General features: G+C 46.6%; 3 protein-coding genes across 7 annotated transcripts in view; all 3 read right to left on the reverse strand.

Annotated features, from left to right (window-relative positions):
• Positions 1-643, reverse strand: part of MUC13 (mucin 13, cell surface associated) — a 17,752-nt gene extending 17,109 nt beyond the window's left edge. The window contains exon 1 of the mRNA XM_015635577.2: positions 467-643. Coding sequence (XP_015491063.1) covers positions 467-524 — 58 coding nt within the window. The 5' untranslated portion in view covers positions 525-643. The remainder of the gene's footprint in view (positions 1-466) is intronic.
• A 10,255-nt stretch (positions 644-10,898) lies between these two features.
• On the reverse strand, positions 10,899-56,836 carry HEG1 (heart development protein with EGF like domains 1). Of its 3 annotated transcripts, none has more exons than XM_015635080.3 (21): positions 56,395-56,832; positions 38,294-38,536; positions 37,076-37,306; positions 36,414-36,686; positions 34,938-35,246; positions 34,210-34,527; positions 33,369-33,686; positions 32,178-32,474; positions 31,003-31,557; positions 30,314-30,655; positions 27,973-29,337; positions 25,601-25,720; positions 23,914-24,008; positions 23,049-23,107; positions 22,427-22,587; positions 20,553-20,687; positions 15,982-16,024; positions 15,849-15,886; positions 15,254-15,341; positions 13,674-13,848; positions 10,899-12,147 (listed from the first exon to the last, which is right to left on the reverse strand). In XM_015635080.3, exons 1-21 carry the CDS (start codon positions 56,576-56,578, stop codon positions 11,998-12,000), a joined length of 5,499 nt encoding a protein of 1,832 aa, XP_015490566.1. In that variant the 5' UTR covers positions 56,579-56,832; the 3' UTR covers positions 10,899-11,997. The 3 variants fall into 3 exon arrangements, with proteins under 3 accessions (XP_015490566.1, XP_033371833.1, XP_033371834.1); XM_033515942.1 differs by having other exon boundaries at positions 31,003-31,554; positions 56,395-56,831; XM_033515943.1 differs by lacking the exon at positions 13,674-13,848 and having other exon boundaries at positions 56,395-56,836.
• Positions 56,837-64,622: 7,786 nt separating this feature from the next.
• The window catches only part of SLC12A8 (solute carrier family 12 member 8), a 50,842-nt gene continuing 45,512 nt past the window's right edge, over positions 64,623-69,952 (reverse strand). For all 3 annotated transcript variants that reach the window (XM_015635455.2, XM_015635452.2, XM_015635453.2), the window contains 2 exons: positions 68,339-68,399; positions 64,623-65,730 (listed from right to left, as the gene is read on the reverse strand). In XM_015635455.2, coding sequence (XP_015490941.1) covers positions 65,565-65,730; positions 68,339-68,399 — 227 coding nt within the window. In that variant the 3' untranslated portion in view covers positions 64,623-65,564. The remainder of the gene's footprint in view (positions 65,731-68,338; positions 68,400-69,952) is intronic.

Genomic DNA, 69,952 nt, shown 5'->3' on the forward strand with positions numbered 1-69,952 from the left:
TTTGAACAGACTATGATGCAACCCTCTTGAAAGCTGGTGGTGATGTTTCCATTAATTTATTTCAACAGGAAGGAACAAAAACTCTGTGAGACAGCTCAGGGGGAGCTGCTTTCCAGTCTGGCTGGTTAAGGAGCCTCTGGCCAAAAGGGTACTGGGGTGGAACAGTTGCACCTTTTGTTATGACTGTAACAGAGCTTAAATTACCTGGGTTTAATATGAAAGTCCTGAAAACTGTTCTTGGAATAGGCTGAATTAGGTTAATCATAAGCACCAGTGATTTTCCATTATTCTGCAAACAAGGAAAGCCGTTGGCTTGCAGTGACATCTTTCATCGTTAATTAATCAAAATGCTGAATTGTGTATCACAACTGGCTTCTCAACAGCTGCTGAAAGTACTAGAAAATCCATTCACTGCCACACAATAGCTGCCTTGATAAATCACAAAACAGAAGATAGTGGTTCTTACCTTTCAAAAGGCTCAACACCAGGCCGAGCCACAGAGCGAGGAGCACAGAGCGTCTCATTGCCACTTCTGTTGCTGCTGCCACTTGCTGCTAAGCCTGAGAGAAAGTGCCTTTCTCTTCTGGCAGCAGCTCATTTAAGGTCCCAGCCACAGGTAGGGAGCTCAGCCCTGAGCTGACGTCACGGTGGCAAGTGGCAAATGATAAATTCAAGCAGTGTTTTTCTTCCTCCTCAGGCTGGGAGGAGATTTCTGGACCTGCAGCGTTCTTCCTTTAAGTCATAAATACTTGAGATCTATTGACACAAGGAAGTTACTGCTAAATAAGCTGACATGGGAACTGACAGTGCACCAGCTATCCCCTGCCAGCTTTCCATACCAACACCTTCTGTGCAAATTAAATGAAGGGTGCCATATAATCTATTCTTAAAGTGGAAGAGGTGACCCCATCGCAAGGCATGCTAATTATGCACTTGGAAAAGAGTACCTGGGATCCACACACTCATTTCCCTTGCAATAAATTACCAGTACAGACAAGCTTAATTCCTCAAACTCCATTTTTTTTTTTTTTTTCTTATAAGCAAAATCATGCTAAAGCACTTCTTGCTGCTTAACAGGTTAAAAAGAAACAGAGAACACCTGCACCTTTGACATCAAAGAATGTTGGCCCTTCTGGCAGTGATGATGGCTGTTTGTTTGCTGCCCTCCTATGTGTGTTGCAGGCTCACTAATGTGGTGGGCCAAGAGAAGGAGCAGGTAGGACAGCCAGCAGGTGCTCCTGTTTTTGTCTGAGTGACAGCCTCCCTCTCCTGAGAGGAAGTGTATTCCTGCCAGGGAGACATTTGTAACCAGGGATGGCCAGGCTGGAGCACAAAGCCTGCAGCAGATCTAGAAATGACAAGAAGCCCAGAAAGCCGTGAAGCAGGTAACATTGCTGTGATTCCAAGAAAATAGGTTGAAGGCTGAGACTTTCTAACACTGCATTCCAGGAAGCTTCTGAAATGGCCAGTGAGAGACAAAGATGGGGAAAAAATGGTCTCTGTGGGCAGGATTTGGTTATCCCAAAGTCTCCTACTTTTAGCTGCCTCCCCTGTCCAAGTTCTCCAGCATTTGTTCTGCTTTGTGCTCCAGTAAAACGCACTGCTTGAGATCAGCTGGGCCAGATCAGTGATCCAGTTCCTCCTTTTCGGGCAAAGATGTAATTTCTCGCATTTTGAAGGTCTGAGTGACTCTGTATCCTGCTAGTAAAGTCCTTCTCTGAAGTAAACACAGGTTATACCATCATTATCAAACACAAGAAGGATGAAAACCCATCAAAGTACCCCCTGCAATGCCACTTCTAATGGCTATGGTGATGATCTCCTCTGGCAGACCCCACTGCCAGCAACACAGGCAGGTTATGAACACTACTGAATGTCAGGTAACAGCTCAGTGTGGTGAATGCCTCTCCCTTCATCTGCTTTTGTTTGATCTTCTGTTTTAAGAACAAGAAATGCAGTCTTGGGTAACCTCTCTATTGAAAGGGTGTACCTTCTTGAATGAAGGAGGGTGAGAGAGACCAGAAGCTTTACTCAAGTCATTCCTGAGCTTAGGGCTGTCTTAAACTGTTAAATTGCACTGAACCAGGAAACACTGCTGGATTACAAACAGAAAAAATGGTTGTGTTCCTGTCTGCTGGCACAAGGAATGAGTGGCCTTGTCCCTCTGTGAACCTGCTCAGGATGCTGAGCCTGAAATGTGGGGGTTTTGCCTGTGCCTTCCTTCGTATCTCTGTCCCTTTAAGTCCCTCCAGTGCAGCCTGCTCCCCACACCTACCCCTAGTCCCCGCAGTGATCCCCAGGCAGCCCCCCTTTCCCTCTGTCTGCTCCCTCAGGCTATGGAGGATTCAGATCTTGCCCTGCTGCTGCTCCCTCCCCTGCCCATTGCCCATCACAGATCACTCAGTTCTTCCAGGCCCCTCCTTAAAACTGCTTTGCCAGGAAGCTGACAGAATGAGAGAAGGAAATGCCTGGGAAAGGTTGGTCCCCAGTGCCCTGTGCCTACCTGCTTGGCCAGTGTCCAGCCTCCTCCTCAGGCTACCAGGACCCTCCCAGCTTCAGGGGACGTCCAAAAACTAATCCTGAAGCCTTGTTAGAATAACATATTTCAGTGCTGTGAGCCCCAGACCCCAGCAGGTGCTTCAGGTGGGAATGGGTGTGCAGAGAACAAACCTGGCTGTTGGAGAGTGGCAGAGCTGGATGTCACCCATCCTCTGGCAATGTCCATCTCCCAGACCTACACTCTTCAGTCTTCATGATACACTCCAAATTTCCAACACTGCCTCAAGGCACAGCTGGATTAATCCAGGTCTTAAAATCTCCCTGCTGGCTGTGAAGTTCCAAAAGAACTTCCCAGGGCACTATTGAAAACGAGGGCCAGGTCTTTAGCAGATGTAACTGGTGCAGCTTTTCTGCCTGCAATAGAGACTACTGGTTGAGTGTGCAGTCCTGCACATTACAACTGTTCTCTACAGTGAATGCACAGCAGGAGCTGCTGTACTACCTGTACTTTTTAACTTTACTTCCATTCCTACCTACTGGTTGTGTTTATTACGATCACAGTTTTGGCAGTGTGAGTCATTTGCAATGCAAAAGGCCCCAGGTCCTCCAGGAAATAATACATATTCACGTACTAGAAGTTTTCATCTCTGCTTACCCTTCCCTGCCCATTTTGTGACACACCAATGGTCACAACAGGCTCTCTTCAGGAGGAGAGTGACAGGCTTTATGTGCCCCATTGCTTGGTGATTGTGGGGGAATTAGTAATAGAGATATGGTGGTTTAGGAGAGCAGACAAAGAGAATTAATGAAATAGGAGAACTGACACCAATGAAATAGCAGCTCTGCTGCATTTCCTAATTAAGTCATTAAGCACACATTTAGATAATAAAAAATTGACTGTTAGTCCAGACAGACTCACACAGCCACATCAGTTGTGATGTCCTGCAAGGAACTACAGAGAAAAGTTCCTTTGCAAAAATAACTCAATAACTTTCCAGAGGTTGTAAAATCAAACTGTTGTGTGTCAAAACTCAGATATGACTATCAAGAACACTGAACAATTATTATGGCATAAAGAATATGCTATGTTTAGTAACAGTAGCTTCTCTGTTGTCAATACTTGTTTATGGTAGGAAAAAGAAATATCAAAGATAAAGGGCCTCATCTATCTATTAGAAAGTGCATGTAATCAAGAGGCAATCATGCTGTCAGAGGACATAAAGTAGGAAAAATTCTTTTATAGCTCAATACCTTTTTCCTGCACATTTTTAAATCCTTTTCTTTACTAGATTCCTATACATTTTGCTATTTCATGTAAATTTGCTTCCTCCACTACACATGACATACATAAGTAGAAATATATATTTTAATTGCTAAAAGTTAAAAAAGCTTCAGAAATCTAAACTAAAGATTTGGCTATGATTACAGATTCACAAATAATCAGGGGAAGCAAATGCTCTTTAACTTCTTTTCAGGTGGTTCCCAAGGGTTTGAGGGCACGCACTATGGATGCATGCAGTGATCTCAGAGGCACTGGCATGCAAATCTCGAGTGGGCAGGGCTGTTAAATCATGGGCTTGTCCATAACCCCAAAGATCCTTAACTTAGTCCCACAGAAGTGTTGTGACCCATGTTTTCACACTTAGTTTCCTAAAATATACCAACCTCACACAGAAATAGAATGGCATGAAAGAGTTGTGAGTGATCTCTTACCATGGGGTGAGCTGCTCTTTGTGGATGTGTCTCTTTTTTCATGGCCACTGGGTGAGCCACATGGTGTGTTCAAACTGGCCACCTAACTTTTCATAGAACAGATCAATCTCACCTTAGTCCCATCTGATTGCTGTCACAGCTGTACTGCCCTGGAGCAACACAGGAAAAAATTGCCCCCAATGAACCTACCAGCATTGCTCCAGATGCTCTTCCACATCATGCCTCTTCTCAGCAGCCTGAGCTGGACTTGGTGCTCATCTGGATTCAAGGTGCCCTCCTCCTTCCTCTGAGGGACATTCTTCACTGTCCCTGGTGCTTGTTGCTGGGACAGGACTGATCTCATGGTGCTCAGGTCCAGCCCATCGCCCTTGAAAAGAGCCCTGCTGCCCCCTGAAGTTTTCCTCCCCTCCAACATGCACTCACACACATAAACACACAACTTCACCAGGTCCAGCAAAAAATAAACTGAGGGAAAATTGAAATTAGACCGAGTTGCTTGGTGCCACCAAGATAAATGTATCAGAACACAACTTGTATTCCAGCTGAGCAGAATTCTGTTTGGCACAACTAACAGAACATACCCATTTCCTCTTTGCTTTTCAATTTGGTTATTCAGTCTGGAAGCACCATCAGAAGAATAAAAGCAGTTTCTTTTCTATGCAGTTTCTTATTTTCTGGATTAGATGTAGAATAATAATTAAAACCACCTAAAAATTGCATATGTTTCCCTTTACAGGCAAAGCTAAAGACAATAAAAAAGCAGGAACTTAGTAATATTCATTGTTTTATTGTATCCTTTTATGATACTGACTAGAACGCCAGATTTAATAATATTGGATGCAGGTATAAAAATAATCCAATCCTTAAAAATTATATTTTGCTACTACAGTACTGTATAATTAGTGGAGGCTGAAAATATGATACAACTTTAAATAATACTGGTTTGGAAAACATCCTCAGAACCCCAGAGACTTGGAAGCAAACATTCAGAGAGGGAAGGAAGTGGAGCAATGTTAAGAACATAAAGCAGGTTTACATTCAGGTTGTAAAGAAGCACAAACAAACACTGAAAATTTATCTTTTGAAAGAGAGGTCACAAAATGTGAGCTTTACTACTGCAATTCTAAAAGCTGCTCAAATAAATCATTACGCTTTTATACACCAAGTTTCACCTTCCACTAGGAGAAAGTCCTGTAGAATTTAATGGGTTTAAAAGCAAATGACTGAGTTTAATAGAATTTCCTTTGAAAAAAGGAAGGTAGTAATTATTTATCCTGTTGGGTTTTTTTCTTTAAAGTAAACCCATCCTAGCAGATTTTATTGATGATTTTTACGTCCAGTGAATTCTATAGCCATATTCAAGAGAAGTGATCAGTGTTTATTGTATTCCACAGGACTTTTCCATCCAAGATTATGCAGACCTGGGGGCTGCCTGCTGCAGTCATTAACCCAAGTAAGACTCCCATCCCTTCTAGTATTTCATTTAAACAGAGACTGAGTGATTTAGCATTTAAATACCACTTTGGAGGAACATTGGGTGCCCTCTCTAGGTGTTCCCTCACAAGGAATTTATGCAACATAGGCTATACACAGATTGGAAGAGTTGTCAACCCACACATGACCTCACAGTACTGACACCAATTCTGCAAAATAAGTAAGCTTTTTTTATTTCTTTTTAAATTTTGGTACTGCTTACTCCTTTGTGAATTTCTCTCCTGATTTTCAATTTCAGCAGTTCAACAGAATGAAGAATTAAATGTACATTGAAAAGGTCTCAAACTCTTACAAGCATAGAGGACATACCCCTTCTGATACTAGGAGATCTTGCTTAATTTCTAAAGGGACAGGTAAGAGTGATCTGCAGAGCAGTTGATATGAGTCACAGCAGGAAGCATCTCTACATCCCAAGATACTACATGATGGGAATTAGGCTGTCTGAGCAGTAAAACAACTACACAAAATTCACATTCATTCTCTTCCCAGAAAGCTGTTTCATATCTTGAAACTGTTTTGTTCATTCTCACATAACAGAGGTCCTGCTGCAGTCATAAGTATGCTTTAAAAAATATAGACACAACAAGGAAATGCAGGAACAGTGTCACAGAAACAGGCACACAGAGCCATGGGAAAGCATGTACTACACACAGATGACCCTGGTGGTGGAATAATTCAGGCCTAAAAAAAACTTCTTTACAGTCTATGGGAGAGTTACCCCAGTCACTGAAATAGATGCTGGATTACATCCTTTGTGTGTAAAAAGGAAAAAACATTAGTCAGCATAGGAAGAGCATTTAACTAAAATGCATCTGTTCTTGTTAATTTAAGGAAAAAAGCTAAAGCTTACTATTAGGGAATGAAAATTCCAGCTGGATTTGGAATGGAAATGGCCATTGACCAGCATCAGAGACAAGCCCCAGGAAAGCAACTTGGCTTATCTGCAGCAGTGTCCAAACCCACTCTGTGCTCACTCAGGTCCCAGCAAACAACCTGTACAAACAATTGGCACAAACAATTCCACAATGATAAATTATGAAACCTTCCCTCTAACTGCAATTTATTGCTATTTTTAAAGCCTTTTACTGCCCTGTAGCCCTTCATAAGGCTGCTCACGAGTAGTAACTGAGTATGTGACTGTGCCAGTGGGTCTTACGGGAAATGTCGCAGGAGCAGTGAGATTTATCACTGCTATAAAACCTAACACTTCCAATGGGGAGGAAAAGGGCATCAACCTGGCCTACTTTTTCCACTTACAGTCCAGTTCAGTGCTGTGAGTGCATGAAGCTGCTTGTGAGGTTTCAATAGTATGAAAAATGGCCCTGATTTTCCCAGTGCAGCTGGAAGGACTGGCCAGGGCAAACAGCAGGGCACAGGAAGAGTCTACGTTCAAGATGTCTTTTGAAAGATTGCTCAAATCGGTGTTTGCTGATTAGTTCATGGAACTGCTTCTCCTATGCTGACTGCCAGGGTTTTCTTTGTGGGTTTGTCAGTATAATTGGCAGAGCACCATAGCATCAAACACGTGCCTCTCACAACTTTTCCTGTCAATCAAAAGAAGTAGCTTTTCTTTTTTCCAAATGTAATTAAAAATACATCCACACAATTTCCCATGGGTCTTTCTTGACTGCTCCCCTCACTTTCCACAGCAGCTAGAAGCAATAGCAGATTACTGAGCAGTGCTGGTGCAGATTTTCTTCCTTTCCCCACATCTGGCTGAACTACTTGCATTCTCCATATCAAAAACATGCCATTTCCCTCTTATCCTCTTGGATAGTGGAGAGTGATTCCCCTTGGTGAAAACATCCAGTGTGCTCAAAATTTTCAGTTTGGGGTAGTTAAAAGTAATCTAAAAGAGAGATGAGAAATAATCTGCATGCATTTAGACATCCTATGGGGAGTTAGGTTGTGAACAGAGAATCATCAGATTTTGAAAGTGGGCTTGAGGGCACATAGAGACCTTTCTTATACCCCAGAGGAGTAACAAGCCCCACTCCACTGCCAAAGGGTGCTTTGTTTATGGCAGACACAGAGAGGATCCTGCTGGCAGCTTTACACAGAGACAACCTGCACTGGAACAGGCCACATCCCTGCTGTGGCCGGGTCTGTACTGCTGGGGTGAGGCAGGGAACACTGGCAGTAAAATAACCCTCAGAAATTGTGACACAACACGGGGCACTGCACCCACCCCTTCTGTCCCTGGGAGCTGGGAGCGGGTGGTGCCTGGCTGCAGACAGAAGCACTGCAGCACAGGTTGCAGCACAGGTTGCAGCACAGGTTGCAGCACAGGTTGCAGCACAGGTTGCAGCACAGGTTGCAGCAGGGCTGGTGGAGACCCGGGGCCTGAATCACCCCAGGCTGCCTCTGTCACCTCCAGAAAGGCTTCCTGGAACACTGCAGGGGAAAGCACCTGCAGTCATCTGGGTGCTGACTCCTCCTGCTTAAACTCCTCTCTTGCCTGCTGGGCAGGGCCTCCTAGGACACCCAGAGAAGTTTTGGCAGGTCAGGAGAGACCTCCTCTTCCTCCTGTGGACTATTCATTGGAGTCTCTGGCTTTTTTTACCCAAGCTAAATAGAAGGTCAGGCTGGGATGGATAAATCCTCAAAAGAAATGCCCCAATGTTTACCTCCATTGGCAGAGAGAAAATTTCAGTACAAAAACACCCTGTTTCAGAAAATTACAAGCTTTGCAGTCCTCACTCAGAAAGTCCTGCTGGATTTACTGAGACTCTTTCTCTCCAGATACAATTTAAGAAGAATTTGATGACCATTAAGATATTAAAACTAATTACTTGCCAACTCTTGTGTGCTCTCATTATAAATAGTCCTATCTCGATTCCATTCAAATCACCTGGAATTTGCAATGTGCTGGGAGATACAGACCAGAAGTTTTGTTCACCTACTCTTTGTGCAAAAGAACTGATCTTCAATTGTGAGTTTGTATGTCATACTTTGTACTTGACACGTAGAAGTTCATCTCCTAGTCTTTGAACCAACCAAGCAATTAAACATCTTTGCTGATAAGAGTAGGTCTAAATGCTTCCCCATCTGAGGAAATGCTGGCACACGGTTAAATCACAGGATTCTCATCATTGCTGGGACATCTCCTTATCACTTTAGCTTTATCACTAAATCTGCTTTACTAAAAAGGGACAAACTCCAGTGCTTGTCTATTGCCTTTGGATTTAGAGTTAGCACAAATTGCATCTTCCTCTTTTATTTTGTAACAAAGACAAAACTCTACTCCATATCAGGGGAAAGGCAGTCCTTTCTGTCCTGGATAAAAACTATGATCAGCATGGCAGGGAGCAGCTAATTCTTGTGCATTACCTGTTATAATATTTTGGACACTGTAAGTAGAGCTTTCCTTAAACACAGTTCCTTAGGCAGCTGTAACTCCCATAAGCATCCATTCCTTTCCCCCTGCAGCTGAGATCAGCTGTGTACTACCAGCTGCAAGGCTGATTATGGATCAGACAGGCATGAAGTTGCATACATTGTCACCAAAAGTTCATGCAAGTGCCAAGGATACTGCCCTAGGCATCCATGAAGCTCTGTTTTTCTGCAGGTTCACACTGCTGCTTCTACACAGCAGACAAGACCTGAAGCGTAAAAAAGACTCTGTTTTTGTGTGTTATGGCTGGTGCACAGAGCTGTGCCTTCTAAAGCATGTCTGTGGCACCTTTCCTGTCTTGAAGTTTTAAGAAAATAGGAGCAACTCTGAGCAGGCACCAGAAACCTCTAAGCCAACACAGCTAATAATTGCCTGTTGCTATTTCACTTCCCTCTGGATACCTGTTACTGACCTTTGATAGGGAACACAACAGGCTTTGAAGAGCTGGGAAAGGATCTGGGAACTCACACCACCTGCAGGATCCAAGTACCTGCTCCCTGATGGAGAGCTCCTCATCCCCCAGGTTTGCCTCCAGTGAGCAGCCACACAACACACTGCATCCAAACTGCTGCCCTTACTTGGGGTTAGGCACTTTGGGGGATGTACCCCCTGGTCCGCAGTGCTTCAGTGAGCTGAGCTACCTACTGAACTTACTTGTAGGTACTGTTTCTTATAAAGCATGGTGGGGGAGACGGCAGTATCAGCCTATGTACACACAACAGGTATGGTGGGTCAGTGACTAAGGAACTGTGCTATTTGTTAGCCTCATACAAGCAGCCATCTGGATTTAAAAGCCCATACACATTCAAGAGGAGAAACTGCATCTAGACCTTGTATCTAAACAGGATTTGATGACTCAGATTAATAGTGCAGTAAAGTGATAAATATACCTCATTCTATTTAATTGTATTGCCTGCATGTAAGTCGGGGAAATCCCAAGCGGTAGGCTGTTGGAGAATAGAAACTAGCCCTTGAGGACTTGGGGTGTTGGTTGATGAGAAGCTCAACATGACCCATCAATGTGCTCTCAGAGCCCAGAAAGCCAATTGTGTCCTGGGGCAGCACCAGAAGCAGCGTGGGGACAGGATTCTCTCCCTCTGCTCTCCTGAGACCCAACCTGCAGTGCTGTGTTCAGGGTTCCTTAAGAAGAAAAGAGACCAGAGGAGGCCACAAAGGTGGTCAGAGGCTGGAGCACCTCTCCTATGAAGACAGTCTGAGAAAGTTCATCTGTTCAGCCTGGAGAGGAGTAGGTTCCAGAGAGACCTTAGAGCACCTTCCAGTACTAAAGGAGGCCTACAAGAAAGCTGGAGAGGGACTTTTCACACAGGCATGTAGGGATAGGACAAGGGGAAATGATTTTAAAGCAAAGAAGGTAGATTTAGATTAGTTATAAGAAAGAAATTCTCCATGACAAGAGTGGTGAGGCACTGAAACAGGGTGCCTAGGGAAGTTACCCCATCCTGCAAGTGTTCAAAGCCAGGCTGGATGGGGCTTTGAGCAACCTGGTGTAGTGGAAGTGTCCGTGCTTATGGCAGAGGAGTTGGAAAAAGATGATCTGTGAGATCCCTTCCAAGCCAACCCCAACAGGGTTCTGTGATTGGTAAGATCTCTTTCAACACTCGCTTTAGGTAAGAATACAGCCCATGAGTTTCAATCCGATCTTTGGTGAGAAATGCAGTAACTTACATTCCTCAGCTTCTGCTAATATTAATGAACACACCTGGGTGAGGAAACTTGCCTGGTCTGAATCACTCGAAACTAGGACGGAAGAAAGAAAAACACTTCAACATAAGTGATCTCTGCTATGTTAGGATTGCAAGCATCATGTTTTTCTCTTCCTTAAATGCAATTCACTGCAGTAAGCCCTCTTTTCCAATGCACTGAAAGCCTCCACAGCTCCTACAAATTCAAGGTGGACTGTGGAGATTTGAAAACATTTAAGTTCCTCTGCCCAGCCAAGGCAACAGAATAATTACTCCTTCACAGATTCCTTCACAGCATTCTGAATTCACAGCTCATCTTCTTCCCTGTGAGTAATTATTTAATATAGTATTGCTGTGTCTACAGGCATTTAAATTCTTGCAGGGAAACAGAGCTCCAAAGGATCCCATATGGAAGCACCATGATGGTGTGTAGTGGCATCGCTTCTGAACAACATTGGTTGACAAAACAACAACATTCCTTATATACAGAAGGTTTTCAAAGCATCACAGAGGAGCAACTGTGCCTTTTTTCTGTTAAAATTGCAGTGGCGTGACTAACCTTCCTGCACTCCTTGGAGACAATCAACCCACGAATTCAGCCAATACTGCCAGACACTGGGCTTTGACAATGACCCAGGAATCTGGAGAACTTTTAGCAGTAAGAAGGTGAGGGCCAGAAGACAAACCAGCTTCCCTGTCATGCACAAAGCACATGTCGTGGTCTAAAAGGGAGTGGACAAACTTGCCCAACCAAAAGCAGCTGCACAGTGAATCTTTGCATGAAGGCTGGCGAGGAAGACAAGCACAGTCAACAGTGAACAAGATCTGTAAACAAGACACTCCCTAGTGGTATTCAATGCAGAGTGCTGGGCACAGTTCATCTGCCTGTACTGATCCGTGCTTGCCCACGTAGCGCAAAGAGCGAAGAACGAATAAGGAGTACATGTGTTAGCTTCCCTCTGGGTCTTTTAGTGGTGTGCTTCTTGAGCCATTCCCTCCTCTTCCTCCTCCTCTCTGATGCTCAGCAACTGTGACCGTCCCTCAGGGCAGCAATGCTCAGCATGAAGTTCAAAGTCCTTCCTATTAAATGGGAAGAGTAAGATTGATGTGGCCTGAACTACCCAGGAGACAGCTTTACCTGGGGATTAAAGGCCACACAGCTGTGTCAATCTTCCACTCCCTCTCCACTTTCTGTTAAAAATAGTCTCTTCTTCTGGTTTCATCACTAATGAAGGATGGATTGTATTGTCCAGGGTAGATGCATGAATGTCGAGATCCAGGCAAACCAGTGTAGGGAGGATAAAGTCCATTTCTTTCCAGTTCAGGATTTCTCAGTCCAGTTGGCTGTATTAGCAAAAAAAAAAAAAAAAAAAATTAAATAAAAAGGGTCTTATTCTCACACTTCAATCCTCCCTCAGGCACAGCCTTACCACATCTAATTGCTGTTGGTTCAGTAGCTAGAGGGAACAATGTGATCTCTAATGATCTCTATAATCTAGAACAATTTTTGTTGTATTGCCTGAAGGGATCATTATGATGAAATCTAATTTCAACATCTGGCCAATGAACAGACTTGAGGTTTACCTGACTCTGCCAAGTGCAGGCTAAGTACACAGTCAATATTTAATTTAAACAACATCGTCCCAGAGCCATCCTTAAAGGAGACAGTTCTAGAAAAATCAAAATTACTCTCCTGCTTTGAATATTACCTGGGCACTTCTCTCCCCATTTACCACAGGTTCCTCCTCTCCCAACACAGGCCCTTGAATTACACATCAAATACAAAACGATCTGGCCTTCCTTTCTCTTCCCTTCTTGTAACTAAGTAAATCTCCTGGGGACACTTGGTGGAGGAACACTGATGTCTAAAATCAAGACTGTACAGTCATTTCACCCAGTGAATAACATGAAGCCTCTTGGTTTAATCTGTTACAGAGCAGATTCATGTAAAGCCCTCATCAGCTACTGCTTGTTAAAAAAGTTTCCCTTTCTAGTTCCCAGCATAACGAAGGTCTTTAAAAAAAATTAAGAAATGCATTTTCAAATATCTCATTCTTAGTAGAAGCATGAAAGAGGATTATTTGACTCCATGCTGTGCAACCCAGTCAATTTGCTTACTGAAAAACTTAAAATACAAGCCAGGAAAATAGTAATGCTCCCTGTTCTCTGCTCTGGAAAGCAAGGAGTCCAGAATGTGTGATTTGGGTGAAATCCTGTGACCTTCACTCTCATGAGTAACCCACACACACCTTAAGTACATTGCTGAAAATGAGTGACAGATGGTACAGCAGCACCACAGCTCTGGGTACAGCCATCAGCAGATGGTACCAGCCATGACATAACATCTTGTGCTTGTGCCTCTGTGCCCTACACAGCCTATTACTCCTTATTCCCTCAGAGCTGAAGGGATGCTCCTTATCTACCCAGGAGAAGGAAGGAATGGTGGAAAAGAGGGGTCCTCAGCAACCAGCATCTTCCTATTTTGGGGCAAAGTTTCCCAGACAGAGGTTTCAACCTTCTACTTCATCAGCGAGGGTGGACAGGAGAAAACTGCAAACAGGGAACCTTAGCAGTTTATCCAAAACTTTTAAGTGTCCTTCTCTACTCTATAATTGGGATTTTGATGCATTTTTACCAAAATATTCCTAGGCATTGCCTAAGCATTCTTCCTAATGACATCTCTTTGTGATATTCACCACAGGTGGTAGCTAGAGCCCATAGGACTCCTGATGCCTTACTGCCCATGGAAGACATTTACTTTGCCCTTCTACCTTGCAAAGGTAGAAAGGGATCTGCACTTCCAAAAATAAAGGAATATCTCTTTACTGTATGGGGCACAAAGGGTTAAAAGTTAAGCTATGGATAGATACCGAATAATACACATCTGTCATCTGCAACAGGTTCTTGGTGCTTCCATTCTCCTGCATCTCGATGGTCTCTCTGCCCCACTCCTGTGCCCGGGGATTCTTCGGATATTCAGCATAAGGTGACATCTGGAAATCCCCACTCTTGAAAATCAGTTTACTTATGTCATTTTTATTCTTCCTGTTTATAAAAGAATGAGGGAAAGTGAAAACTTACAACTTATCCTGCTATTGTGTATACACTTCTGACATGATCTCAGGAGAGATCATTACTTGATGCTACGAATCTTGGCTGGGAACAAAGATCACCTTAGATGGACTATAGTCCAATCATCTGCTCTGAAGCCAAGTCAGATATGAAATCATGCAACTCAGGGCATTATCTGGTGAGATTTGAAATCTCCAAAGTTACATGGAAACCTCCCTAAGCAACCTGTTCCACAACCTTACTGTTCCCTCGGTGAAAGAATTTTTCCCTACATTCAGTTTGAACCCCTCCTGCTCCAGCTTGTTCCAGCCATGCCCCTTGCCTTTTAAAAACATGTGTGTTCACCAAGGTCAATGAAAAAAATTTGAAAATTGAGGAAAAAAGTATAGGAGCCCCCATGCTATTAATTGTGCACTTGTAGGCCCTATGTTAATTCCTAAGAAGGAAGACCTGCAAGGAGCTGGCCTGAGTGACACCAAACGTCCCTCCAGGACTATAATATTGTATGAGAGGACTTCAGTTGACACTTCAGCTCAAAGCAGAGTATCCTTCAGGAAGTCATAAGCTGCCAGAGGCCAGAACTCATGAGATGATCAGTCCATCCCTGTGGAGATCTGCACTCAGGGCTACCTCACGTCCTGGCTGGGGTTTGCTGGCATCCCCCTGGCTCAAATGATGGGATTACAGGAGCACACACCACTGTGCTAACCAAACCACTGCCATGCCTATATTACTGACAAATCCAGCTGCCAGTATTCAACTGGATTCATCGCAGAGCTTGAAATCCTAGATTTGGGGACTGGAATGGTGGAGAGAAGGTGTTACTTCAAGGTATCCCTTTTCAGATTACATAAATGTCAAAAAGAGCTTCCTAGGTAAGCATGTCCTGTCCAAAGCCACCTGCTGGTATGGGAACAAGGTGTGTGTGAGTGTGAGTGTGTGAGAGGGAGAGACACACAGAGTGAGAGCACATGCAGGAGCTGTCCGTAATGGTAAATGAAAATGGCCTTAAATATACTCAAACACCACTTGAGCAAAGGCAAGTAACCTCTCCTGTTGCCTAAACTGCTCTTTTCTACTTAGCTCGAACTTCTGGAGTCTTCTTCCTGGCTTCAGAGCCTTACAGCTCTGCATGAGAAGAACTCCCCTGCCTCTCCATCCTTGGAGGACATGATATTCTGATGTACCTTTTAGAGATACCCAGTCCATTGTTTAGCATGGCTGCTGGGGAAAAAAGAAAATTAAAAATCCTCCAAATGAAAACACAATGTGATACTTCAGCATCTCTGATAAACCCACTTGCTTATGTTTTCACCTGTGTTTTGGTCCTTAGCTCTCCTATGTTTTAGTCCTTAAGGGGGCTGGCAGCGGTACGTACCGGCAGCAGGTGACAATCAGTGCAATGCCCATGAGCAGCAGCAATCCCCCTCCTGCAGCTGCAATCACCACCGTGATGAGCTGGTACGCTGCAGACGGGAGACAGAGGCTGAGAAACAGCAGTGTGGTTTTAAACCCTAAACAAATCCACAGTCCCCATGCAAAGGGATTAACTGTTTATTTCCCACCTTGCCCCCTCCCCACCCCGTAAGCAATATAGCCTTAAGTTTTCAAGTGAAATAGAAACAAGTTCTTGTTTCCTTAAGGAATAGATTCCCTTCACTGATAGATCAGGGTAACTCAGATGGATTAACCTTCAAATTCTTGCCTCAAGAGTGCCCACTTTATGTGCTATCCTGACAGACTACACAAAGAAAGGAGATTGCCTTTCCTTAGGAGATAACATTAAGTCAGCTTTGTCAAAGAAGGTCCACAAAATTACTTTCAACTTAAAATGAAGAAAAAAAAAAAAAAAAAAAGCACTAAAAAGTAGTGTGTACCTACTGCATTTTAGACACAGTCACTTGCAATTGCTAGTTTCAAATCTCCTATTTCTGACACTGTAGAAAATAAAAGGAATGAAATTTGGTACTCACGGTTTCCACAGTTGAATCCACCCAAGCCAAAGGGGCAGCTGGGAAGAGAGAACAACAGGGAGATTGAGCAGCTCGCTTGTGCCAACAGGTCACCAGAGCAAGGATGGCGGGGTAGGAGGAGGGCAGAACATACCTCACACAGGTCTCGTTTTCCAGCTTATATCCATCCTCACAGGCTGAAACCAGAGAGAAGGGCCGTGAGCACCGCGCAGTGGAGCCGGGAGGGATTTCCCAGCGCCGCTTCCCACGGCAGCCGCGCCTCCCGCACCCCCGGGCACACCCGAGCGCACACACGGCAGAGCTCCCGTGGGGGCTGCACGGCCCCTGCCTCGGGAAAAACACCGTGCACCTAAATCCTCCTCCCGCTGCCTTCGATGCGACCACTGCAGGGCTCCCAAGCCGAGCCAGTTTGGAGCCTGGCACAGGGAGGGCTGCTGGCAATGCAATTCCCAGCAGAGCTGCTTCCTGCCCAAATGAAAACTCACTGCACGCTTGTACTGCTTCACACAACACAGCAATGTTAAAAAGCTGCGAGTGCCTCCAGTTTTCAGTTCGAAAGCCCATTTAAACTCCGCTACTTTAGCATTGGTGCATGTTATCAATTACTTTTAAATGTTAGTACTGCAACAAGATGCTATGCAAACACAGGGTAACCTGAAGTGGTATGCCAAGGGTGTTGTTTTTTTTTCTCATGTCACCTTCTTTTCTGATCTTTCAAATTTGCAGCTAAATCATATTTTACTATACAGCAGAAATTTAATTTATTAGGTCTAAATAATCCAGAAAGCTGCTGTGTGAAAAATGTCGGTGAAAAACTGGAACCATCACTTCAAAATAAAATAATTTCCATGATTATGGACAGCTACCCTAAATTATCTGAGGAAATGATACTACCCTTCTGATGAACAGCAAAGGGGATGGGCACACACCTATAAGGTTTAAATTACTCATAAGATCACTGCTTTTCTCAGCAATAGCCCAGCAGAGCTCTGGCAGACCTGCTGCCTTTCACAGAGGCAGTGAAGGTGCTCACTCAAAGGCCTGGGCAGCAGTGACACAGACAGGGCCACTTTGGGCAGAGGGACAAGCCAGGGCCAGCACAGACTGAGCCCTTGGGGGTCTGCAAGACATCACCCGAGGGTCTGGAAAACCCCTGTAGCACATTCCACAGGGAATTGTTCAATGAAAACAAAAATGCTCATGGATTTCCCTTCCCCCAAACACTATTTGCTTAAAACTGTCACAAAATTTCCCTAAATTTAATTCCAGTTTCAAATCAAATAGTTGGACTGAAGCTACATTTTAGAGAAGCACCCAAGACTGATTTTAATATTTTCAGTGACAATCAACCACAGCACTGGGTCAGAAGCTCACAAACTTAATTTTCCTCAGCCATTAAAAACATTCACCTTCTTTCTGGTCTGAATTACCCCAGTGTCAAATTCCAGACTTTGGATGTTTACTTATTAGATTGGAAAAAGTTATATGATCAGATGTCTCCTTCTCACCACTAAATCACTCCTTTATTTTTAATAAAGCCAAGGCCACTGAGATCTTTGAGTCTCCCTAATTATTGCAGCTTTTCTCTGAACACTCACAGGCTCTCTTTGACCCTTTTGATTTCTAGTTCCCAGAAATAGGTATTGAAACCCAGGGATAACAAAATTTCCTATCTTCTGCCTACCTCCCATCCTCAGATTGTGTGGACACAGAAGAGTGCTGCACTCACATCACTTCTGTGGTCGTAGACACAGACTCACTGTAGGAACTGGCACCAGTGATATGGGATGGGGGAGGCTGATGTTCACAATCCCTGGTCTTGCACACCTTTCTTTGCCCTATGTAGCCCCACAATCCCTTCACCACCTCCCTCATTCCATTTATTTCTCCAGAGCTGGTGACAGGGAAGGTGGAGCTCATTACACAGCCCCACTGCTGCACCACACTGTGATGATTTTTGTACTAGCTATATTATTCTCCCTCAAAGATGATTTTTTTGAAGTAAAGGAAGAGACCAGAGGTTAAGTGTGAAAGAGTTAAGAGCCTCAGTCAACAAACAGCCAGGGCAAGGATAGCAAATCCCAAAGGATCCAAGCTGCTGTGTCCCCACATATCCCAGCCCCAGCCCCAGCCCAGCACCTGCATGTTGGGAAGGCCTGCAGGAGCAGGAAAACAGCTGCTGGAGCCCACCCTAAGCTCAGCCCTAGCCCAGTGATGTGTGTGAGGCACATGCACTTGAGCAGTTTCAAAGCTGGAGCTGTGCCACGGGCAGGAGCAGCCCTGGGACCTCGCTGGCACGCAGCTCTCAGGTCAGGAGCATATAGGAGCAGAAAAGAGGAAAAGCAAGATCCTGAATATGCATTTCTCTGTTTTACTTAAAAACTTGGTGCTTATGTATTTTCCTCTCCTCCCTGTGTCTTTTCCTGCCACTTTGCTTTCTCCTTTGGCATCTTTCCTGCTCCTTTGAACACATTCCCAGGAGAGCTCTCACTGCCATACTCACTTGGCAAGATTCCAAGTAGGGAACAGAGGACAGGCCAGAGTGTCAGGGGCCAAGCAAAGCTATTGAGCTGTGCTCTTCAACCCAGGGTTCCTCTGCCTTTGCCTTCCCAAAAGACACTCAGGGGTCTCTTTGGAAACCTGCTTTGCTGCTCTTTGCTTCACTCCAGAAACACTCTGTACTAGTAAAAATAGCATGCCCTTGAAAAGCTGGCACATTGGGTTTGTTGCTCTGTTACTGAAATAGCCCTGAAGATACTGAGGAGGTTGAAAATCAGCAGTGACCCAGAGACACTGAACAGCACAGCAAGAGGTGCCCTGGCCAACATGTGGGAGCTCCTGTGGCTCAGAGACTCAACCCTTCCCTGGCCCATGGCATGCTTTCCCAGGCATGTTCCTGAGGACAGATGCTACAAGGAGAACAAATCCTGTGGCTCAGGGCAGCCAATTCTCTCAACCTTCCCACGGGGGAGACCGGACAGGGCAGCACAATAGCCACTTCCCTCCTTGCAAATACTATAATTGGAGCTACTACACCACATTTTCACAGCCCACAATGAGGGTCGGATGCTCACGAGACCTCGGTTCCTGTTTAGGGACCAAAAGGGCAGAGATTTTCAAAGAGGCTGGTATATTGTATGCTATATTTATCAGCAAAATAGCCCTAAATATCAAAAGGAGGCCATAGCTTGGCTTTTGGAAAAGCCTTTAAAAATCCCAACCTCCTGGCTTGCCCAGATGGGCACAAGTGATAATGCAAACCTGGCATCTTGTCAGAGAGTGGCACCATGAAGTCAGTGCTGCCCTCATGCTTCTGCACCACAGCCTAAATCCAACATCAGCCCCATCCCTCAGACACTCTCAAGCTGATCAGCAAGGTGTCTCCTACTGACAGCAGTGAGATGAAGATGGAATTGAGATCTCACTGTTTACAGATAAGGTTCTTATATTTTCCAAAAGGAAGCAAACAAGGTTCATAAGTGTGGAGGTCTTCACATGTAGGAGGTCTTAGACCCCTTAGCCCTCTGCAACCATCACATCCAAGTGCCTCACAGCCTTTCAGGTATTTATCTTCACTGCTTGGCAAGAGACATGAACAAGACAAAAGAAGTAACTTTCCCTGGGCCTCCACTGTCCATGATGGAACAAGAATTGGGCAAAAACTTCCCGAGTTTCAACTCAGTTTCTCACTCACTACATAAGCCCCTCTCAGGTAGGTGGAGATGCTCAATATTTCCCAAAAGAAATCCTTCCTTCAACATACCAGATGAATGAGGGAGGGGAGGGGAGGAGGAAGGAAGGGGAGAGAGGACAGGGGACAGGGGAGAGCGAAGGTTTTGTCACAAAGGAGCCACAGAGAGAAGGAGAGGCAGGGCCATGACCTGGCATGCAGAGATGCCCATCTCTGAGCTGTCCCTCCCAGTGTCTGTAGCACACGTGTTATTTCCAGGCACATTTTTCTCACTCTCAGATTTGGAACCAACAAAACATCTCCTCCTGTTTCAAGAGCAACCCAGCAGGCAGTGCCAGAAGCAATATATTTCCACTACTGCAATTGTTATTGATATGTCATCAGAAAACTGCATTTCTTAAGAAGCCTTACAGCAACCACAAACTAGGGAATGGATATCCTGATCCTCCAGAAGTCATTTTGAATGCTTGCATGTAAAGACTTTGTTTAAAATGCAGCAAAACCAGATTTGTTGATCCTAGAAGTAGCTAAAAAATAATGCAATCTTTAAGCTTAAAATTTCTATTTGGAACCCAGCCGAAAAATAAATTCATAGTCACTTTCAGATACAATTTTTTAAAATACAGATGATGTATTAATATAAGCTTTTGAGTTTAAAGCACTTCCCCTGAGTTCACTGAGAGTTCAGACAAAATCAAAACAGGCAGACACACGTCATCTCTGCTGTGTGCCACTGAACTGGAGCCCAAAGCAGCCAGGCCCCTTTCTCCCTCTCCTCAATCACTGTGACACACAGCATGCTCCAGAAAGAGATAATATTATTCCTAGAGAGAGACTGTGTCTTCAGTGTCTGCTGAAAAGCCCCCTAACTAAATAAAAGAAACTTGAGCTGCTAATATTTATTCATAATATTGAGGGTTTTGCATGCACAGTATATATGCACACACTCATTTCCACTGGAACTAAAGCTTTGAGGAAAATTCAGGCAAAATACACCACATAAAGAACAATACCTCTGCAGGAGTGGTCCATCTTGTTGTATTTGAAGTACCCACTTTTGCACTGGCAGAGAGCAATTCCATCAAAGTCGGTGCATTCTGAAGTTTCCTTGTCACATTCAGGGTCTTTCTGTCTGCACAAGCTGCCAGCTGTTGGGAAGAGGTGGCCAACATCAGCATGGTTCTCCCTGAACCCACCTTTATGCACTTCTGCTTTACCTGGGCAGCCCATTCAGCTGATGTGCTGCTTTAATTTTTTTATTATTATTTTTTTTTTTGTAATATTTTTTCCATTAGGAGGGAATCAACATTACGCTATATCACTGTTTCTTGTGTATCTACCATCATTTGTACAGGCAGATAGAGGGGGTGAATAATAAATGTTTCAGTTCAGAAGCAGAAGGGGAAATGAAAAAGAGAAACCTGGTTTGGCTCAAGCTCAAACACATTCATCCCCTGACACAGTTCAACAAATCAAATTTTAAGTTTATATCAAGCAAAACATTTTGCTTAGACCAAACCAATTCTTTTCCATTTCAGTATTAAGCACTGGATTTTGTCATTTTTCAAACAAAATTTTTTTTACAAAAAATCTGTACTTTCATTTACATTACTTTGAAGCAGTGTTTTAATTCAGAAGGTCAGACTTGTAACAAAGAGCATTCATCAAAACTGTGGATGGAAATTGTGACATCAAATTTATATTGTTTACTGGGAAGTCAGACTAAATGGAATGAATAAATATTCGTGAAAAATATGATTTTATGGAAAATATGTCACTCATTTGGCAGTCTGCATTTATAAACCTCTCCTTGCTAGGGTTGTTGGTTTGTTTTTTTTTTAATCTGACATCTTTTCTTCTAGGTACTTACACGAGAATATAATTTATTTCTTACTCTGCTTATTTCAAATCAGGAGCTGACTTTACAGATGCACTGTATCAGAGGAAATAGGTAGGTATAATCGGAGCAGGTTTACCCAAATAATTTAAAGCAATCCATGGGCAGAGTATGGCTTTAAAATACAACACATTGCAATGAAAGCACACACTAAACTTCTCATCTGCATGCTTACTTTGCCAAAATGATACAGGGGATTTCCCAATAAACCCAGGCTAAGTGTTGCCAGCCTCCATCCCCCTTGAGGCCAAACCTTAAAGCCTTGAACCCCAAAGTCACATAATGCCATGTGCAGCAGTTTCCTTGCAGGAAACTCTTGCAGGGATCCTGAGGAACCTCTCACAGGTAAATCTCCTCTATCACTCCCTGAGGAAATGAGAACTGGGAGATGCCAGGGGACAGCATTGGAGTCCACCTGGAGAAGGTCACACACAACATGGGTGTCCTTCTCCACATCTTCCTTTGCTGTATCCACATTTCCCTTGGGCAGGCAGAGGATTCAGTACAGAAATCAAAAGGTCTTAATTGTGAACCATTTTACAACCTGCAACACTGAAACTGAGCAGGCAGGAGGGCAGAGCTCACCATGCAGCCTCCAGCAGCCCTAATTGAGTTCACTGGCAGGGTTTTGTCTCTTGGCTTTCACACCATTTCCCTGGCTCCTGGCAGTGTGTGTGAAATTAAGACTTACAGGTTTTTGATCTGGCTGGGCCCAGTGTCACATCCCAGAGATGAAAGGCAGCCCTACAATGTCTCTAATCCTGTGCTGCACAGTATTTTCACAGAGGCAGAATTCTCACACATGTGGCAAAGATAAGGCTTTGGTATCTGCATCCCTTTTGTGCTGGGAGGTTCTTAAGATGACTCCCATTTAAGTGAGATAAAAAGATTCAGATGGATTTTTCCAAATGACAGAAGGTTCTCCCCTTTCATAAAAGGAGCCAAATAAAACATCCCTTTCCTCTCCTGCCACAGTCCTTCCAGATTTACCTCTGTGGAGTGATTTCAGGCTGGAGATGAACTGACAGGCTTCAGTGGGGGATTTGCAAGCTCGAATGTAGCTTTTCACGCTGCCGATAACATCGAAGAAAGTCACGTTGGATGCTAAAGAGAACGTGGATTGCACTGAAACATGCACAAAATTTGCCTCCCTAACAAAAAACAAGACAAAACAAAACAGCCCTGAGTATCACAGGTCAGTCTGATGTCATCATTATCACCTTATACACGGGACTGCTATTAACACAAGAGATGCTTATCGCAGACACAGCACTACACACACACACTGCAAGAGCCACCCACTGCAACAGACCTTAAGACCAGGACTAATCAATACACAGAGAGGAGAATATGGAGCTGGAAGGGATGCTGGTAGCTCACTTTGGAACCAGCCATAAATCCCTCCTGGGCAGCCCATCCCCAAAGCTGCTCAGGTCAGGAGGAGAGTACTAGGTGAGCCTGGGCAGCTTGTCAGGCATTCCTCTCACCCTGTACCACTGCCAGCTGCATTGTATCAAGCCCAGCACTGACTCAAAATGGAGAGTGTGGATCTCAAGCTGAAGATCCCAAATGCTCAAGTTTCCCATTCTTCCTCTAGGAGCCTTAACCTTACCTGCTTGCCTTAACTGTGGAGTGGTGGTATCCTGGCAAGCCTGACAGCGATGCATTGAGCTGCAAGGAGGGAGAGAGCAGCTGTTAGTGCCCCAGGGGATGATGGAAGGAGGCAGCCCCATGGGATGTAGCAGGGGACAGTCCTTCTGGGTCAGTCACACCATCCCCTGTGTTTCCCAGAGATGCCTGCTGAGCCCAAGGGGGCTCTGAGCACCCCAGAAGTTCATCTGCTCTGTAAGAGAGATTCACTGCTCTGTTGCCAGTAAGAGGTGGACAAAGTCACCATTGCACAGCCTTGGACCAGAACTAAGCCCCAGGGATTTTGACATGAGCATCTGCCTGTGGCCCTGCTGTGTAATGACCACAAAGACCAGGGATGAGCCAGATGTCAGCAGGGAGAGAGCCCATGCAAGGCCGACCTCCAAGCAGCACCCTTGGAGATTGCAGATCTTCCCTGACCCTGGATCTGTGCAGTTGTTTGTGTTTACTCCCCAGCACAAGCTGTGCAGGCAGCATCACAGTGACTCCACCCAGCACCCCCTTCCTTTGGCAGCATCCCCCAGTCACCTGCTCCAAAGAGCTGGAATGAAGTGCACCCAGCCCAGGAACCACTAACAGGATGAACTTGTGCATGCAGTGAAATGGATAAGAACTGCACAGGGATGTACCCACCCCCAGCCCATGGGTCTTTTTGGACCTATTGATGCCACAGCCCATGGGGAAGCCAACAGCCTGTCCAGCACTGGCTCTCAGCTGACCAAGAGCCACATGGCTGCAACTGAATGGCTGGGAAATGTGACAGCCATTAGAGAAGTGAAGGGGACTTGTCCCATCAGCACTGCCAAAGCCCCAGCAAGGACACTCACCATCTCCAGAATCTCCTTCTCAATGTGGAAGAGCTCTGTGTACTTCCCATGGGTGATATTAAGTTTCAGGGGAACCTGGCCAATAAATACTCTCACTAAAAAGAAGAATAAGACAAGTTAGTTGGAACACATCTTTGTGCCATGCATAGATGTGCTTTCATCTGCTTTACATGAGGGGGCTGTTTGCATGGAAAATCCCTTTACAAGGCATACAGAAAATTTAGATCTGAGAGTCATTGCCCCAGTAAAGCAAAGCCACAGCCTTGGGTTTTTTTCACAAGGGTTGCTGCAATGTTCCCACAGTCCCAGTCAAATTCCAGAGCTCAGTGCTGCTGAACAGACAGCATTTCACTTCTGTGTTCATACATTTCATGCAGAAGCACAGACTAACTTAAATAGATCCAGAGATGGGTAAATTTAGTAAGAAGACAATGTCAGGTAGCAAAGCAATTTATGATAATTTGGGGTAAACATGTCAAATCTCTTACTCCTCCCTGCAATGGAAGGAAATCAAATCAGCAAGTCAAAAGAAAGCACTGTAGAAAGGACATTTTCACTTTTTAAACTGCTGGAGAGAATGAGCAATGACATTTGAAAAGAGGTCCAAAAGATGCATTTTTCTGTGCTTAGATTCATATTTGATTCACAGCAACAGAATGCAATAATCTGAATTGTCCAGACTTGCAGAGATAATACCCCTAAATCTTGTATTAAGTGTCATGAGATACTCAGTGGAAATGAGAACTCAGAACTCCAGCTTTATGTTCCACCAGAAAAACAAATACAGTTGCAGATAACATTATAAAGTCTCCAATTCTTTCCCATCCACTCAACCTATCTTCACCACAAATCATACATCACACATCACTAATGTAACAACTGCAGGCAAAAATTATGATGAGAATCACCTTCACAGTGTTTATATAATCTGCCCACATCCCAGTTCAAGGCATAATCAAAACAAGTCTCTAAATTAGAAGCTGACATATCCCAACTCAAAAAAAATGTTTCAAAACACTATTCAGGGACACCTCACCCATGTTTCCTCAGCAAAATTTCCATGCCTCTAATCCTCATTGATTAAGGGTCAGAAGAAAATCCATGAAAACAAATTCCCCTTTACAATGGGATATTGTAAGTCTTCGAGACTGAGAGTCCTCTAACAAAAAGGAAGGGGTCAGAACCTGAGTTCCAGCTAATAACTGTGCTGATCAAAAAATGCTAAAGGTATGAAACAAGACCCTGATCCTACAAAGACTTTCACGGCTGCTTAACTTTCCACACATGGCTGATCCCACTGAAGCCAGGTTACACAACAGCCCCACTCACTTCTCCCAAGCCAAGTGCCTTCACAGGAGTCTGCAGGGCTGATAAGCTGCTGGATGCTTTTTGGGAGTTCTAAAGCACATCAGGAACAGAAGGGGCACATCTGTCCTTACTACCAAGCCTGAGCCCACCTCTGCATTGCTGCATTTTTAAGAAGCACTCAGATATCTCTGCCTGCTCCCCAGGCAGCCCAACACGACAGGCATTAGACATCACACTTGTATAAACACTAAAAGGCTCCGATAAAAGTGGTGGTTGGGAGGAACATCAAGCTCCTGAACTCGTTTGAGCCTAAGTCAATTTATTTTAGATGATTAAAGATAATTATTTCCATCCCTGGTTTTCACTTTTGTTTTCTTACCTAAATTGCACTTTCCTTTTTCCAGCTCATATCCAAGAGGACACTGACAGATATAGGAGCCATGGGTGTTGTTGCAGGTGGCCAGCGCAGGACAAGGGTTGGAAAGACATTTATCCACCTCTACAAAAGCAAAAAAAAGGAAAAAAAAACCAAAAAAAACCCCAGATTATACTTACAGAATCATAAAAATCATCAACTGTTGGGCTAAAAGAGATGAACTTGGCTCCCCATCTGTGACTCCTTGAGCATTATCAGATGCTTCACTGCATCATTTGCACTTACTATTTATGCTGATCCTAATTATTCTGTTGGAGCTGAAAGAATAAATATAAACCACTTGAATATTCATTCACAAACCCTTGGGGTCCAGCATGGATCCATGCTAATGTGAACATCCAACTTATCTACAGAACTGCTCCTCAGAAGATCTCAGGGTACTTTCCAGAGACAAACAACCCAACAGTTTTTGCATGAGAATCCCAAAGAAGGAATCTCAACAGCCCAAGCTAGACAAGTGAGCATGGACTGCTTCACCAAAGTCCTGCCCTTTTCATCCAAGCCCTGTTTCTCTGCTCCAAAGGTGGTGCTTGAGCACTGATCCAGTCTGTAGATTACCCAGTAATGGTGAAGGCAGTCCTGGCTGCAGTCACCTCCTTTTTCCAGAGCTCCTCTGTGCCAGGCTGGGGATGGTCACAGCAGTGATTCCTGCCTGTGCCATCACTCACAGGGCCCTTCCTGCTGGATGCCAAGAGCTTGGGGAGCTGACACCACTGAGATAATATGGTGTTTCAGGGGATTAAGGACTGTAATCTCAGATGCTTCACCGATTACACAACTCCAACTGCAAATTCTGAAGAATATATCCAATATTTCCTCTTAAAAAAAGGCAAAAAGATGTCCTGGTCAAAAAAAATCCTCTTGCTGCATCTCTGATTCACATGAGCACAAGCACACATCACACACACCCACAAGGGCAGACCACAGGCAGGGCTGTGGACTTGTCAGTGTCAAGGCTCTATGAGATTAGCAAGATATTTTACACACCATATGCAGCTGTCCTGTGGCTGCTGCTGAGTGCTGCAGCAGAGGCAGGAAGGACAGGCTCTGTGGTTAAAGCACCAGGCACAAGAGCCAAAGCCATGTGAGCATTTCTGGTGGCACTGCAATACCCCATGGCAGCACACAGACCTGACAGCCCCGAGCCAAACTCTGCACTGGGATATGCCATTTGATGCAATCTCATGCCTGGGCTAGCCTGGCACAGCTACCTCAGCACCAGTGAGAAGCAGATTTGGTGACTCTAATCTATGCAGCCAGAAATGAGTGGGTATGATTTAAAACCATGGCTTTCACTTTGCCATCCTTCACTTTGTGCTTCATACAGCACAGACCAGGGCAGCTTCTCTCAGGGCAGTGATTACCCATGTACAAACTACCACGTCCAAGACCACAGAAGGATCTTTTACATTCTGGTAAATGGCAAATCTCAGTTTTCAAAGGAAAGAATATTTTGGCAAAAGTGTGAATCAGTTGCTAACCAGGATACATTATCTTCATTATTCAATTAAAAAACATTAATTCCAGTAATTTCTTTTTTGCATGAAGCAATAGCTATAACTAAAAGCAATCAGCATGAGAAGTAACCTTTAAATACTTAATTGTTGGACAGAATATATATTATTGCAAATATTCCACTGAGATTAATGCCTTTAGCACACACAATATCCTACAGTGGCATGATAGCTGTGCTCTGAACTTCAAACACAAAGCCAATTTCCTTTCATATAAGACTTCAGCAAATGTATTTACTTGAGAAGATAAGGAGACTGGCAGTGGTAATAAATTACTGTAACATACTCAGCAAGACTATGGTAAATAGCCTACCAGAAGAGGCATCAGGCCCCTAAGTAGAAAATTAATATTTAGTGAGATGGGGAGAAAACAGGCTGTGATATGAGAAGCAGTTTCAACACAAATACCAAGTGCTGGCCAAGTGTACTTTCTCATTAATAAGGCAGGTATCAATTATTATTGATTGTTAACCTATCAACAAATATAAAGTGCATTCTGTGTTTACCTGTAAGGCAAAGCAGCTTTATTTTCTTGAAACTGTCAAATGTCAGCCTAATCTTTCTATCAGAAATGTTCACCAAAGTGCTCACCCTTATTTCAGCCATTCAACTTGATTGCTAAACCCTTAGCTTAAAAAAACCAGCACAGAGATGAGTTATTGCCCTCAAACCCTGCTGACAACAGACTTGTCATACATACACGCACACACAGCTCTTTGAAAACTCTTAAAGTGGGACCCAGGTATTCCTGCCCTGCTTGTTCCTGGCCCCACCACTGGTGAGAGCCATTGTTCACGTTACCTGTTGCTGGAGGTGATGTCCTCAGCCCTGCCGTGCTGCTCGTCGGAGGAACAGTGGTTGGTTTGGTAGCAGCCAAAGTAGTTGCAATGCTCAAAGTGGTCTTGGTGGTTGGAGTGGCTTCAGAAGGACTCGTAACATGGAGGTTTTCCTCAGTGACTTCACCAGGCTTTGAAGTGGTGGGATCCATGGCTTCTGTGCTTTTACCAGTGGTATAGCTGTGTTTGGTGGCAGGGGGTGTCTGGGCCCTGTGGTCCTTCACGGTGCTGGTCTCATCTGGGGTGGGTCGGCGACCAGCCGGCGTTGTCAGCATAGGAGGTTTCAGCGTGGTCACAGCCACTGCAGGGATAATGCTGCTGTGATTTGTCGCAGTTGGTGAGGGACTGAGGGGTGTGTCTGTTGCACCAGCCTGTGGAGCAACACTGGCTGTGGTGGGCAGAGGTGTTGCCTTCCCAAAGCTGTCCCTTTGGGTGGTGGCATCTCCAGGCAAGGCAGTCTCTGTTATCGTCACAGGAGAGGACACAGACACGATGCGTCCACCGAGCAGCTCCATGGGTGCTGTAGGGAGAGGTGACCTGGTGGGAGTGAAAGTGGTGCCCTTTTGGGGGTGGTGTGTGACACTGGGCTTGTTGGTCTCTCTGGGTGAGCTCCTGGCTGTGGTGGCTGTGGAGGGCACCTGCCTGACCACACTCGTAGCCACAGTGGTGCTTGCTTGATCGCTCTCGCTGGACTGCGAGATGGATGAGGGTGATGAAAACACAGGCAATAAAGATGCTAATGAGTGAGATGGGGAGGGCAAGGAGGAAGTGGACAAGGAGGATGACAAAGGCTGCAGAGGGGGCGAAGATGCCATCACAGAGGGCGAGCGTGGCTCAGGTGATTCTGACAGTGTAAACAGATGAGTTGGTGGTGGTGTTGATGACAGCGAGTGCTGCAGTGATGACAGTGAGGAAGAGGCTGGAAATGCTGATGAAGACAGAGATGATCCATCAGTGGTCAACAACTGAGAGTCAGTGTTGGACAGAGTTGTGTTTTCTATGCTGCCCATAGAATCAGATGTCGACGGTTTGGAAGGGTGCACCAGCAACGGCTCCGTAGATGGTTCAACAAAACTGCTGCTGTTTGATGCATTGGTCTGCCTGTCGTGAGCCACAGAGGATTGTGAAGCATCAAAAGGGCTGGAAATTTCAGAAAAAGAGGTGGAACTTTCAGAGGAATCAGCAGAGGTGCTGCTGTTGGAGATAGACAGCAGGGTCCTTTCTCCTCCTCTGGTATACGTGGTTGAAATGTATGTGCCATCTGTGTGAGAAACCGAGGTCCTTTTCTCAGCATCGATGCTACTGAGTGGCTGACCACTACCTGAAAGGTCTGGAGTAAAAGGACAAAAAACAGTAGAAAGACAAAGTAATCTGAAAGCATTTTGAAGTTATATTAAAACTGTTTGCTAAATAAGATGTTCTTGTCTGTGAACCTGTCCATCATGATTTTCTAAAAATTTCACGCACCATTCAAGCATGGTTATGGGATTAGGAGTCTTATCCACTCCTTAATTGATTCTAAAATGGTGAAACCTGACAAACACAAGACTCCCATGAAATGTGTAGGTTTCCAAATCACTTCTTCACATACTGCTTTCCTAAAGTGATCGAGCTCTTAGCATTCTGTGATATTTGTGGTAAGCTAAGCAGGAAAACCCAATTCTTCTTTTTATCACTCTTGTTTAAAAAACTCATTTCCTCTCCCTCTTTCCTCCATTCCCATCTACAGAATATCCATCTTGTTCAGTCAATTTCTTTTTAGACACAGTGAACTTCATGACTCTGCAGGATGAAATTATTACATTATGTTAATTTGCAGCTTATCCTGAACCCAGTGATTCAAAACTTTGCAGCCAGGAAAACCTAAATGAACAGCACATCAGCCTGCAAAAAATTCAGATTATTTAGCATAAAAGGTGCAGTCAATCTTATAATACCAATTTCAGAATGTACAGCTAAGTTCGGCCAACTTTAAAAAAATAAAATATAGTATTGAAAATTTGTTTTAATTCTACAACTGACTTAGGTCATCCCAAAAATCTTCTGAAAGCATCACCCAAAATAAACCAGTTAGGACACAAAAAAAAGTGATGCAGCCACCAAAACAGGAGTGTTTATGGCTCCATTTCTGGAATAGTTCCCCATCTGTGTGGGGTCTGGTTTTGAGTCCTTCGATGGAAACATCCCCCGAGTGAACCCACAGGTGGTATTGAATGCAGTAATGAACAAGAACTTTATGTACACCATACTGAAAAACAGGACGATGTGAATTCCCCCCAGATGTACTCCAGGAAACATCAACTTACTTGTGAGATCATTTTGGAAAGAAGAGTAAGTGGGTATCTTGGCAGAACGCACGAAGACCGTCTCCGTGGCAAAGCCCGTGAAAGCCCCGCTGCTGGTGGAGGCGTTGGCTGGGCTGCCCTGCTCCACCAGCGCTGGCTCAGATGGCTCTGGAGGGCTGGAAGCTTCAGCATGGACAGAAGAGCTCTCCATGGCACCAGCCAGTGTGCCATCTGTCACTGGGTGCAGCATCCTCTCCTCAGCACCCACGGACATGGATGAGCTGTACATGGGAGCGGTGACGGGGCTGGACATCCTCTTCTCAGCACTTGAGCTGCTTAGGGAGCGATGGCTGCTGCCAGGAGCTGGAAAAGGATTGAAAAGCAGGTATCTGATTTTATCACCTCCCAGCAGACAGGACTGCCCAAATACCAGGGAATCAGTACCATTAAAATATGGGATGTTAATGTTATAATTATCACCCCAACCCAGCAGACATTCAGTGTGTCTTACAGCAACAAGCTACAAGTCTCAAGAATGAGACCTTTCTTGTTAAGCACCAGCAGCTGCAGATATACAGAACCACTGTGCAGAACCACAACCATTTATAAATGCTGCCCATGACACCTGCAACAGCTGTGTCATACTAATCCTACAGAGGAGGGGAAGGGAGAGGCAGCCAAATGCTACCCCAGAGTTCAGAAAAACTCACTGGAAGGTTCAGCAGCAGCTGAGAAGTAGGTGAAGACCCTGGATGAAAGGGTGCCCTTGGGCTCTGGAGACCCTGCTCGGCCAGATGACACATGTGTCACCCGAGGCCATGCCGTGGAGGACAGGATGGGGCCGGTGTGGATGTCCCCAGCTGTGTCAGGCTGAGATGTGAGGCTTTCTGCTTTTGTGCTCCACATGCTGCGGCTACCTGGGGCTTGGGATGTCCCTTCCTTGTGGATGAAGAGTGTGGCTGAAGGTGAAGGCACTGAAATGCTGGGAGAAAACGCAGGCAGCAGCTTTGTTGGAAGCTCCCCGAGTCCAGTACTGCTCTGTGAAACATTACTCTTCTTCCCAGGCTCTGCTGCTGCTGAGGACAGCAGGGCTGTGTCCAGGGTGCTGGTGTAGGGGGGAGAGGGAGAGGAGCTCCCTGTGGCACTGGAAGCTCCACGGGTGTCCAACACAGGCACTGTGCTGCTCTCCTCACTGGCAGTAGCTGTCACCAAACCAGCTGTGCTGGTGAGAGGCAGGTGTCCTCCCCTTGCTGAGGTCTTGTCTGCTGAGAAAGAGCGAAGCAAAATGATTTATGCAGCCTACATTATGAATAAGCAGGTGCTCTCTCTTCCATCACTAACCTCTGGCTGAGGGCACAGAGAGAACATTGCAGAAAACCCAATCCTGTGGAAAATTCTAGCTGTGAAGGGACAGCTCTCTCCTGTGCTAGGAGGTGCTGCTCACAGCAGAGCACCCTGGACAAGGCACTAGGAACAAGTTATGGGAACACTTTAGGGTTTGCTTCCCTTCGGGGCTGCCCCTGGTGCCACAGGCCTGACCTGGGCACCAGACACTCACACTGTCACCTCTGCACCCACACTGAGTGAGGGGGAGGTTACACAGCACCCAGATATCTGGTACTTGAAATAAAGCATTGCAGGTTTGTATGGGATCAGTAAATACTGCCTTTGCACCCCAGGCTGGGAGTCAGGAATGACTGCTGCTGCTTCTGCCAGTATAAACATAGCAAATGGGGCAGTCTTGAAGTGGTGCTGTCCCTGAAAACACAGCAAATCTCAAGGCCACAAAATTTTCATCCATAATGTCCAATGCCATCATTCAGCACCTTCTAGCACGCCCTCACTCTCCAGGCAGGTGGGTGTCCGATGTGTGGCCAGAGCTCACCTGGGGAAGTGCTTTCTGAAGCAGATGGAGAGCCTGTGTGCCATGGGTTCAGGGTGGCACCTCTGCCACCACCACCCTGGGTTCCCAAAGAATGGGAATGGCCTGGAGAGCTGATGTTTTCAGCACCAGTGGTGGAAATCTCCGTTGTTTGGGCCAGTGTGGTGCTGGCTGGCAGAGACCTTAATGTCCTCCCTCCACCCTTGGTGCCTGTTGTGGAAACGGAGGTGCTGGTGGTGAGGAAATTGGTTCTTCTCTCTGTTGACAGGATGCTGAATGACACATGGCTGCTTCCAGTAGCTAAAATGTGATAAAGAAACAAGTTACATTTTTACACATATGAAATTATAAATAAAAATGAGGTTTCTTCCAATTGCACCCAGAGGCAGTGAGTACACAAACACAAGTAGAAAATATGAGAAGATATCAATTTCCAAAGATGTAAATTCTTCCTACAAAAATTTGTCTTCTAAAAAACAGCATGACGCTGACAAAAGTGCTATTATATAAAAACTGTTGAAATACTAATGCTGTGCACTTGATTTCATCATTATGTGCCTGAGTGCACTCCATGCTGCTAGAACAAATATCGTGACGACCCAGAAAAGCCTGGAAATCAGTTCAGACAAAGCACTACCCTGAGCAGTGTGAAGGTCTTAGAAAAGTCTGAAGAAACAGGATCAGGGGAACAGACCCCTTCAGAACCACAGTGGGGACTATGATGAAACAGCAGCATGAAGGACCTCAGAAACCACATTCAAAGTTGCCTTAAATTTGTTGAGCTGCTTCAAATTCTGGGAAGCAGCATGATCCAAGAAGTAGGACAGAAGGTAGGAACTGAAGTCTGATCCCTGGGACCACAGGGACATGATCTAATCCTCACTTGCTTAGTTCTCTTGTCTGTAACATGGAGATAGCAACTGGAGATAGTAAAAAAAAGGACTGTGATTTGAAAGTTAATTATTTTTCTTGGCATAATGAGACTTTCCACACACGTGCCCTTTCTGTAAAAAAACTAAAGCACATTTTTTTTTGATCAAGAAAGAGCTGAATAATTTCAGACACAAAAATCACACTGTATCCTTCCAAACAGTATATTCTACATAGCAGGAAAAAGACAGGTAAGTGCAAGCTACAGGAATTCCTCTTTTGGCATGTGAGAAAAATGGTATTTCAGTTCTAACGTGAGCTTACCTGGGGAAGGACCTTCCGAAGGAGGGCGAGAGCGTGTTAGGGAAGGGTCTTCCACCTCAGTGAAATCTGTCATTCCTGTGGACCCCTGAGCTCTGGAGGTCTCTCTCACAGAAGATGTGGACAAGGACTGGGTTGTGCCCAAGGTGCTGTGCATGGCACTGCTGGATGTGGAGTCCTTGGCTGCTGTCCAGTGGCTGCTGCCCGAGGCAGACCTGGCTGGTCTCCCACCACCGCTGGATGTGGCTGAAATGGGAGTGTTGGTGGCAGAGGAAGTGAGGGAGGCTTTCTCAGACATTGGTCTCTGGCTGCTTCTGACACCTAGGATACAATAAAACCAGGTTTGATCTATGCATACAGAGCTACACATACGACTGTGTGCTCAGCACCCATTTCTGTGCTGCCCATTGAGAAACTGAAGGTGTCTCTCTGGGAAGAGGTGAATCTCTTAAGTACAGGCACATATGCCTTACAAAAAGCCATGAAAAATCTCAAACCCACATCCTCCAGACCAGCCTGCATGGCACATATAGCACCTGGTGACAGCTGCAAACCCCAGCAAGCAGCTCTGGCAGGGAAATTGTGTGCAGTATTTCTTACCAATGTTCTTCCCAGGACAGGAGTTTCATTAGTAACGAGGCCACCGATGATTTCCACTTTTTCACCCAAAAGCTGAGCTCCACTCTACCCCTTCTCACCCACCCCACTGCCAGCTCAGTGCAGCCAGCAATAAAAGCATCCATGTATCCAATAATGACTGATGACCATATCTGAAGACAAACAGGGCATGGATGTGAAATCTCACCCAGCCCAAGGCAGACAGCTGTCAGACTAACAAATTTACCTCGGAAAGGACCTTCAGAGGCAGAGAGGGAGCTTGTGAGCAAAGGACCCCCAGGAGGGCTCGGGAGATCGGTGGCTTCCTGTGAGCTGCTGGGATGATGTGCCCCAGTTCTCCAGGAAGAGAAAGTCCCACTCAAAGAGCTTGTGGGGTTGGTGCTGGTGGCAGAGTCCCTTGTCATCCCAGATGTGTGGCCACTCTCTGGGGACATCAGTGTCCCCACTGCCATGCTGGACATGTCTGCACCCTGGATGTCCAAGTGCAGCAGCACCTCTTCGGCACCTGGGATGCTCTTGGGGGGTTCATAATTGCTGCTAAAAGCTGAAAAAGGAGAAGAGAAAGGCAAAACTTCATAAACATAAATAAAAACTGCTGGGTTGGTTTAGTCCCACTATCAGTAGATGTAGACAATGTATGTGTGAATATTCAATAGGGAAATATTTAATACTGGGAAATCATTAAGAAAGGGGGGAAAAGTGGTCTCTAAATAGGAACTGCTGAAGTTATTGCTTGCAAAATCCAACTGGAAGTTTTCAAGGAAAATCTATCCTCCCCTTCCAACAAGAATAATATTTATCCATACTTTCATTTCTGTGAAATGCTTTTAAATGTACAGAATGTGCCAAATACAATATTATTCCTCCTTTCTTTAAAATAAAAAGGATGTATTTTGTTAATAAAGAGTCTTTAAATAAGAGTTCTGAGGTATACAGCTATCTGTCAAAACTCACTTGCAGAAGCACTTTCTGAAGCAGACGGCAAGCCTGTGAGCAATGGGTCTGTGACACCTCTGCCTCCATCACCCTGGGCACCCACAGACATCCCAGGGGTCTGGCTCTGGGCTGAAGAGCTGGTGATTTCAGTCCCAGAGGTGGAAATCTCTGCCATGGTGACCAGCCTGGTGCTGGCTGGCAGAGACCTTAATGTCCTCCCTCCACCCTTGGTGGCTGTTGTGGGAATGGAGGTGCCGGAGGTGGGGAAATCCGAACCAAACCTCTCCGTAGCTGAGTTGTTGGATGGCTGGTAGCTGCTTCCAATGGCTATGGTACAATAAAAAAAATGGATTTATACATATGAAATTATAAACAGATGGATCCATTTTCTTCCCAGATGCTTATGGCGCACATACAGATATTAAGCATAGGAAGTTTTCAATCTGGACAAAGTGCTCCTTTGGAAAGGCATGACTCCCCTCACCGCAGGAAGACCTTGCACAAAACCCAGGGCTTGCTGCCAGGCTTTGTGAGAGTGGTGTGGCCCAGACAGCAGGAAACCCCACAGGACAAGGTCTGCGGGGATTTGCCTTTAAATCCCACCTTTGCTCTAATATTGCTGGAAATAGACTACTCAGGCTTTTTTTTGTTATTTTTTTTGTCTTTTGGTTTGGTGTTTTTTTGTGGCTTGAGCACAGCATCAAGCAGCAAAGGGAGGAAACATAAGCACAGCCACATTCCCATATATGATCCTACAGCTCACTACACATCCCAGGGCTTAGCAGGGCACTGTCCTCCGGATATTGGATCTCAGGTTTCCTGCAGCCCCTGTGGTGCTCCCAAGAGCTGTGACAGAGGGAAAGGGATGTGTCAGTGTGAGAGCCCTGGAGATGTGTTTGCTCCTGAAAAGCCCTGGAAACAGGATAAGGATTTGGCAACACTGAGGTTTTCAGTATTCATGTGGAGCTGGGCAAAGTCTGTTTTTGGGAACTCCAGAAATTGGCTGCTGCAGAGAAAGCAAGGGGAAGCCATGGAGCCCAGAGATCTCAGTGTTGCTGCCCTGAGCAAGCTACTAAGCACAGGCATCTCACCCTGTCTAGCTGAGGGCAAACCCAGGTGGCCACAAGTGTGGGTTCCCAACCTTCCATCCCACCCCTTGGGCACAGGTCAGATTGGGCTCAGAGCTGCCCTTGCTCTGCAGCTGACACTGGCCCAGTGAAGATACTTCACAGCTGCAGACATCCACCCTGCAGAAAACACTGTGATAACATCCAAATAACTTTGCATTTTTTTAAGTGGAAAATGCTGGGGGGGTTGGATCAAATTATTTTTTCCATTGCTTTTTCCTGCTTTCAGCAGGGAATTTCAGCTAACCATCCAAATAATAAAAAACAGAGCACATGCAAGCAAAACATAGCATCTCCTCTGCTTCAAGAAAACAAATACTATAAAATGGCTTTTTAAAGTTATGAAACAAAGGCCAGCAAAGCTCACCTCCAAAAGTGCTGTCCTTGGGAGGTGATGCTGTCAGCAAAGGGCTGGTGGAGGTCCCAGTGACACCCCTGGGGTGTAGCAGGATGTGCTCTGCAGCAGTCTGGGTCCTTGCAGCCTGGGAGAAGGCCTGGGGCTGTCCCAGGGAGGCAGGGAGGGCAGTGCTGGGGCTGCTCCCCGAGGGGCTGGGTGAAGCAGCTGCAGTGCCCATGGCAGGGCTGCTGCCCAGCTCTGTGCCCACCCAGCTGCTCACTGGTTGAGAGAGGCTGTCAGGGCCTGCAAGGCAATGGGGGAAAGCAGATGAGAGTCCTGAGATGGGCTTAGCTGCCCACACACCATTCCACAGTGCCGTGCTTCCCCTGCCCCTCAGCCCCCCTGTCTGTACTGTGCCTACAGAAACTTTGTGTCTGGAAGCTGCACCACATAATTCATAATTCTGAGCACCAGGAGAAGCCATATGGATTCTTCTCTCCATCCTTGCACACAAAGCAAGCCAGAAAACTACCCTGAGTGCACGGTGAGGATGAAGAGCTGGATCCATAAGGATCTACAGCACAGGGGAACCAGGCTTAACCAATGCTGGCTGCTCTGGGAACAGCATTCACCTCATTCCCAGGTGTTGGAACACTTTCCCAGTGTTCCTAGGCTGAACTGGGATGGCTCACCTGGGTGATGAGATTGTGAAGATGAAGTTTGCAGCACTGCCCTCACAGTGTTGTTAAACCCTGACACGCTCCAGGCCCCATGGTGCCCTCCCTGCGTCCCCTCAGCTGGATCAGTGCCGATGGTTTCTGAGCCTGGTGCTGTCCCTTCAGCAGCTGCAGGGGTGCTGGGAGAGGCCAGAGCCCTCTTGCCTCTCCTCTGCCTGCCTGCAGCACGGTGATGACTTCCAGGGTCTGGAAAGCAACAAGGAGAGACCCATGTTCACCTGGAAAAGTTCTTTTGTCCCAGCTGGGTGGCAGCAGCATCACCTGCAGTGGTACCCAGCCCTACCACATGCAACAGGAAGGGTCACAGCTGCATCCCTCATGTTTCCTCTGTTTAAAAGAGCACAATTTAACTGCAGGAGGGATTGATGGGAACAGAGGGTTTCTGTCGCCAAAAAATAATGGCATTTTAAACACTGTCTTCATTTGTGCATGGCAAAAGAAACTGATTTTTTTAGAGACATTAAAAATGCAGAAGGCAGTAAGGAGAGGGTGCCAGAACAGCCCACAGCTGGCAGCCTGGGCATGCCAACTCCATATTCTAGTCTCTGAGCAGAAAAAGAACAAGGAATCAAAAATAATGAAGAAAATCTCTATTCTTATATCATTTCAGCTGGGGATATTAAGAAATAAACTGAGCTGGGGACAGGACAAGGAGCACAGATTTGTCTTGCTGCTGTGAGAAACAGGCCTTGATTTAAGTTCATGCTTAAAAGAGTACACTGGTTTACTTATGGCTGAAGATTATGAACAAGCCCAAAAGTAAGTATTCACTTGCAGAATTTTCATGTAAGGACCTCACCACAAATCATCACCACAGCTGGTCAGGGATCCTTAAGCTGAGTTCTTATAACCTAGGCTGGGCTTGTGATGGGTTCAGTTCCTGCTGGGAGGAGGTGTGGGGATGCCTGGGGGTCCCTGTTCTTTGCACAGCCCCTGAGCTCAGTGGATGGGCAGGACTCCCTGGGTACTGCTGTGTGCTGAAAAACAGTGGCAGCTCCTGAGAATCATCTTTGTTGTAATGTTAAAAAACAAAGCCCAGCTTTTCTAAGATTGAATTTCTCTCAAAAATCTGCATTTCTAGTTGTGGGGCAGGAATACTTCCCAACCCACCAGCTATGCTCAGTCTGTGGGCTGCGAACAGCTAACAGGGACTCCCACACACATGAAACTCACCAGGAGGATGGCTGTGGGTGAGCAGGTGGGTCACTGTCCCAGCAGAAGGGTTCTCTGCGGATCCTGCTCCTGGAAGGGTGACATCCCCATCACTGGCAGGGGGACCAGTGTGCCCTTTGCCCCTGCTTGCTGCTGGCACTGCCCTGTGCCACTCCCTGCTCCCAGCCAGCATCGTCACCACGGGGGCACCAGGGGTCCTTATCTCCGTGCTTGAACTTCTCTCCTGATGGCTGCTTTCAATGACTAAAAGGAAAGACAAGAAAAAAACTTAGATCCCGTCAGCACTGATGTGCAGGCTCAGCTCACTGCAGCAACACCAAGGCCAAGCTCTGAGCTCATTTACTTACACTAGAGAAAAACTTTGCATAATCAAAACACAGACATGAAATTTATTTTTGGATTTGCACCAGTGGAAACTAGATTGGTCTGAGGGACCAAATACCAAAACCCACCTCAGTGCAAAAGACTAATTCAATTCAGCACCCTCAGGATTATTTTGTGTTAGGAGAAATAAATTTTGAAAGGAGCAAAAAGAAAGTCTAAAACAAATAACTGATTGAAATACTCGCAGTGTAGAGTCCATGGGAGGAGTGTGAAGGTCTCTGGAGCTGACAGCCCAGCACAGCCCTTGTGCCCCATTCTGAATATAAGATGGGAGGGTCCCACAGCTCTTCCCCTCTCTCCACTTGTCCAGTGCTTGCTGGACACCTGACCTCAAACCCCATCACCTCCAGAGAGCTGGCATGAAGCTGGCTGAGAACTGCAGGTCAGTCAGGAGGGTCAGTACAACCCATCCAGCCACCATGAGGCACTGGGGATAAAGATCAGCGTATGGTGTGGATTATACAGCCCTCCCAGGTGCCAAAGTACCCCAGGGTGATGAAATATTTTGGCACTTCTAACATTAATGTCTACCAGAGCATGAGAAACAAGATGAAGAAGAAGATTGTGAATGAGTGGTGGTCCGGGGAATCAGGGTTTTCAGCTTATGGTACCACCCAGGGCTGTGAGGATTTCCCTGCATATCAGTTCACACAAAAACCAGCAGCCACCATCTCTGTTATAGTCCCAAGGCTTGGCTGGCACTGCAGCCTCAGATGACCTTCAAAGCTCATAACAAGTCAAAGCAAGCCCAAATCTGAAAGGGCAAGGTCCTTGTTTTGTCCATCTTCCTTAAAACCAAAATGCAGTCTCTGTCGTGCATGGCATCCCCAGACAGCAGCTAAAGGCAGCCAGTCCCTGCCCAAAAGCTCTGATTTTGAAGGGTAAACCTGTTCTGGGCCTCCAAACATTTTCTGTAAGAAAACTGTGTGTTCAAGAGAAACACCTATGGGACACCTCCTCCTTGTCTTGTATGTCTTGTATGAGTTGCTGTACCTGCCACAGCAGAGGTGGTAACTTCAGAAGTGGTGTCCTCTATCCATCTGCACTAGCTTCCGTGGGAAGGTAAAAAATAGAGGGCTAGGTGGGACAGTCTGTACTTCATCCTGGGAGTGTAAGCCCCATATGGGCCAAGGAGACAAGAGCTGTGGTGAAGCAGAACCCTCAGAGTACTTTTTCTGGCAACCCCCACAGTGGCTGCGATGCCACTGCCACCCAGAGCCCACTGTGAGCCACCTCCAGTCTCATGGGAAGAGCTTCTGGTCCTCACCAGTTGGACAAGGGGATGGGAAGTGGCAGGGGACATTCATTTCCGAGCCAATACCCAGCCTGTAATTGTAGCCCACAAGTCCATTTATAGCAGCCCCAAAAAACGTGGCTGTGCTGGATGCAGTGCACTGAATTTCTCTCCATCCCCCTCTCACTAAAAGCTTTCAGCTTTTTTTTCAGCAGCCCATGCTGACTGGAAAGCCTGTGGCCAGCTTTGCTGCATGGAGAGCAGGCAAAGCAGCAGATGCTTAAAGAAACCCTTAGGGTACGAGGATAGACAGAGGGAAATCTGCTTTCTCAGGCTGCCAACTCATTTGTCAACAAGGGCTCTGGACAGGCAGGCTAAAATATACAGCATGACACTGCAGCAGGCATTTCATTGCCACTTCTTATAAAGAAAGCCTGGAAATACCAGCAAGCAGTGCCTTCAGCTATGCTCCTTGATTGAATGAGACCAGTTCAAAAGTAAAACACTGCTGTTTGCTTATCTGGTGGTTGTTTGCCCTGCAAATCCACCTCAGAGTTTTCACTATCCTCTTTTGGCTTGGCAGAGCTGCTGGGAATAAACTGAAGCAAAACTCTTCCCCTTATTGTGGGCGCCAGCAAACCTGGCTTTGAGTGCAGCCAGGCAGTGGAGGGGCTGAATGAGAAGGTATTATTTACACAGGCTTCTTAGAGTCATCTGGCATTTTTAACTCTGCCCTGCAAGGTATGCCAGGTCCTGATGCAGGGAGGAAAACCTCGTGCTCAGCTCCCCAGTTCGGTGGGTGCGGAGTGTGAGCCACACTGGGAAATCCAACCCACAGCATGTAGTGAGGAAACACAAAAAAATCGTGCTGTTCAACAAAATAGACTTGAAATCTCACATCCATCGAGCCTGCCAGAAGTGCTAGATAACTACAATGTCCTCTTTGATTTGCCTACCAAAATTAAGACTTCAAAGACGACCCTCCCCTGGAGCGGATGGACCAGACCAAACTTCTTCCCAAAAAATCCCCACAGGACCATCTGGCCTCCCCTGATGCATTAAAGGCTTAAAGCAGAGTGGCTCTTTAGCTGATGGACCGATCTGTCACTAACAATTTTGTCACATCCTAAGCTGCCAACAGTTTTGCATGGTTTAACTCCACATAACCACAGACACTGAGAAATGTTTGACTTCCAGCACAAAACGCTGCCACCCACTGGACTGATGTTTTCCTTCCCAGTTAAAACTAGCAGTGATGCTCACCAGACAGGTCGAGGCTCGGAGTTACTTTTTCTTTGCAAGCATAACAAGTCCGTGGCTTGCTGTGAGCCGAGTTATGTATCTCAGCCAGGACAAACAGATCAAGTTCCAGCTGATTTCTCAAGGCTTTGGGCTTGCCCCTGGCAGCCCAGTTGGATATCTACCTTGTGAGACTCCTGAAAAATCTCTTTTGGGCCAACAGTTTTCTGTCTCCATCCCTGACACAGCACAGGCATTGCCCTGTTTCAGAGATGCTACCAGTGTTTAGGTGATGCTCACAACTCAGCCATGGGTCAGCACAATACCAAAAAGCACAATAACACAAGTTTTCTGCAGTGACTGTGATCACACACAGGCACCTTAGGGCAGGGAGGGAGGAGGAATGTGTCCTGCTAATGCCAGGAGAGCAGCATCCCTACAGGCAGCATTTGTCAGGAGACTGCAGCCAGCCAAGGCACACCACAAGTTATCCCAGCCCCACTGCTTCCCTACAGATGGGATTTTTTTCCCCTCGAGGGGCAGAAAAATACTTTTTTGACTGAGGAACACAAATTTAATCTGAGCTCGATCAGAAGGAAAGCCAAGAGCAGTCGACTGTCCAGAGCAGCCCTTCACCCGGAGCAGTCCCTCCTCGGGAGGGTGGGCATTCCTTGGGGAGCATTCCCGATGGAATGGGAATGGAGCCGCCCATGCAGCGCTTGTTTTGCCAGGGCTGAGGGATAGCCCGAGAATATCCCATGAGCCCGGGAGCATCCCTGGAGCTCGGGAGCATCCCATGAGCCCGGGAGCATCCCATGAGCCCCGGAGCATCCCATGAGCCCCGGAGCATCCCGGGAGCATCCCATGAGCCCCGGAGCATCCCATGAGCCCCGGAGCATCCCATGAGCCCGGGAGCATCCCATGAGCCCGGGAGCATCCCATGAGCCCGGGAGCATCCCATGCCGAGCGCCGCGCGTGGAGCTACAGCAGGCTCCTCCCGGGGACAGGCAGCTATAATTATAAACCCCACATCTGTTAGCGTTGCATAATCTTAACATCATCCGAGGCTCTCGGAGGGGAGAAAAAACTCATCTCGACTCGGAAAACTCCTGGCTGGCTGCAGGGAAAGGTTGGGAAGAAAGGCAGGCTGCGCGGGGCAGCGGTGGCTGGGGGCGGCTCCGGGCTCTGTTTTGAACGGCTGCTGCGGATGTCGGGATCATGGGTGGAGGCCGCTTAGGAGCCAAGTGAGTTTGTGCGAACAAAAGCTAAAGCCCTAAATCTGGACCGTCCAGGGCTCTCTGGGATTTTCAATTTCCTTCCTTGTTCTTGCTCTGAAAGAAGAAGTTCAAGGCGGGGGGTGGAGGGGGGAGTTGGAGGAGGGGAGGGGGGCTGAAATGGATCTTTTAAAAAATTCATACTTGAGATGGGTCAGTTGAGCGTAAACATGCTGATAATACTGCCCGGGAAAGGTCCCTCGTGTGCACTAAGTGCAGGAAAAATGCAAGAGGTTTTTAACCACATGCAGTCAACCCCCTTCTGCTAATTTTTTTATATCAATACAAGGAATTATTCTGTCTGGATTAAGAAAGGTGGCAAGAGAGGGTGTATGGGGAAAAGAAGAGGTGCAGAAGCCTTGCCAGAGCCTCTCACCCTTTTGTGGGGGCTGGTTTGGATGCAGTACCCCATAGACACATTCCCTGGCAGTGCCTTGCTCTGGTCCTTCTGCTCCTTGTCCTCTCCCCACTGGGCCCCAAGCAGAGCAGGACAGCAATTCACAGGCCCTTCAGTCATTTGAACCATAAGAGGAAGGATTTATGCAGCCAACAAAGGTGCCTAGAGCTTTTATATGTCAGCTCAAGAAAAGTGATGGGGGTTTAATGCCAGCAGCAGCCCCTGCATGCTCACAATGCCAAGGTCCATTAATGCCCACCTGGCCACTTCCAGTGATGGGTGCCCAGGACATCAGCATCGCCCTCAGACACTTCAGTGGCATGCCACAGCACCTGGCTTGCAGCTCTGCTTTATGACACAAGAACACCCTGCACTTCTACACCACCTCCCCTCCAGGACCTGTAAAACCTTGGAGGATGCTAAAGGCCATTTTTGCTTCCCACTCTTTTTTTTCACCATCCAAGAATCTGATGCTTTGAGATGCCATAGGAAAAAAAATAAGGATCCAATTACTGCTCTTAAAAGCAGTACCCTAAAGCAAGGAAACAGGTTCTCCAAAATAAAGTGTACACAGAAGTCTGTAATCCTTTCCAAAAGCATAGGATATATGCATACAGAGTGCCCACAACTGGGATAAAACCTTCACAGTGCAGGGACAGGATATTATTCTGCTTATCAAGAGGTTTTACAGCTTCTTAGTTTTGGTGTCCTAAACATTTCCCTGGGGTGGTGCAGGCTCCCAGATCACCAGCTCAAGCCCATGAAATCCTAAGCTTCTTACCCATCTTTCTTGGGCAGTTTGGTTCAATCCACAGATCCCTGAGACTACAGGGATCCATGGGACCACCTGTGCTGCCTGAAAACTGCCAGCCCAGAGTCAGGGCAGCTCCTCGAATCGCTTTTCATAAACTTTTTTTTTTAAACAGCTTTTACAAACTGAATTTTTTTTTAAAAAGTCCTGGTTTATCAACATTTTTATATATATATAAAACACTTTTATATAGAATTCCACTTCCAACAGGGATAAGTTGACTTACCATACTGCTAAAAAACCCATAACCATGCTGAGGCTCCAGCAAAATCTCAATCCATCCATCCATCCATCCATCCAGCATAGACTGAACCTCCAATGCCCCAGGCCCCATGTCCTGATGGCCTTTCTTGAGCAGAAAGCCAAACTCAGCTGTATTTTCTTGCTTTTCAGCTGGTTTGTATTCTGCCCTAGAAGCATCCCTCCAGCCTAATGTGGGGAAAGCCCCCACAGGCCCAGGGCAGAGTGAAGGCAGCACCAGCTGACAGATCCCAGAAGCACTTACCAAAAGGGATTTCTTTCTTACTGATATTAGTAAACATCAATAAACCTAAGCCAAAATAAATCTCCCTAACTGCACAGCTCTCTGAGCACTCACACCTCCTCTCCATCCCCTCTCCCACAACCCTGCAATGGTGAAATGTCCCCAGCTACCCTGCCTGCACCATAGATCCCAAATGTTAAATCCCAGCATCAGCAAATTAATTTCTATAACCCCTCCAGGTTTTTTTATAATGTCCTGCAGAAATGCTACAGAAAATATCACCCACACATCATTTCTCCTTCCTTTTTCTGGGATTTTTAAAGTCCCCTAGAAGCTTTTCTAGTCAAGAAGGCAACGTTGCCCTCACCAGCACTCACGAGGCCAGAGCAAAAGCCACACAGGGACCCAGCCTGGTGTCATTTTAACTTCTGCTCCCATCCAAGGGCAGTGCTGCTGGAGACTATCAGACGGCTTGGGGAGGAAGTCTCCTGGCAGGACTCCACCAAAGTGGAGTTGCTAGGTCACTGGAACAATAAAAAGGCAAGAAACAACATCCTGGCTGCAAAAAAAAGATGGGAAAAAAAAAAAATCCATGGTGGTATGTACAGTGCTGGTGAAGTGGAAAGAAACAGGCTAGTGAGGCTGGAGGGAGCAGCACCATGCTGCTGTCAGCTTCTGCAAACACACAGCTTCATTTCTAACATGGCTCATTCTCCAGACCTCTCACACAAATAGTTCCAGAACCCTGGAATTTGTCTGCAGGGTCTGCAGTTTGTGAAAATCTCACAGGGGTCAATATTTCCAGGGCAGCAAGCTCACTGCTGTTATGCAGAGATTCATTGCACTTTGCCTGTCAGCCTGGCATCACGATCCACTGGATGGCTTTCACCCCCAGCAGCTGCCCACGTTCATTTAAACTGACAGGGTAAGAAACCTGCCCCAAGCAGGGCTGTGTTTTGGGGATAAGGGGTGAGAATCTCTGCAAGGGGCTGAGCACTGCCCAGACCTGGGGCTTGGGCTCCCCTGTAAGGAAAGGTGCCAGAGACTTAGAACCTGCAGGATAAAATTTTGCTGTCTGAAAAGTCTAATTCCCAGGCCAGAAGGGAGCATTAGCTCATTCTGTGTGACCTCATGATAACCAAAGCCATTCCATGTAGCTTATTTACACCCAATATAAGTTCAGTGACTTGTATTTGACTTAAACAGATCTTGCAGGGGAAAAACCACCCAAACTATTGGTATTTGTAATTACCTGGGTTCTAACTCAAAACCACAAGGACTATAGGCTGAAGCACAGATTCTTCTGCACAAAACCTCAACGCCTATCAAAAGTGATGCCAGGCAGTACAAAGCAGATGTGTGACAAAAGACATCTGCCCTGGGGGCTAAGGACTCAGCCCTTTGCAGACCCAGGTGAAAACAAGATTGTATTTTCACATCCCACTCTGGAAACAAAACCACAGGTCCCAGCTCCAGGTGAAGCTAAGTGGTCTGAGCCAGGAGCTGCTTCCCACACCCAGGAAGGGACAATAAACACTGGGAAGATGAAGGAAGGAGCAGTTAAAGGGTGCTGCAATGCTGTGAGGTTATGCTGGAAGCAGCCAGGGGCTTTTATGAGCCCCTGAGGGCCAAGTCATGCTGCTCAGTGATGCACATGGGCTTTGATCCAGGTGTCTTGACCAGAGGCTCACTCCAGCAATGTACTTAAGAAGAGCTCCCCAGAGAATTATTCCCCATGCTTAACACTAAGCACATGCCAAGGAGCTTTGCTGGCTGGCAGTCACACCAGGGATGATGACCAGCCTGGGAATTGAGCAACTTCTCAAGGACATTGTGGGGATGAGAAGGACAAGGAGCCCTTCTGGATGCAGGAAAATCATCAGACTGCCAAGTGGTAGATGCCATTTGGTGACATGCAGATACAAGGCTCAGTGGATTCCTCCCTCCATGCAGACCAGCAAAATGTAACCCCATCCCAGGGGAAAACTGGAGGTAGCCCAAGCCTGATGCCCAACTGAAGGTGGGATGCAGGGCACGGTGTCATGGCAGCAGGAACCATGGATGCTCTGGTGGCTCCTACCCTTCAGCAAGGGGCAGTGAGACTTGTGAAGGGATGGAGAAAAAGGCAAACGGGCAAAAAAATAAAGCAGCTTAAAGAGAGATGAATCCCCAGAAGAGATAAGGGCCCCCACCTCCCTTCCCCCATCTGCTGCGAAAGGATGATGATCTAAATCTCATTTCCTAGATGACACCGTGCCGATCTGCCGCCGGAAGCAGCGGTGGCAGCGCTCAGGATGGCGCCGGACCTCCTTCTTCCAGGGGATGGGCCAGGTCTTTCCCAGTGGCACCAGCAGAGGAGCAGCACTGCCCAGGGCAGCTGGAACACCCGGCACCACTCTGCCTCTGCAGTCACACGTTTCCTTTCTGTCAATGGGGGAAGGGGTTTACCACTTCCAGTGCCTTTCTGCACAGGTTTGGGGGAGGTTGAAAAATAGACACCTTCTTTCAGATGTGGGTGCTGGGGAAGGGCAGGACTGGGCTGTCACCTCTGAGCTGTCACCTCTGAGCAATCCCTGAGGGTTCAGAGGGAGTTGTGGTCAGGTCACAGCCTACCTCAACGCATACAGGCGTGGTGTGGTGAGCAAGGCAGCGCAGAACACTGGGAGGACAGAAATCTGTGCCCAAAACCCTCCTGCCCACGCAAAGACACAGATTACCCAGCACAGAGTCACCGCACATCAAGTGCCTTGGCACCTCCATGCCATCAAGTGACCACCAACTTCAGCCTTAACCCAGCATGTGACACAGCTCATCCAGCACCCTACAATCTCCAGGTGTATCAGCACTTTGCAGGACAGGATTATAAGGATCTCTGACTGCATGCTGGGGACTGTCCTCAGAGGACACAAAATTGCTGTTACTCCCCAATTTAAAAGTCTCCTGGTTCATTTAGCTTTCTTCATGCATCATTTTTGCTACCTGTTCCTAAGAAGAGACCATCTTCATGATTTTCTGCATTCTCTGATAATGTTTCCCTCCTAAAAAATATCCTTTCAAAGGGCCTTTATCTGCGGGGTTGGCTGACGGTCTAATATTGCATCCCCATTCTGCATTTGCTGAAAGAGCTGATAATGTCCTAAAAAGAATTAACATTTAGATGTTAGTCCTGTAACCAAATCTGAATCAAACAATGATGACCGTTCAAATGTCTAAAGCTACTCAGGGGTATTTTCATTTAAGCCCTACCAAGCTTGTACCAGGGGTGAGGAGGTTTCTAAAGATGCCTTTGTGAGCACCAGCCACTGAAACCCTTCTCCTTGTCCCTCCAGACACAGATACAATTATACCCAGCTCCAGCACAAAGATAAAGGCTGAATTACAAGAGCAGCATTATGCTCCACAATCAAGGTCCTTGATTCCAATTGACAAGGAACGCAAATCATGCGCAGTTTATCTGCGGATGCTTCCACTCCTGGAAATCATTCCCATCACAGGATAGAAATGAGTTCAATAGACAGGGTTACCTTTTGCATTTCCTCCCCAAATTGCTAAATCACCTTGTCAGTTTGTGAGATCTCACAAGTAATGCAGGGTCAAACCTGTCCAACACTTGTCTGAGATATTTCTTTGTGGAAGGTTTAACTACCAGCTGCTACAGTTTCCCTGATAAGAAAGTGTTTTCTTACCTTTAGTGGCATGAATGTAGCAGAACAGTTATTCAGAGATGCAGTGAAACCCTTCTCATTTTAAAAATGTGGTATACTTATCTACCATTCTGGGTGATCCTGCAAGGGGAGATATATCCAGATCCCTTGGGAAATGTCTTGAGATCCCTCGCAGAGCTGCCTTTTGCTTTTATAGAGCACTCAAAACCAAAGCCAAGTGAAAAACCCCTCAAATATCCAAACTCCCACATCAACCCCTCAATTTATGCCTACTCCAGAAAGCGCTGTTCTCCCCCCAAAATAGATCCCGAGACCCTGGGTGGGTGGGCAGCAGTACCCTCCTGCTAGGCTATCAGAGAAGGTATCTTTTGGATAATATATTGAAGCCAAAGTTAGTGTGATTCATCCCCGCTTCAGCAAAGTTCACCAGAGCATGACGTTTCACATCAGTCCTCAGGGCTTATGAGATTTTCCACAAGAGGAAGGGTGTTAACACCAGCATCCTAACAAGCAGTGACGTGAATAATTGTGCTCCATAGATCTAAATTCCTCTTGTCACTCCAGATGCAGAAGGGCCTTTTAGCATGCTCTTCAAGGAAAAAGAGGAGCCTTCCTTTGCTACCAGTAACCAAAGAAGCCTGTCCATCAGTCCAAAACACCTGCACAGGGTTTCTTCCATGCTCTGGAGATCTCACAGGAATCTAAGGGTGCTTCTGGTAGCAGAAATTACCACAGTGTCTGCCCGGTTATAGAGGCGAGAGGTCAGACTCATCCTGTAAGAGCCTTCAAAACCTCTGCCATCACAGTGTGCTGAAAAGTGCTGAGAAAAACGCCCTAGATGTGTGTGCAACTCGATGTCTTCTGGGAAATGCAGCCTGGGCTGTACCCCTGGGACGACAGCTAACCCTGCTGACTTAACCCTTTGTGCACAGTTTGCATGCCTTTCTATCAAACCACTTAAAATTCCTCCTCACTCCTTTCCCACTGACTTGATCTCAGAGTTAAAAAGAAAGGGTTATTTTCTCCCAAACTTCAGTGGCAAGAGCTTTGTTGCCATCAAACCACTGTGTAAAAGGTCCCTCAAATATCTCCATGTTTGCCTTGGCAAAAGAACTGCAAGGGTCATGGCGCTTCCAGTGGACTTTTTCCAAGCACCAAATTGGAAGCTCAAGATGGGGTGTCCACACTGCAGGGCAAAGGGAAGGACCTGCAGCATTTGGTCACAGTGCAAGTGACATGATCACCCTCAGCCAGACCACAGTCAGAATGCTGCAGAAGCCCTTTTAAAAATCCTCCCAGCTTCATGTCCATGCAAAGAGTGAAAAGGCAGATGGAGTTTGTTTTCCCCAGCGGAGAGTCCATCCACCAAGGTCAAGGCGTTTGCACAAGGTATTCAGACAGCTGGACAGACAGCAACTGGGTTTGCCCTCAGCATTCCTGCTGTGTTCCCTCTCTTCCCCTAGCAAAGCAGGGCAGGGCAGAGGGTTGCACTCCTCCTGCAGATGCACTGGCAGAGCCCTGCCAAGCAGGGGTGTCTGAAACAACCCTTCTGTCTGGACACAAAAGCTTCTGGAGACCAGCTTGGAGCTAGTGGTATTTTAAAATACACCCAACCTGAACTTCTTCTGTGACTTCTTGCTTTGCAGCTAATGTTTGCCAGGCTTTTTTATCTACAACATCCCAACAGCCAGAAGTTCTTCTTATACCCCTCTTAAGTGATTCTCCTGTAATGACAACTCCAGGAGTTGGGGTTTTAAGGAAAAACAGCCAAATCTTAGGAGGCTCTTGACACAGATCCTGACTTTTGGCAGCAGTGCTCCCTCGCCCACAGCTGAGATGCTGACTGCAGCTTGGGAGATGCTAAAGTAACCAACTGCAAACCTATTTATCAAATGACTCCAAACCAAGGGCACAGCAGATGCAAAAGCAGATATAACCCTCCTCAACAGCCCTGCCTGCACAGAGGACAAGCAACTGGAAATGGCTCCACCCAAAGCCACAGAGGGATGGGGGCAGCAGCATAGGAGCAGTTTGTTGATTGTGACACCCTGTTCATGCATCTCAGGCACTTTTAAAATAATATTTTTATATCTCATGCATTTCACACTTGTTTCTGAAGGGATGAAGCTCCTGAGACAGCTTTGTTTGTTCTCATACATTAAAACAAATTAGCCTGGAAGGCAGAGACCTCCTAGACAGCAGGTTCCTAGAGGTTTTGTGAAGACCAGAACTTTGGTAGAGAAGGTTCCCAGTGAGTGTCCAACTTGGGGAGCTGCTGCACCCAGCCCAAGGGGGATCCTCATGGCTCGGTCCATGCCCTGGCCCTGGGACCTGTACACACTCAGCACCCACAGAGCCCAAAATAAAACACAGCACACACTTATGCCACCCATCCTGTGGCAAGCAGAAGAGAACAAACCACAGGTATTACTCACAGAGTAACTTTCTCAAATGTCTCTCTCTTCCATGGGTTTGCCCATACACTGATACCTCTAAAAATGAGCCTTTTTCTCCCCTGGTTTTGAACAGCCAGGCTTTTGACTCCAGTGAGTGGAAATCCTGCATCATTTTACCTTCCTCCAGCTGATCCCTATGCTCACCCTGGCTCTGCATTGCCCCTTCTCCAAGTCTTCATGACCATGAGTGGCCATCACCCTCTCCAGCACTGAGACGAGACAAAAAACAAATTTACAGCAAATAAGAGATGTAACCCAAGGTCCTAAAATCTGTATTGTATACCTCACAGCATTCACATCCTACAAGAGGTCCTCATTTTATACAGGATCTGGTTCCTATCCCCTTTTTCCCCTGTTCTCTCTAGAGCACTTCAGTAAACTGTGTCTGACAGCAGCGTTACTACAGCACAGGCAACAGCTACACTAACAGCTTGGAGGAGCTGAAGTTTACAGAGCTTCCTTTACTCAAGGGAATTGCATTTTTCTAAGATTATATTATTACTTGGGCTGGTCGCTCAGTAATGCAACATCATTTCCCTTTTGGGTGGGAAAACTTTCTCCTTGTCCTCAGATGTGAATGATTTCAGCCCAAAAGGATGAACGCGGACTCTGCATGAACTGTGCCCCTTGCTGAAGCAGCAGGATGTTATATATATAACAGCTGGGCATTAAAAGATATATGGTGATGGGTGCACACACATCAGCTGCATGTATGCAGAAAATGGTGAGAGAGAAGAGCTGCCAGATGTAACAAAACCATTTTCTTCTGAGAGGAACCCACAGACTTCATTCTTTCACCATGCCTGTGCTCGTAGCCCTCTTGCATCTCCTCTGGATGAATATCCCAGCAAATGAATCTCTCATATTTACAGAAACAGCAAATTACAATGCAAATGTTGTAAAAACTGCTCAAAGAAATAAAAATTTGAATTTGTAATCACGTCTGCTGCCACTGAAAATTGGATTCTGCCTTCTGTGTTCAGCCATTCAGGAAAGAGAAAAAACCTATTGTATGACCTACATCTTTAATTGAATGTAAATAACAGGGCCTGTGGTTGGGGTATTCAGGCCTTGTGATGAGCTTGCTCACAAGCTACAGACTATGGATTTTGTATTGAGCATTTTCAAGGGAATATTTTAAAACTGTCAACCTTTGATTTGCTTGGAGCACCTCCTGACATTTTGGCTGGTCAAACTGCCCCAGTGCTGCTTTGCACCGTTTCAACAGCAGAAAGATGCCAGAGCAGGTGCCAGGATCTGGCCCTGCCTCTTTCCAGAGGAGCTCTGGCACGTCTGAATGGATGAGCCCAGGTTTGAGCAGTGCTGTTTCTCTGCCCAGAGATATCCTGACACCCCCAGAGACTGCTCACCCCTCCATACCAGAGAAACTCTCTTGAAACTATGTGAGGAAGGAAAGCCACAGAATCCAGAGGGTTTACACTGGCTATCTACAGTCTGTCCAGCTCCAGATCATTTCTCTTGGGGGCATTTCAGGGGTTGCAGCCCCACCTGGAGCACCCCAGGTGGCTTGACTGGACACAGACAGAGGCAGAACGACAGTATTTCTGTGCTGCAAAGAGTCTGCAGGCTCAGCCACAGCTGAACCTTGCCACTCTGTAGCTATCCTTATTTTGGAAATGGAACACAGCTCCCATTGATGGGGAACCCACAGCCCCAGCCAGGAGGTTCCTCCAGCAGCAGCTCCAGAAGTGCTGTGGATGTTGGTGGTGCCTTAATCTCTACACCACAGCACTGAAACACTATCACTGCACTGGCAGGTTTTATTGGCTTGATTAGCTTGTTAATTGAAATAGCTCTTTTTTCTGTTATGGTTATTTGATTAGCATGGATGAATGCTCCATTAATACCAACACAACCAGACCAATGCTACCAAGTTTCATGTTTTATGTTCTGGATGCACAGGCATGGTCAGCAGCATCCACTCATTTTCTCTACGACCACCAAAACCAGCAGCTTTTCTAACCTGGCATTATAACCCTTCTGCTAAACAAACAAAATCCTCTGCCACCTCTGAGAGATGTGATGATGATGATGGAGCTGTCTCAGCAGCTCCAACAGGCTCCCTGCAGATGAGCAGGATGGGGAGAATGGAGAGCACATACAACAGCTTGATATTTCGGTCAGGGAGGGCTTCTGACTGGCAGCTGAAAAATTGGTATCTGTTAGAGAAGGTGAAGGAAACAAGTTGTCCCAGAAACTTCACACTCCTCTAAACAGATCAGTATCTGCAATTTCTGATACTGAAAAAAGTATTTGCTGAGGAATGCACCCATGCACCAGCAAGGCTGGCACCAGCCCCTGCAAGCGTGGCAGCAACAGCCCATCTCCCTCATCCCCCCAGCCATGAGAAAAGCATAAAGCAAGTTAAATTATCCCTCCAAATGCTGGAGCAGAGCATGCTGCCAACATCTGCTGAATGGGCACAGACTGGCACTGGTGGTTTGGTACAGGGAAATCAGATTTTGTGGAGAGCCCAGTAACGGGCTTCAGCCACGGCAGCTCTCCCCTTCCCACTGCCCTGCTCACATCTCCGTGCACAGCGGTGTCAGTCAATACACATCACTGTGCTCTCCCTGCCAGCCAGGTCACACAATTATCTCTCAGACTGTACTCATTTAGCACTTAGATATCACATAAAGTGCTTCCACAAATTGATGCGAACCCAGTGCACGACCCCTGCTACCTTCCAGGGCTTGAGAGGGGAACAGGCAGGAAAGCTGATCTCCAATCTTTCTCCTTTTCTGAAATGCCTTTTCTTCCTTCTCTTTTCTTTTTTGCTTTAAATTATGTACCCCAAGGGAGCAGAGCTAAATCCATACAACCCCGGGGAGTTCATGTTCACAGCACACCAACCAAATCCACTTAGAGCTCACAGAGGAGCAGCAAAGATGCCCGAGACAGGAAAACCCTGCAGCCTTTTGATAGCGGTGCAGAGGAACGGGAGGCAATCCTTCCTTGTCCCTGCACCACAGGGGGAGGAAGCATCCTTCCTGCACCACCCACAGTCACCTGAAATTGCTTCAAAGCTAGAGAGCAGCATCTTACACCTCTCTGCCTCAGTGTGGCCGCAGGGAGAGCTGGGCTTCTGTCCCCAGGAGCCACAAAATACATACTGCAAAATGTGAGGCAGGTTTGGAGGCAACACCGTACCTTTGTGCAAACAAACATCCTCAGCATCTTCTTCCTTCGCTCCTAACTTTGCTTTGTCAACACAAAGAAAGTTTCAGACAGAAAGTTTAAAATACACATAAATAAATGCAGACTGTTTACCCCTTCTAAGAGTTTTGGAAAGTTTCTCCCAACAGCCAGCCTAAATCTCTGCTGCAACTAAAGCTGGCTCCTTCCCAGGTGCTTTCACACCTCATTTCCAGGGCTCCCACCAGGGAAGCTGCATAGGAAGGTGGCATCTGCCAGGGGAGAGAGGGAGCAGGGACAGAAGGACAGACACAGATGGCAGAAAAGCTTCCCAGGGAAAGCCCAGTGCCAGCAGCTCCATGCTGGGCAGTGTGGCAGGGCACCTGTGTGGGCAGAAGTAGCAGGAAAAGGGACATGGCAGGGAGACCCCAGCCACAGTGATTTTGTCAGGGGCTCGGTGTTACCTCTGATGTCCCTGTGGTGTCACTGGAATTATTCTCATTTCACAGATGGGAAACCTGAAATAATGAGACCTGCAGGAGGACAGAGCTTGTAACCAAACCCTGACCTCAGCCAGGCTGGTGGCAGACAGTGCCCTTCAGCTCACTCAGTGCCCATGTGAAGTAGCTGCCAGAAGAGACTTCATGGAGGGATTTGATAATGCTTTAACTTTACTATCACCAGCTTTCTTGCTTCCTACTTCACCTAATTTCTTTTTCCTGTGTTACTCTCCTTGGGTTCAGACCATATTTTAAACACAGGATGAAGCCATCTGTCCTCATCTCTGCAGCAGACAAGCCCACAGAGGGTCTGGCAGGAGGGTGGCAGATGCAGGCTGAGGCACAAGCCGGCCGGGAAGGCAGTGAGGCTGCAAGGGCAGCCCTGCTCCCCTGCCCCAAGCTTTGTGAGAGACTCAAAAGCCCCATTTCTACACCCACCGCCTCACCATCTGCTCACTAAGCCCCGCCTGAGAAAGGGCTTTTGCCGCCCAGGCTCAGACTGCTGTAAAGGGAGATGTAATCTTCGTTTCCTGGTAGTGCCAGGGTGATGGGTTCACAAGAAACGCTCCCACTTGGAGCAAGTGTTTTCAGAGGTGGGAAATGCCTCCGAGGGGCAGGAGCAGCGGCGACACAAACAGGGATTTCTCAGGAATCCACAACTCAACCTGAGATTCAGGAGATCCCCCAGGCTGCTCCCCTAACAGCAGACAATCCCTTGACTGACAGGCATAGAGCTGCAGCGAACAGCGAGTGAATCGCAGCTGTCAGGACCCAGTGTAATTCATGATGCCGTTTGCTGGGGAGCGAGCTACTGCTGGGCTATTTATCACTCCTCCACGATGCATCCCCTGTTCCTTCTGGCTGGGGCTGACATAATTCACAAGCACCTGTAGCTGTTTGAGCAAAGCCTTCACCGCTGAGCCGGGCAGCCAGGCACTGGTGGCTTGACAAATGGTTTTTCCAGCATGTGGACAGATAGTTCGAGCTTTTCAGACTCTTAACAAAGGAAATGCATTCCTCTACTGACTCTCAGGAGTCATCAAGGTCACAGGAAAAGATGCCAAACCGAAAGCTGAGATGAAATGAAATATTTTTTTCTGTCCACTGAGGAATTTGCACAGCTTTCATCAAATAATAGGTGAGCAGTTTGCTGGCAAGTTGCAGATTTTATCTTCACAAGGTTGGTAGCAGGTAAAATGGCATTATTCTCTCCCAGTTTGGAGGGCAAACCGATACTTGGAGTGGCACAAAGAAGTAGCTGAGCTGGGAACAGACCCAAATCTCCTTCATTTCCATGCAGTATCCTAGCCACAAAGCTGCTCTCACAAGCACTGCTAGTTAGGAGCTTTCTAATCCACTGCAGGCTACATTCCAGCTGATATCCCCAGCTATACACTTGGTCTACTCTGGATACATCCTACAAAGGCACGCCTTGGGTTTGTGAAGAAAACTAAAAAGTTATAAATGTAGTTTTGTCACATTTCCTGAAATTTTACAGCTCCACACAACTAAACTTAACCCCAAGTTCCAAAGCACAATATTCTCTCCACATCAAAAATTAAAAGATAAAATTTGACAGTCCAGCTCAGGCAGGCAATGAATCCTAAAACCCACTTAAAACCTACGCAGGACTAATTTGCTATATTGGATTCCTTATACCACCTGCAGACACCCAGTGCTTTCCAAACTCATTGAGAATTAGTCATCCTTAGAGCTATGTGCCTTCCTTGGTGAGTAAGTCAGTTTACTGAATGACACTTGAAACATCCCTGCTTATTCTGGGAGAAATAAGGTTTCTCCTGTGCTGAAACCAAATTCAGCACAATCTGTAAAGCACGAAACTAGGCATTGCTCGTGATAATAGCACTGTAGATGTGGCATGCAAGGAAAAATGTGACTTTATACATAATCTGACAGTCTGTAGGCAATGGAGACAGAGAGAGGGTATTTATAGAGAGCTGATAGCATCTGTCCCCCTACCTGACAGGGGTCAGTACCTAAGTGAGATGAGAGCTATTCTGGAGATAAGCAGGAGGCAGCCTAGACCCTGAATACCACCCACAGGAGCCCCCAGTTTCTCATTTGGATGGGAAAACATGTGGACAGTACTCCTGGTGCCTCCCAAAACCTTTCTCAAGTTCCTCTGAAGTTTCCACCACTTGTCTTCCAGTCAGTCCACACAGCTACAACGTGTTTACATTTTCCCACCCACCATTCCCATCCCAAGCCTTCACCCACTGAAGCAGCTGCGTGTAGCACGATGAGCTGAGCAAGGTAAAAAAGGGGAATTGTGTGGGGAGTGTTACGCTTAGCCGAATGAGCTCTGGGTGATGTCGGGATGCTCGGCACCCACAGCCGCGATGCTGTGGGGAGTGTGCGGGGTCCCGCTCCACCAGAGACCCGCACGATGGGGACCCCGCGCACTCTCCCCGCACCGCCACCGCTGCCGGGCCGAAATCCCGTCCCTGCCTCGGTCCCCATCCCCATGGCGGGGCACTCACCCGGGCTGCCGCCGTGTCCCGCGGCGGGAGGCGAGGAAGGGCGGCCGAGACGGTTTCGGGACGGAGGAGGAGGAGGGGGAGGTGGAGGAAGACGCCGTGGGGAGGCGAGGGGCAGCGAGCCGGCCGGTGGGACCGGGACCAGCCCCAAGCCCAGCAGCAGCAGCAGGGTGCAGGCTGCCGGCATGGCGCTGGGGGTGGATGGAAGGGGAGGCGGGGGGGGCAGGGGGGTGGTTGTTCACATACCCGGAGCGGGGCAATGAATAACCACGTAAATAGCGATTTTCAATTAATTCCCCGTGCCCCCCCCCACCTCGGGGCGGCGCCTTAAAAGTGCGGGGTGCCCATAGCGGAGGGGGCGAGGGGGGGGCCCGGCCAGCAGCGGCAGCAGCCTGCGGCCAAGTGCCGGCGCCCGAAAGTAAAAGGGCAGGCGGCGGAGGCTCCTCCTCGAGCCTGACATCACCCAGCCGTGGCTCGGCTCGGCTCGGCATGGCCCGACTCCCCACGGCCCCCCCAGCCCGGCCCGGCCCGGCCCCCAGCGGCCGCCCCCTCCCGCCCCTCGCAGCCGTCGGGCCGCCCGCTCCCTCACCCGGCTGGCTGCGGCATCACTAGGAGTGGTGCTAGTAGGAATAATAATAATAACAATAATAATAACAACAATAATACTAATTACGCTTCTTTTTACTTTTAGTTTATTTTTCCTGCTGCGTCTCCCGGGCGAGCGGGACCCCCGTGCCCGCAGCCGTGGCGGAGCTGCCCCGGTTCCGCGGTGAAATGCGGGCACCTCCCGCGGCACCCGGCGGGCACGGCCACCCCCTCCCGCACTGCACAGCCCCCAGCTTAATTCCCGTCGAAATCAAGTCCTTGATAAATAACTTCAGCCCTTTTCTTGGTTATAAAGCTGGCTCCCTTTTAAACGCCAGCAGCAGCGTTTGAGGCTGCAAGTTCTTGCAGTGGTGAATTTCCCAGGCCGGGCTGTACGGGAGGTAAAGGATTTCCCTTCATTGTTCTGAAATTCCCCTTCATAATTTCATTATTCTAGTTCTGGGAGTGAGCACGCCGCAGAGCAGTGGGTTGGGCTTTGCCGGAGCTGCCCGCACCCCGATGCGGCAGGTTTGGGGTCCCCCTGAGCTCCCCCTCTCCAGGGAACACAAACCCGTCCTGGCGAGCCTCTCCCCTCGAGTCGCTCCCGGGCCCTATGCGTTCCCTTCGAGCAGCTTCACAATCAGATTTAATTTCCACAAGCCAAGCAGAACCTGACCTTCCAAAGGGGAGGGTGACTGCTGACAACTCACCACGTCCAGCCGGCTGCAGCTTCGAACACACCCGGGGTCTGCTCCACGGCCCCCCACTGCCTGTTTCGCTCTGCACCAAAAGCAGAAGTCGGTGGCTGATGTACAGACTCTCCTGGCAGCCTCTTTCCACCCAAGAGGTGGCACTGATGAGCCCACACCAGCACGTTAATGGCCTCGGCTTTGCCCCGACAGGACTCGCTCTCCTCTGCTCATGGGCTTTTCTCTCCACGTGCGAATGTTTTTTTCCTGCACCTTCCCACACCATTTCACCGTGAAGCACATTCAGAAATCCTCATTCCGGTACTTGAATAATCATGGATGAAAGCCCTGGGAAAGGCCACCTCTGAGGCAACCCTCTGTCAATCAATCTACTCCCTATAGCTTTTGCCATCTTCTTTTTTCAAATTTACCTAAACCCAAGGAACAAGTCAAGCCATGTCAGTTTGGGACATGAAGGACAGACCAATCACGATTATGCCTTAGCCATGCAAGTAAGAACCCCAGTCCTGGCAAATGGAGTGACCTGAGTGACCCAGAAGCCATGGCAGTCACCACCAAGGTGCCTGATCTACCGAGGACATGTTTAGGCTCCTTCATTCTATGTCCAGGTATTTACACATTCTGTATGGAATAGTTGTGCAAAAAACAGCTTCTGTCTTGGTAAGACAGAGACACCAATACACAAACTAAACTCCTCCTCAGGGGAGGAGCTGTGAAGTATTTTGATGCTTTGGGACATGGCACAGGACAATGCAGCAGCTCAAACACTTAGGGATATCTTTATACATGAAATGTGAGACTCCATGCTACCACTTCCTAAGACAGTAAGTAATGTCTACAATAAATATGGTTCTTTTGAAAGTTTTGTTAGTCCCTGGAAAGAAAGCCTTGCCAACCTGCAAATCTGACACTTTCAACTGTGCAATACAGGGAAGGCAGCAGGGGCACAGAAACCTCTCTGAGGCCAAGGATACAACCTCAGGGCTGCAGGGAGCAAATTTGCCCCAGCATGAAATGGATGCTCTCCTGTCTAGTTGCTTACAAGCCTGAGGGCCCTAATACCAAAACTAGATCTCATATCCTTTTCTCTGTCTTTTCCAAGAGATTTCCCTAACATCTAAACCAGCAGCTCCACGCTCCTACTGCATCCTTCCAAGCTGTAAATCCAACAAGCAGGAAGAATAGTATCAAATGCTTTTCCAAAAAGATCTCAATAAATTCTTCCTACTGTTTCACTCAACAGGCCCACGGAGAGCCATAGCAGACACAGGCAAATGCAAAACAAACACTTCTGCAAGAACAACCCGTGTCATATCGAATGGCTCCGTCTCACCATTCCCCTGTGCTGCCCCCACAGCACAGCCCACCATGCAGTGCCACTAGCTGGGAAAGCAGGGAAGGCTGAATTAACTCCTTCTCAGTGGGGAGGGAAGGGGGTAGCTGATGTCCTCCCAAAAACTGCCATTAAACCTGCCTGACCTGCTTCATTTCTGAACCAAACAGGGCACTTGTGACTGTGGCAGGCGTGACCATGAGGACCGTGTGCCCGAGTGCAGAGCCAACAGCAGGAAATGCTGGCCAAAGGTCCCCCTACTGCCCTTGGATGAGCCACATCCTGGCAGGGCTTAATATAGGTGGGACAGGAGTGCCACTGCAGCCTCTGAAGCCCATGGCAGTGGTGAGGCTGCTGCCTTCACCAGCCCCAGCAAAGGCCCCACAGGTGTGAACCCCTGGCCTAAACCAGTACCCACCATCAGAAAATAACCTCTCTGCTCTCTCCACCATGGTTCCACGAGCAGCACATTATTTACAAACACCTGGAAAGGAAAGGAAAAGGAAACACCGATATTCAGGCAGTTTCAGACTTCCCAAATGCATTCTCTTCCCCCACAGGTGTCTGATTTGTCAAGGTTTAGTGCCTGTAAATTTAAAACTACCGTGTTTTCCTGCCAACTTACTTTTTATTCCTACCTTCAGGGTTTTCCTAAGGAATATCGCTGCATTGAAGGAGTCAATTTGTGACTGATGTTTTTGAGCACCAGTTGCAACAGCCACATGAAAACAACAGAGAAAAAAAAAACCCTCACTTTGTTGGTTTTATTAAGAAAATGCTGTTTTACAGAGGGTAGTGTGGAAGGGATACCAACCCTGCCACCCATGTGATGGGTCTGACACCCTCCTTGGGGGCTGGGAAAGAATCTTCAGTGCTGGGAGAAGGAAGTGCAGCAGGATGAAGGTGTAGAGCATGAGCACTCAGTGAAGGCTACCAGCACTTGGCTTTTCCCCATGTGGGGCTGGAGTTGTTTATCCCCATAGCACAACCATGTGCTCCACTGCCATATCCTGCTGATGCTGGTTCCAGGGCAGCTCCAGGCCAAGGGCTGCTCCCCTCCCTCCCCCTCCTTGGAAGCACCAACTAATAGGAGATTTAAATGCATGAAATCATGTCTGAGGAGCCAGATGGGCCAGGCAAAGCCTGATGTCGAGTAATGCCACAGCATCCTTCTGGAAGAGGCTGTGACCTCAAACGCCTCTCCAAATTATGTACAAAACACATTTAGCACTTCAATCTGATAGCAAGCGGCACATTCCACACACAGAAAAGGAGTTAAAAACAAACAAACAAACAACCTCATCAACACAGGAAGCCTCTAACAAAGCTAAATATAAAACATGATGGATATTGATTAATTGAAACCTGCCCATCACCTTGTTTTGAGGGAGGAAAAGCACAGTGTGTTTTTATTTCACCTTGATTTCCATTTTCCAGATTGAGGGGCTAGAGACATGTGACAAAATTTCCTGAGTTCTGCATTGTTTTGGTCTGAAATCACTAAAAACCACAAGAGCCTATGCAGAAGAATCATCTCTGTAGCACTTTGTGAGGATTACAGTGACCAGTCCCTTCTCTCAGGTTCCATAGGAGCCTTTCACGGCACAGCCAATGTCATGAAACTCCTGCAGCTCCCTTGAAACTCATCCCAGATATGTCAAAAACTTGGACCAGGCTCATAAACCTCAGTCAAGTTTTAAGCTGATGATGAATTAAGGTACAAAGTGAGTATTTTCTCCTCCTGGAATTTGTTATTAAAAGCCCTGAGTTTCCAAAGTGGACAAACAGTTCCTGAGTAATTAATTACCTTTGCATCTCCTCTTGATGCCGCAAGCCATCCATTAATGGATACCAATCATCCAAAAGGCACTTAATAAGTGACCATTTTTCTTGACATCTTGGGGGTGGTGGTATTTTATTGATTTATTTTAACAAGAACTGCTTGCCTCGTACCTCCACTGGAAGCAGCTTATTCCAGAGATTTGACATTTGGAGGTCAGGATGGATACGGGTCTTGTGACCTCTTGTCATCCCTCACAGAAAAATGCACAACTTGAAATGATGTCGCATTTTGAATCCTGTCACTGGAAAAAAAGAAAATCCCTAGTTTTCTGGGGGGGAAAAAATACATCAGCTATCCAAATCTAGCTGGGAAGAAGCACTTCTAAATTTCTTATTTATTTCTTTTAGGACCTTTTGAAGCCAGCTCTGGTTTGGAGCACACCCAGACATTCTGGAGCTGAGCTAAGTGCTTCAGAGCGGTGCCCTTAAATCTGGAAAGAAGCCCCCAGTGACATCTAGGAGGGACAGTTGGATCCAATAAAGTTACAGGTGTACTCCTCTATCACTAAGTTTCTGGGAGTACCCACAGCTCTGTTTGTTCTTGCACAAGGAGGGCAAATCCCAGGTATTGTGGGATATGAGCATGAAAATCATGTGAGAAATGCCACGAAGAGCAGAAGAGAGAGAGGAAAGGAGCCTCTCCTGTGCCGTACTGGCTTTAAAGTGATTTATTTTTAGCCTGCAATTTGCTGCTAGAGCCTCTCATCCGTAGCTTTTAAGGCTGTTACTGCTGAGGTCTCACCTTGTCTTAGGTTTAAGGGATGCTGTGCCAAATCTGGGTTGCAGCAAGACACCACTGCAGAACATAACAAGTGCATTATATTCCACTTTCATACAGAGCTAACAAATTTATAGGTTGTCTATAAAATCTTCTCTCTTTTATCCCTGTACTTACCTTCTCTAAAATTCACCAGACAAGGGCAATAATTCAAATAACCTCCATTTCCCACTTAACCTAAATATTAATCCTAGGCTGGCTCCTGTGCTTCAGCAAATCTCTTCTGACCTTGCAGGTGTAGGTATGATGATGTTTAAGAAACTCTGCCTGTTGGAATCTAAATCAGAGGTACATGGGTGAGAGCAGACCACCTCACAAGGTACAGAGAGCCCCCTGTGCCTTAATTCAGCCATGCACATAAGCATCATTTCATATTCTGTCACCCTTCTTTGCTGCTTCAACGCTGTGGTCACAAACATCTGCTGTGAAGAAGTGGCCATGGCAGGTGTGTGGTGTTTGGCCACCATACACAGCAATAACCACGCAAGGAAACTCAAAGCTGGTCAAGAGAAACCAAGAGGAGGGAAAAAAAGGACAAGTTTGAGCTAAGATATGGATTTAATGAGCTAGATTCTCCCTGTGCAGATTCCTAATGGGACACAGATCCAGGTGGATGATAATTTATACCAACTGAGAAACTGCCTCTTAATGCCAATATCACAACAAAACCTTGCTTTTCTTCTGCCCATTCTTAGTCCTGACTATTTGTGCTGGAAGTTTTTTGAGGCAGAAAATTCCAGTTTCTGGACCCACTTAGTGCTAAGGGATCATAAATGCAGCATGAGCTTCCAGGCAGTACTGCAAGGCAAGTAATAAAATATTTATCCTCAACTGCCTTCTCTACTTGTATTCTCTGCAAAGGAAACCATCAAAAGCAGAGCCAGCAATTTACAACTGAAGTCTTCAAAAGACCATGTGCCATATCCACATCTCTCTCAAAAACAAATGCTTTCACACCTTGACCCATAGCAGAATATTTTCATTTCTTGCATAATAATAACAAAAATAATAATTATGATAATGATGATAATGATGATAATGATGATAATGATAATGATAACAGTGATGATGATGATGATGATAATAATAATAATAATACCTCATTTCAAAACAAAAGGAAAATCATTATAGATTATAAAAAAGCTCACATGGCTTAAAAAAAACAGTAAGGCCTTTCCATAATTACAGTAGTCAAGTTGAAACCTTGATATACAACAAGGCATCTGATGCTCAGAGCAGAGTCCCAAACTCACCTTCAGGGAACCTGCTGCTTCATGAAAGCCCCAGCATGTGGAGGCACAGCTTGGCTCTCACGGGAGGAAAGCAGCACATTACCACTCACAGGAGCAATCCCCACCCACATTTCTTTCCTTCAGCCACTAAATGTGAAGATGATAAATTCCTGCCCACCTAATTTCACCCATTTTCTTTAGAGTGCTACCAAAGACACAACCATTTTTGACGTGACACCATGATCTTTAGCTGTACAACTGCTTGTTTTCTGTCTTCCTGTGGGAAAGGTTTCCTTGATGTGCCAAGCCCTGCATTCCTGTAGTGTCTGTACCCATGGGGTCTCCAATGCTCCCCAGACTGCAGACTCGTGGTGCTAAAACAAGGCTTCCTGCCACTCAGCATTAACTACACCAGAGCTAATGCTGCAGGGATGGTCAGCACATCCCTTTCCAAGCATTGCCCAGGAAGGTTGTTGTACTCTTAGCTTGTAATGGAGCAAGGAAATCAGCCTTGTGCAATGCATTTCTCCCTGCAGCTACAAGGGAAGGACCAGGTGCCTGTGCTTACCAGGTGATGGAAGGAGCTGCTTCCTGCTGTGGTGGTGGAGGCGTCAGTGAAGAAGGTGGTAGAGTTTCACCAGCAGCAGCACGTGGAGCCCAAAGACCAGAAACCTCTGGAGCAGTGTGCTCTGCAGAGGATTTCCTCCACTGCCAGGTCTCAAGAGCAGCAGTGGCCATCCAGTGCTGATGCTAGACCAAGGGGGAACCAAGGGCCCATCACATCCCAGTTTTGGGGACAAGCAGGGGCCACGGTGTTGAAGAGGCTATCACTCTCCACCAAAGCATCTGGTTTCAACCAGTGCAACTCCTCAGCAAGTGAGATACACAGCCAAGGACCTTCCCCACCCTCCCTCTCTCGATCTGCTAATTCATGTCTTATTTTAAGATGGGAAGTAAATTGTTTAGTAGCCAACAAAGGAGCTACCTAGGAATTTCTGCCTATTAGCCTCTTCATGCCATGCTCAGCAGTTTTCTTTTGTTCAAGATACAGAGAAATGCAGGGCTGAGCAATCCTTGACTCGGGAGGAAAGGGACCATGCATGTGACCCAACTTTGTGAAATACAAGATTTTACAGTAATGGCATGATGGCTGGGTATGAAACTGTAACACAGCACCAAGAAGCTTGCCAGCAGTGGGGCAGCACCAAGGAATGTTTGAAGTTTGCACAACAGGGGTATTTGCCAAGGTTAAGGATGCTACAAGCACAGGGAGGGCTCTCTGGAGCCACTGGCCCCAGGGAAGCTGGGGAAGCTTCAACAGGGACCCAAAATCCACACAGCAGATTCAGATTCTTTGGAAACCAGAAGCAAGAGGCAGGCAGGAAGGAATCCTGGAAAGGTGTGTCCAACACTGAATGACTGATTTGAGGTGGCTTTGAGCTGGTCACACAAACACAACTTCCCTCTTGCCTCTATTGAGATAATTAAGGTTAAAAGCACTTAGTCAAAGACCTGCAACCTTGAAAAGTGAATACTCTTTCTGCAGTGTGCCAAGGTGGCTCTTTTCTCCAGGTCAGCAGAAAGCCTCCTGTGCCTTCCTCTGTGAGAAAACTGAAAGAGCCAAACTGCAGCTGGCCAGACCATGGGATGGGACCCACCCCACCCAGTAACACCAGGGCACTTAGCACTGGCAAGTGGAATGGTGCTCAAAGCCATTGAGCATGCCCACAGAAAGGATGGAGAGGAGTTCCTGGTGTCTCAGGCTTTTATTGCACAGAAGGAGAAATAAATAATCCAAAGGCTGAAATTATCAGAGATTAAACAAAGTGAAAGGCAGTGATTTCCCCCTCCTCATAATGTCAGAAAGGATGTGTGGTGCTGGGGCTAAACTTATTTTGCTAAAGCAACTCTGAACCATCTGTCCCTTCAGCCAGGAAATGCTCTAAGTGTGCCCAGCTATTTTGTCAGGTCTCAGTTCTCACATCAGAAAGGATGTGGGATATAACTATGAACAGCTTCTAAGACATAATTTCACAGTTTTACAGAAGAGGTCATTATCCCGCATTATCGCATTTAAATGTGCGATTTCAGTTGTGAATATACTTCATAATCTTCTCATACTTGCCACTGATTCTGCCCTATTGTCTAATGTCTTAAAATACTTTCTAAGACCTTGGCAATTGAAATGCTGAGGTAGAAAATTACTGTATTAGAAGCAGGGAAATTCATGCCTGGAGGAGAAGTGAATTGACCTGGAAGGTCGCATCCACCCGTGGCACAGCTGGGATTGGGGCACCAGCTCCTGCTGTCAGCGTCACTGCTCCCAGGCAGAGTGTCCCCAGTCACCCAGAGGACATCTGAAATGGGGTGTTTCAAGCTTTTAGAGCAGCAGCAGTTTTTAGACCTCAATAGGGCTTATAATTGAATTCTTTAAAAAGGTTATACTGTCTTCAGTAACTCATCACTTCCCTGGACTGGCCCTTTCATTTCCATTTCTTCCCCTCAGTTTGGGTAAGGTTTGAAGCCCATCAATGTTGTAGTTGGCATAAACAAACAAGCCTCAAATACATCAATAGTTATTCACATCATTTGTGCGTATATTCAAGTATTTCAAAAGGCACCCATGGCAGCCATTAGCACTTCTAAATGCTTTTTGAAGTAATGGATTGATTTTTTGTGTGTGTGTGTGTCCTTCACTGGAACTGGCTCCCAAATTCCTCTCTGCTGATGAGGGAGGACTGGTGGTAGCGGTCCCGTGAGGCGAAGTCTGCGTTCTCCTCGGTGAGCTGCCTGGTCTCCATGCCAACTGTGGCAAAGGACGGTGTCACCACGATCTGCTCCTTGGGAGCTGGCCTTCTCCTGCAAACAGAGAAGCAGAGGTGCCTGCATCACCCCTTGTTTGTTATCCATTACCAGCCGTGCTCTCAGCTGTGCAGACAAGGCAGGGTGATTCCAGAGGAGGCTCAATCCTTCTCGGTGCCCTTTGGAGGCACAGAGCTGACCTGAAAGCATTTATATTAGGAGACACACAAAAATGCACTCCCTTTCCCCAAATAAGCACTGCAAATATATCTTTTCATAACAAATGGGTTTCCTCTTTGGATATTGGCTATGTCAACACTTTCCACGCTGAGCAAGAGAAGAAGGAATAGAAAAACCATTTCTAATGAAAAATATCCCATTTATGGTTTCCTAAGCAATAGAAAAAATACAATCATTTTTGCAACATTTAAATAAAACAGGGTATTTTCCTACAATCTCTTCATCCCAGAAGCTGATTTTAAGAAAACTTTGTTGGCATTTTTAAATCAAAACTGTAAGACAAATATAGCACTAAGACCTCATCAAGCACCTAAGAGCCTTAAAGGTGTCAAGAGCCCTGGGCTGCCTCCAACTCCCTTGCAGCCTAATGGGATTTATTCTTTTTCACCAATTCATTAAAATATCTTGACTGGATTTCAGGAAAACAGGTCTTAGAAAAAACCTCTAAATTACTTCAATGCAATTTCTTGCAGCACAACGTAGATGGCCTTCAAGATTACCCACCCAACTACCAAGCAGAGCCCAAGGTGTTTGTGGCAGTAAGAGCAGGAGCCCTGGCACTAGGATAAGATGGCCAAGCTGGCTGGCTGAACCACAGATTGCACTCTTTGAGGGGAAAAAATCAGGATAATTTTCTACCTTGGGCATTCACCAGATCTCCCCTCAGCCTTCCCTGGCAGGGTCTTTGCTTATTGATTGCACTGACCAAAGAACCCTGTTCCCAGTCTCAACTCCTCACCCTTGGCTTGGGCTCATGTCACCAGATTTTGTGCAAGGGGACAGGGAACACTCCCATGCTCCGAATGATGTAAGCAGAAAACATACATGGTGGTGCTACCCACTCCCTCTGCCCCTTGGGCTGCGCTATGATCTGAGAAGTGCTTGTTAGACTCTTGACAAACCACCTAGGCTCAACTCCTCCTGAGCTTACCAGAAACACTGTCTGCTCCAGGGAGCTAATGCTAACAGCTCCTGGTTTTCAATTAATATTCTTGGAAATTTATTTTTCTTGCATGAGTAACAGCCCACATGGAACAACAATTTTGTTACAGAACATTCAAAGAAAGTTACTGACAAAAGTGTGGCCAAGATGGAGAATGACTATGACCAAAGCCAACTCTCTTGCTACACTGTAAGCAGCAGGCCACAGTGAGACCCTTTGAGCTTTCCTGGCCACTGTGGGCTGAGACCAGCACCTCCCTCTGAGTGGGGTCTCTCAGAGCAGAGAACTCTCAAGTTTGCTGTACTTGGAGGATCATCCTAAACACCCATAAAACATCCATAAACATAAAACATCCATAAACACCAATGACAGAACCTGGACTGATTCCCCCCCCCTCCTCAAGGTTCAACCCTTTACCTGTTGAGAAGATGCAAAGGCATCATCATCCCATAAGAATCTTTTGTTAAATGGTACAAATTAAGTGCAGTTATGTCTAAGACCTATAATGGGGACTTCAGAGAGATCCCTCAACCCTGGCTTCTCTCCCCAGCCACCTCTGCTACCAAAAGCATGTGGCCATGTTAAAGGAGCTGTGGACAGAGACAGGACTGGCAAGACAGACCAATGTGCTTAATTTCCTGGACTTTCATTTATTTTGAAGGAGACAGCAAATTGGCACATACAATGCATGGCAGCTCATGTTGCACACTCCTTGCTATGGCCTTCACTCACCCCAACGAAAAACAAACCCTACAGACTCAGAAACTTAGAGCCCACTGCTCAGAGGCAGAGGTGCTCATAAACTGCTATAGAAACGCAACATGATGGAATTAATAATTAATAGCATCAAATAAGTTCAACAAAATTAGTTAATAACCAACCAGAAAAACCCCTCAAGGTCTTCTGGGAATCAAAACCCCAGACAATGCTACTGCAGTCCCATGCAAACTCAATACTGAATGGTTCCTTTGCCAAAGACCTTGTTTATCATATTTGCCCTGAAGTTATTACAGCTTCCCTGCCCCAGATTTCCTCTGTGAAACCTGAACACAGCTGCCATGTGTGCCTGTTCCAGCACTACCAGAAGAATTTGCTTTCGGTGAATGATGGGTAGAAGAGAAGGAGTCTCCAATTTCTCATTTTCAGATTTCCCTGTTCAACCTGAGCCATAAATTTTGAGCACAGACCTTTGGGATAAGATAAAGCTGCAGGCACCAAGATATGGTTATCAGCTGACATTCCTACACACAAAGCAGAGGAGACTCCTGCTTCCCCACATCCACAGCCAGCCATATGCCAGGTTAATGAGAGAAAACTGCTCTTTTTACCATTCAGCAAGAATAACCCTGACTATGCAAGAAGGGGCAGAAAGACTGCTTAAGGTAATAAGCAAGTCAATTCTTCCAGCCTTCTCTATGCTCATTAGTGGGTCACGGGAGCAATGAGCAGTGTGCTGGTCATTGCCAAGTGACTGGTACCAACCTGCATGAAGTGATCAAAACCGACTTAATCCAGCCAAAGAAACTGAAATTTGCTGCTGCTCCTATGGAGAAAAGGCACAAGAAGTCAGTATGCTGCTAATTCTCTCATAATAGCATTACACCACTGAATTTTTGCATAAAATCTCAAACCAGCACGCTTGTTATTAGCCTGCAGTACCCAAAGATTTTGTGATAGTGAGAACATTCCTGCAGTCTTTCTACATGCTGTGGCTTTTAAACTACTGTCCAGATATGAACCCAAATTTCCCATGGAGAACAAACAGCTTGTTAAACCCCATTAAAACATGAGCAAAGCACAGACACCCACAACAGTACCTTTCACTCCCTGGACTGCAAAAAAAACACTTCCACCACAGGGGTGGGGAGACAGGAGGAACCATTCTGCCAACCTCAGCCAGGGTGGCTGTGGTCTCACCATTCATTCCCTCTTGTCTGACCCTACGGAGAGCTGGCTCAGCTTATTACACCAGCACTGATTTATTTTCTGATTTCTCAGGAGAGTTAGTTTCCTGCACTGGGTCCTTGCAGGGGCAAGGAAGTGCCAGAGCTGGAAGCAAAAGCAGCAGGAGAAGTTTATGGTGAGGGACAGGGAGAACCAAGCCCTGTCAGCACCTGCTGGATTTAGCTTGGGCTGCTGGAGAAGAAGAGAGAGAAGGCACATGTCAACCACGGGACATTTCTCCTCCCAAGGTCTGGCTCCTAATCCAGAGCATCTCTCAGGCCAGTGTCTCCCAACCTTTCTAGACAGAAGGGCTGTCTGGTCCTTTGAAGAACAAACTCACAGATCATCAGGAGCCTTGTGACTGCAAACTGACATTCCCTCACAGAAAAGTAAAAATCAGGCTGAATTTTGAGCGTTCACTTCTAACATTTTCAATGGCATGCATTGTTTTACTGTATGCATGAGAATGCACGTGCAAAAGAAACCAAGAAAACAATGTCTAATCATGCTGCTGTTTCTCAGATCAGCTTCCAAAACCCTCTGCACACTGACACAGAAATTCTTATCAAAGTCATTTTTGGTAAATATTTCAAAAGCAGATTACAGAGATATAATACAGTGAGTACACAAAGGCAAAAAAAGACTCCAACACCTGAAAACATTTTTTATGTTTTGTTTAATATATAGGGGCCATAAACAACTTTGTTAAAACTTATATATATTTCAAAACATACAAATTAGCAACTACTATCCACATTCTCAGCTCTTTTCAACTATCCCCTACAGATACATAGAAAAGAAGTCGCTCAGGAGTAGAAAAAGAACAACTGAGCAATGTTTGAAAGGTGGTGATTCATTTTTGGTTTCTCATCATTGGCATTTCTGAAATCTAGCACGTACTTACCTACTGTCTAATAATCTTACACCTAAATAAACCCAGGTAGCTATTTCTGCAAATATATTGCAAATGAACTCAGGCTCTTGATTTTTCTCATCCTGGACAAAAACTCTGCACATCCAGGCATGCACTCAGCTATGCACCTCACACACCTGTGGATGGATGGATGGATGGATGGATGGATGGATGGATGGATGGATGGATGGATGGATGGATGGATGGATGGATGGATGGGTGGATGGGTGGATGGATGG

This window comes from Parus major, chromosome 7 (genome assembly GCF_001522545.3).
Source record: "Parus major isolate Abel chromosome 7, Parus_major1.1, whole genome shotgun sequence".
In the NCBI taxonomy this organism is placed as follows: domain Eukaryota; kingdom Metazoa; phylum Chordata; class Aves; order Passeriformes; family Paridae; genus Parus; species Parus major.

Excerpts from the sequence above, each read along its gene's own strand:
- HEG1 (XM_015635080.3), bottom strand. The coding sequence starts at position 56,578 with ATGCCGGCAGCCTGCACCCTGCTGCTGCTGCTGGGCTTGGGGCTGGTC. Across the intron at positions 24,009-25,600 it reads AAAAGGAAAGTGCAATTTAG|TGAGAGTATTTATTGGCCAG; the intron begins GTAAGAAAACAA and ends TCTTCTTTTTAG. Across the intron at positions 12,148-13,673 it reads TGACAGATGTGTATTATTCG|CCAACTGGACTGAGAAATCC; the intron begins GTATCTATCCAT and ends TTGCTAATACAG.